Genomic DNA, 64,092 nt, shown 5'->3' with positions numbered 1-64,092 from the left:
ACAAATTTAACGTGTGTATATTTAACGATAATTAATAATATAGGGGTATTTTATGTATAATAAATATAAAACACCCCTTATTCAAAAAACACTGCTATGAATGAAATACCGAGTGATTAAGGCTGGGCCAAAATGCTGCATGAACTTGTTAACGTGTGTTTCTTGGGTCACGCGACATGGGTTCCGAAGTGAGTTAAAACCAAATTATGGTTCTAGCTGCGGTAAATCTGCCGAGCGCAGACCCAAAAAGCACAAACTGGTTTTTCAGCGAGTGCAAATATTAACATGAAACAATGTATTAGTGAGATGTAGGGCAGCCATGCTTGCCTTTCCCGTGCTGCCCGTGCCCCCCCCTCCCCCGAGGCTCGTAATAGAGGGAGATGGCGATCAGTGGACTCGTCCACAGTGGAAGACAATGGGACAGGGGGCACAGTGGAGGGAAATGACGCTCCCTTGTTGAAATAGCCCAAAGCATTGCACCTGACAGAGACCAATTAAAATCAGAGGATTCAATTTCTCAAAACAACAGGAAACTGAAGATAATATTTGTATCTAAATTTGAAGCAAATTCCCCCCCCCCCCCCCCCCCGACCCCATCCCCATTCATTTCCACCGTGTTTGTTATGGTGGTTCGGCTGTGCTGACGAGGTCGCCGCTCGCTGCCCCTTTCCTGGTAATACCAGCTAATCCTAAACACCGGGACACGGAGGGAGAGCGGCGAGGGACAGAGGTCGCCGGACAGAGAGGGGTGGGGATGGAGGGGCGACAGAGCAGGACAGGAGTGGATGGAGCCTCGGGAGGTGGACGGGGAGACAGGGAGAGGAGGCGGGACTGAAAAGACAGGAAGATGTATCGCAGCACGGCTTCCGAGCGCGAGCGGCCCACTCACTTAAACTGATTGAGATTTAATTAGCGCTGCTCTCCGCAATTACCGCATCGTTAAAGTAATTTGGCCCCTCGCTGCGACGCAGAGGTCCTCGCACCTCAGCAGCCTCGGAGGGAAAACAACACGTTCGGGAGGGAAAGGGAACGGGAAGGGGTCGGCGCCGGGCAGGAAGGATGGGCGAGGACGGATACACGGAGACACATCACAAGTGCGAAGGACACCGTGCCGCTGGACATGGGTTCCATCCCCACTCGGGCTGTGTGGAGTTTGCATGTTCTTCTCACGTTCGCGCATGGGTTCCCTTCCGTGGTTCAAAGACGTGTGTTCTGGGGGAACTGGTGCGTCTAAATTGAATGACTCTAGGGAGTTTACTGTAGTCTATCTGACACCGTAAGTCCTCTTAGGCAAAAGTGTGTGTTAAATACTAGAAGATGACCATTGGGGACAGCCGGTAGCGTAGTGGTTACAGCTACTACTTTGGATCCAAAGGTTGTAGGTTTGATCCCCATGTCAAGCTATAGTGTCCTTGAGCAAGGTACTTAGCCTAAACTGCTCTGGTAAAATTACCCATCTGTATAAATAGGTAAATAATTGTAACCTTGGCACTGTAAGCCAAATAAATAACTTTAAATGTATGTCACCTTGGAGAAAAGTGTGTAGGGAATGAATAGATGTAAATGAGAAGAAGGCAAACCCAAGGAGAGCAGAGCGAGGGACACGGGCCTCATGCGTCCTTCAGAAAAGTGAGGTAAAGGTGCGGTGTAAAGGTGGAACAACACATGGTACTGTCGAGCCGCGAAGCGCAGGCTCGTGTCTCGGAGCGGAACACGGGAGGCTTGCGCGTGTCGCCGCGGCCCAGCTCCCTGCAGGCTCCTCGCCCGCCGACATCCGTCGCCATGCGCCATTTCGCACCCTCTCCCGGGCTTTTCTCGCGCCGACGCGCCGGCCTCACGGAGCCCGTGGCGAGGTGCCTTGCGGCTGCCACGGAAACCAGAGCCCACCGGTGAACGCGAGGGCCTGCTGTCGGGCCCCTCTCCCTCCTCCACAATCCCTCGCCGGCTAAGATGTCGCTGACATTCCGGAAACGGGGCGACATCTTCGCTGTGGTGAGGATGCTCATTAATACTAATAAATAAATAAATAGCGTACCATTTCCCGCCTGCAGGCTTTCAAAAGGAGGAGCGTTGATAAACAAACAAACAACAAACACCAACATAAATAAATATATAAATGGGTGGATGCGCCGAGGAAAGGGGGGGGGGGGTTGGTGTGTTTATTTTTATTTTCCCCGTAATGTGGAACGCGGCTGCATAAATGAAGGCGAAAGCAGGCGAACGATTGCAGGGGAAAGATGGGTTCAATTTAACGCCGAGTGTGAAATCAAATTTAATATTTAATATTCACACCGCTCTGCGCCGAGCGCGTTATGTGTTTTTTTTTTTTCTTCTTTTTTTTTTAACCCGCACTAAAAATGATCAATTATACCATGAAAGCTATTATAACTTGAGCGGAGTCATGCAGCCGCTCCTATCAAGGAAAAAAGGCAGGGGGGTGGAAGCGGGGAATTAGGAGCACTTTCGCACACCTTTCTCTCTCTTTCTTTCTTTCTTTCTCTCTCACACACACACACACACACACACACGAACACTAACACGCCCCTCTTCCGTGTGTCTGCGGAGGTGCCTCTCCTCGCTGGGCAGCGCGCGGACCTTCCGGCCGCACCGCTTCCCGCCCAAAAGAGGAGCCGCGCGCGGATAATTAATGAGACATTTTCAGCGCCAAACAGTGACTAATTGTGCACGACAGATATTGTGGGGAATTAATAACATTCATCCAAGCGCTTGCCACGATCCCCTACCGGTTCAATTTGCCGGAAGATTAAAATAACTGCCAAGTTGACTAAATTAAAAGCGGGGGTACATGCGTTGCCGCATGTCGCGTGTGCGCGTGACGCCGCGCGTATTTTTGTACCGTTTAAGCGATGGGGGAGGGGGAACTATCTCCTAATTACAGACTGTGATCTGCATATCGTTTCCCTCAGATGAGCGCTCTATGACCGAGGGAAATTAGGCGAGATTACAGCGGCCTGACCAAGGTGCCCTACTGACGGTTGGGCGCAACGCCTCGAGCCACCTGTGGCATTTCGCGCGCCTCTCCCGTGCGTCGCGCCACCACGGGAAAGGAGGAGAGGCGACAGCAACGACACGTGCGGTGCAGAACTTCCTCCTGGGAGGGAAGCGGGGGCGGGCAGTTTGTGGCCGTACAGCGTAGGCCCCTCGTTTCGGTCTCAGCCCTGCGCCCGTTTTGCTTTCCTGGCCCCTTTTTTGGGTCACCTGTCCTCTTGAGACGTTCGCCACGTCCAGCCTCGTCTATGTCCGTACACACTGACATCCAGCAACATCCATGTCCATACATATACAGTATGCTGGCTACTGTGCCACCTTAACATTTACATTTATTTATTTAGCAGATGCTTTTGTCCAAAGCAGAGTACAATTTATGCATTATATTAAGAGAAGGAGACATAGCTGCAGACATTAAAGTCTCAAGCAAACCTAGTTCATTACCTACCACTTGCTGCACCGAGGTTCGTCGTTCGACTAGGTGCATAAAACACAGGATAGACAAATCCTGATACCCTCCCACCATTTTTTAAAAATATTATAAGATACACAAATAAGCAAGTACAATGCCAGAGTAGTGGCTGAATAAAGGTTCTATCTGGGGATGCTTATGGAGTTACGATGCGTGAACAGTTACACCGTAAATGAGCTGGAGATCTTGGGCGAAGTGGATCTGGAAAAGGTGGGTTTTCAGACCCTTCTTGAAAGTAGGCAGAGTTTCCGCAGTTCTCAGTGACAGGGGAAGGTCGTTCCACCACAACGAACCCAGAACCGAGAACCTCCGTGCTTTACCTTTCGTGCGCGGGACCACCAAGCGAGCAGAAGTAGACGAGCGAAGGGGTCTGGCTGGAGTGTAGCGGTTGATCAAGCCCTGCAAATAGCTGGGAGCAGTTCTAGTGATGCATTTGTACACAGTAACCAAGGTTTTGAATTTGATTCGGGCAGCTATAGGAAGCCAGTGGAGAGAAATGAGAAGAGGAGATACATGGGAACACTTTCGCAAACCAAACAACTCGTGCAGCAGCGGTTTGATGGCAGTAGCAGGAAGGCCACACAGGAGAGAGTTGCAGTAGTCCAGTCGGGAAGTCACTATGGCCTGGACAAGTAGTTGGGCAGAGTCCCTGTGAGGTAGGGAGGGATCTTATGAATATTATGCAGGATGTATCTGAAGGACCAGGTTGTGGCTTCGATGTGCTGAGAGAAAGACAGACTTGCGTCAGTCGTTACTCCCAGACTCTTAGCCAAGGAGGTAGGCAAGATGAGTGAGTTGTCCAGTTTGATTGATAGACTGTGACAGGAGGACGGGCCAGCTAGGAGGTAAAGAATCTCTGTTTTGAAGAGGTTGAGCTGGAGGTGGTGATCAGACATCCATGAAGAGATGTCCGACAGGCCAGCAATGCGTGCGGAGATGTCTGATGCACCAGGTGGAAAGGAGAGGAAGAGCTGGGTATCATCAGCATACCAGTGGTATTTGAATCCATGGGAGGCTATGACCGGACCGAGGGAGGAGGTGTTGATCGAGAAAAGAAGAGGACCCAATACCGAGCCCTGCAGAACACCGGTTGAGAGAGGCAGAGGAGAAGAACGTGAGCTGCGCCAGACCACTTGATATGATCTGTCAGATAAGTAGGACTCAAACCATCTTAGTTCCACACCTTTGATCCCAAGCTGGATCATATACATATACAGTATATGCACCTTGTTGCAGTAAACAAGTGTAGTTGCCATGGCTCCCAGTTTTCCTGTTGTGATCCCCATTTGACAGTGAGAAGGGGCTGGCTGATTTGGAGAGATGAAGACACCGACCAGATGCCCCAGTCGGAGTCTCTCCCTCACGTTTTCCCTTCATTTTGCCTTTTCCCTTGACCACAATCCGCTCCTGTGTTCTTCAAAGTAAAGGCTTCTTTTTGAGTTCAGCAGAACCCGGTCCAATCCTCATCCTGTCCACAGAAATAGGGAGATTCACCAAGCTGTTTCAGGACACTTGGAATTTTGGTTGTTGTTGTGCCTCCTGAGAACTGCTTGTAAAACTGACAATTAAAAAAAAGAAGAGAAAGATGTATGGACTATAAAATGGGAGTGTGTGTAAAACTGATCTCTGTTCCATGGTCGGGATCCAATTTCGTGCCTTTACTGTGTCTCACACACACACACAGGCTGAAGCCGCTTGTCCCGAGCAGGGTTGCAGCAAGCCGGAGCCTCACCCGGCAACACAGGGTGTAAGGCTGGAGGGGGAGGGGACACACCCAGGACGGGACGCCAGTCCACCACAAGGCAGCCCAAGCACGCCTCAAACCTCAGACCCGCCCAAACCCGCCGTGCCACCACCCCTCTCTACTGTGTCACACGGTGACATAAATATGATTCATTTATCGGACACCTTTCTCCAGTGCTTCTTAATAATACTGTAATTATAGAATTTTATAATGTACTCATACACAACAGGGTATTTTTACGAAATCAACACTGCGAGATGTTTGATCAAGGTCATCACAGCAGGAGCAGGGAGTCAAACCCGGGACCTTCCCGCTACATTCACCTGCTCTAACTACTGCAATTTTCGTCCACAGCCTTGGCCACAATGACACCTATGGTCACTCAGGCACTTGCGGGGCTGTGTGTGAGACAGCGTGAAGAACACACTCCCCGAAGTGTGTTACGCTGACCGGTGAAGTGTGAAGCCTGTAGAACGGGAAGGAGGTGTGTCTGCCTTCCCTGCTCCCGAGGTCACGAGCTCTCGCAGCGCGACGGTGCGGTAAAGGAAATCGGCCGCAACCTTTCCGAGGAGAAAAAAGTAGTAAACATGAATGGAATAAATTTGGATGGAAGGATGTATTGAGGTGGGAAAATAATTTTCGGTTTCATAAACAGTGCGCCCGTGTCTCATCTACAGTTATTCATTTATCAGCCACTTTTCTCCAACACGGCGTATGATGTTGAGCTGCTTAGGAGGAGTTACTCATTTATACAGCTGGGTAGGTTTTACTGGAGCAATTCAGGTTAATTACCTCATCTGAGAACCACACCACAGCAGGAGGTGGAATTTAAACTTAGCTCATCTGACTCTAAAGGCAGCAATTCTAACCACTACGCCACCTGCTGGCTTGTATGCTAGTCTTTTAAATTAAATTTATTTAGCTGGTGCTGGTTTCCAAAGCAACTCACACTGTTAGTTCCCCTACAATTATTCACCTATTTATACAGCTGGGCAATTTTACTGGAGCACTTCAAGGTAAGTACCTTACTCAAGGGTACTACGGCCAGAAGTGGGATTTAAACCTGTGATCTTGAGTCCAATGGTATCAGCGCTAACCACTATGCTACCAGCTACCTTCTGTGTTTTCTTCATGTGCTCATTAAAAGTGTGGAGTCATGAGTTAGGAGCAGATGCTCAGACAGTGACCCCCCCCAGGTCAGAGCAGTACGTCTCTGAGCAACCCCACCCCACCCCCTTGGTCCATCTCAGCTCCCCTTTCTACTGACATGTCAGATCGCACCCGTCAGGTACCATCCTACATTCCCTCCTCAGCTGTCATGGAGCCTGAGACGAGCATGGAGCTGACGGGCAGGGGGTGGAGGGGGCTGGTGGGTAGGCGTAGACGGGAACGGCGTGCGCTAATGCGTGTTGATCGTCGTCGAAAGCGCGGCCCGTCCGCACCTGGCTGACGCGGAGTGACGTCCCTCCCTCTCGGGGGCTTTGATCTCTCTGCGGAGGACTGGCAGTGATGGCTGACGAAGATGCTGAGAAAAGCTGCCGGAGGAGGGATAATTGTCTTGCTTCTTTTCTGCCTCGCGCCCTATCTCAGCCTGCTTTCCGCGAGTCGAGTGTGGACCGACTGCTTCGCAAACACTCGCTGGAAAAGCTTCTAAGTGAAAGTGAGGGACGCGCAGGTGAGCGGAACACACGATGCGGTTAAAGTCCACTCGACTTCCACCTGTGCTGGGACAGGTGTGACAATCCTTGCGTCTCATCATCGTCTCGCACCCACGGCGGGTGCCCCGGTGCTCCAGCTCAAGCTTCGTCCTTCACTTGTGTGTGGAGCACCTTCTTAAGAGAAGGTACGGCAGAGGAGATGTCGAACCTGCGGCACTCTGCTGCTGTACGCTCAAGAGTGGGACAGCTGGTAGAGTAGTGCTTAGAGCTTCTGCCTTCGGACCCAGAGGTCACAGGTTTAAATCCCACCTCTGGTTGCAGTACCCTTGAGCAAGGTACATACCCTAAATTACTCAGCTGTATAAAGGGGTAAATAATTATAACCTCAACACTAGAGGTCACTTTAGCAAAAAACATCAGGTAAGTGTGACTTTGAGACCGACCCCTGACTAAAAGACTCCCTTTCATATGCGTTTGTCAAATCGATCCTTTGATCGCTGTCAAATTACATCCTGTGACCAACAGAAGGAAGCAGTATTTTGTGTTAATTTCTCAGACCTGGTGGCCCAGATGCTTCAAGGTGCCCGAGCTGTGGGTTTGGGCACAGGTTCGAATCCAGCTAAGGGTGTGTGGAATTTGCCCAATTCTCCCAGTGCAAGGCATGCACGGAAGAACAGTAAACCACTTTTTTACCTTCCCATACCATGAAAACCGCATCGATAATGACCATGTGCCTGATTCGAGTTGATGGCACTTATCATGCCCTATTCAGATACATACAATCCTCAGAAAATAGGTTTAAGTGATTCTGTGAACTGATGTGAAATTACCCTGTTGGGTGAAGTTGCGTTCGGGGGGGGGTTGAACCATCATTGTTCCTCTTTGAGAAAAATAACTGCTTCCATGACAAAAAATATGTAACCTAAAACCAATTAATTTTATATATGATGATAAACCATCATAATTTATAATATCCATCCATCCATCCTTCCATCCATGCAGCCATCCATCCATGCATCCATCCGTCCATCCATCCATGCAGCCATCCATCCATGCATCCATCCGTCCATCCATCCATCCATCCCTCCATCCATCCATCCATCTATCCATGCATCCATCCTTCCATCCATCCATGCATCCATCCATGCATCCGTCCATCCATCCATCCATGCATCCGTCCATCCATCCATCCATCCAACCATCCATGCATCCATCCATCGATCCATCCTTCCATACATCCATGCATCCATCCATGCATCCGTCCATCCATCCATCCATGCATCCATCCATCGATCCATCCTTCCATCCATCCATGCATCCGTCCATCCATCCATCCATGCATCCGTCCATCCTTCCATCCATCCATGCATCCATCCATCCATCCGTCCATCCATCCATCCATGCATCCGTCCAACCATCCATGCATCCGTGCATCCATCCATCCATCCTTCCATCCATCCATGCATCCATCCATCCATCCATGCATCCATGCATCCATCCATCCTTCCATCCGTCTGTGCATCCGTCCATCCATCCATCCATCCATCCTTCCATCCATCCGTGCATCCATCCATCCATCCATGCATCCATGCATCCGTCCATCCATTCATCCATCCATCCTTCCATCCATCCATGCATCCGTGCATCCGTCCATCCATCCATCCATCCATCCATCCATCCATGCATCCGTCCAACCATCCATGCATCCATCCATCAATCCATCCTTCCATCCATCCATGCATCCATCCATCCATCCATCCATCCATCCTTCCATCCTTCCATCCATCGATCCATCCTTCCATCCATCCATGCATCCATCCGTCCATCCATCCATCCATCCATCCATCCATCCATGCATCCGTCCAACCATCCATGCATCCATCCATCAATCCATCCTTCCATCCATCCATCCATCCGTCCATCCATCCTTCCATCCATCAATCCATCCATCCATCCATCCATCCATCGATCCATCCTTCCATCCATCCATGCATCCATCCATCCTTCCATCCATCCATGCATCCATCCATCCATCCATCCTTCCATCCATCCATGCATCTGTGCATCCATCCATCCGTGCATCCGGCCAACCATCCATGCATCCGTCCAACCATCCATGCATCCGTCCATCCATCCTTCCATCCATCCATGCATCCGTCCAACCATCCATGCATCCATCCATCGATCCATGCATCCATCCGTCCATCCATCCTTCCATCCATCCATCCATGCATCCGTCCATCCATCCATCCATCCATCGATCCATCCTTCCATCCATCCATGCATCCATCCATCCATCCATGCATCCATCCGTCCATCCATCCATCCATCCATCCATCCATCCATGCATCCGTCCAACCATCCATGCATCCATCCATCAATCCATCCTTCTATCCATCCATCCATCCGTCCATCCATCCTTCCATCCTTCCATCCATCGATCCATCCATCCATCCATCCATCCATCCATCCTTCCATCCATCCATGCATCCGTCCAACCATCCATGCATCCATCCATCGATCCATGCATCCATCCGTCCATCCATCCTTCCATCCATCCATCCATGCATCCGTGCATCCATCCATCCATCCATCCATGCATCCGTGCATCCATCCATCCATCCATCCATCTATGCATCTGTCCAACTATCCATGCATCCATCCATCGATCCATCCTTCCATCCTTCCATCCATCCATCCATGCATCCGTGCATCCATCCATCCATGCATCCGTCCATCCATCCATGCATCCATCCATGCATCCATCCATCAATCCATCCATCACCACTTCTACTGAGATGGGTGCAGCAAAAAGGATTATTTTTAGCTGTTATTTAATGTTATATTTTCATCCATTCATTGTCAGTAATGTGAAGATCCACACTCTGAGCCAAATGATGAAAGGCCTCCATGTGCTATGCTTCCGGGACAGAGTTGAGATGAATTTATGATATACAGCTTGTCCTTGAGTCACAACATATGTGACTTACGAGAACCCAGACATACAACTTCCAAAATAGGAACATTTACCTTTTTTTAAAAAAAAAATAAAAAAATTGAGTCCTAACCTTCGGTTGCGACGCCTAATGAAGAACACAACAGAACCCAGTCGTAAGTGGAGGACCACCTGCAAACAGGTAAAGTTAAAAAGATCACTGCCCGTGTCTTTTACGCTGCACAGCACAAGGACACTACGCTATTATTTACAAATTATCTTCAGCTGATTGTGACATTAAGGATTTATTTACACTAGTGTAAGGGTCTTCGTGTCATTAAAGCTCTTTATATGGCTTCAATACGTCATTTATCAGGTGACATTTATAGAATATTTTTAAAAGTTAGCTAAGGACCAGCAGATAGGTACTAGTTAAAGCCCTGCATTGATGAGACCCATTTTAAGGTCCCACTCGTACTTACCTTGAATTACTCTAGTAAAATGGTCCCTGCTGTATAAATAGGTAAAACACTGTTAGTATCTTAACACTGAAAGTCCCGTTGTAGAGAAATGTCAGCTAAATAAATTCTTATTATTATTATTATAAATAATGTATGAATACACACACACACATTTTCTGAACCGCTTGTCCCATATATAATAATAAATGTATTATCAATAACAGTATTATTATTATTATTATTATAATACTGTATATAGTGCTCCAGCTGTGATGTAGATTTACCTTAATTGAGGTCTCAGATGGGCCGAGGAGGTTCCGGTGGCGCAGTAGGTTTGGCCGTGTCCTGCTCTCTTGTGGGTCTGGGGTTCGAGTCCTGCTTGGGGTGCCTTGTGGGGGACTGGTGTCCTGTCCAAGGTGTGTCTCCTCATTGCCCTGTGTTACAAGGTTAGGTGCTGGCTCTCTGCGACCCCCCCACTTGGGGCAAGCGGCTTCAGTCTGTCTGTCTGTCTGTGTGTGTGTGTATTTCCATAAGTAGCTCTTTCTCACAGCATAAAGGTCCAACTGCAGGTACCTCTTGCCATAGAGCAGGGGTTCATCTGCTGTCTAAACGTGACCATAAGGATCAGCTCCTCCAGTATGGCGCAAATACACCGCGTACCAATGTTTATTGTAAATACTGTTTATATGATATTTAATACTTATTTTTAATTTTTAACGGAGAACAACGACATCCAGCATTTCGCTGAGATCAAGGGGCTAAAAGCAGCTCTTTTACCATAAGCGGCCTGCCAAATACGGAACAACACGTCACTTGTCTCACGTGGACACACTGGAGTGTGCGACGCGCTGCAGCACTTCTGCTCTCCATTGTTTTGGCAATCGCTCCTCACTCGTTATGGCAATGGGGCTTATTTGAATTTGAAATTTGAGAGCAAACGGGGGGTAATTTCGCGCTGAGATGGGAGCCCTGGAACAGCACGCGAGCGGGAGGTGGTGGGTTCATACGTTTGGCTTGATGAATTAAAGAGACTGGATGGCTTCGCCTCGGTGCTGCTGCACCCCGGGGAAATATGCGCATATTAATTAAGGCAGGGAAATAATAAACAAGCGACTCTCAGGGAAGCGAAGGTACGCTTGATTTCTACTTACCTGTACCTGGGCACCGTTCGCAGAGCGAGCCGCTTATTCCTGCAGCTCCGGGGCTCCTCGCTTCCGCACGCTTGTCCGAGGGACACCGGTTCAGCGAGGGGGTCAGGAGGGGAAACGACCGTGTTACCGATAGTCGTCATAAATGGAGGGGCTCATCCTGCAGAGAGAGCAGAGGGCACATCATACCCGGAATATTTAAAATTATTTATCTAGCAGACACTTTTCTCCAAAGCGACTTCCAATGAACTCTATGTAGTGTTATCAACACACACACCTTAGTCACCGCGGTGACTTACACCGCTAGATACACTACTTACACTAGGTCACTCATCCATACATCGGTGGAAGACACACACACTCTCTCTGTCACTCACACACTATGGGGGAACCTGAACAGCATATCTTTGGACTGTGGGAGGAAACCAGAGCACCCAGAGGATAAACGCAAACTCCACGCAGACCGAGTGGGGATCGAACTCATTACTTCTCATACCACCCAAGTGCTGAGAGACAGCAGCGCTACTCACTGTGCCGCCCATTAATATAACAAATAATCTCTTTTTTACAATTTTTGAATGCATTGAAACACATTTGTAAAGGATCCATTTGCCACTGAGGAGAGGAAAAACAAAAGTGAATAAATTTTAAAATAAAAGTAAATAAGATTCGCTGTTTTGGAAAACGAATGACTATTACAGGACCACAAGAAACACTTTCTTGGCCTTCGCCGGGAACTGGGCCCACAGGCGTGTCCTTCATCCGCTCTCAAACGCAATTTGCCACGGTTCTCTTCGCATTCGCCGACTTCCGAGCGCCGAGTTGGGAGTTCTCGGAAACGCGCGGGAACGTTCCCCACCCAGCATCCGGCAAATTGCGTGACGCAGCTCTTCCGATGTACTTCTGAAACTTCATGACAACTTTTCTTTTAAACTGCGGCTGCGTTTATCGCTCGGGCCGCGATGCAATTAAATTGGAAAGTGGAGGAAAAATCACGTTTTTTGGCCGCGCAAGTCAGCGCGCTGAAATTACATTTGTGGTCTATTACCCAGAATTCCGTGCTCGCCGGACTGGAGGGAGGGAGAAAAGGAGGCGATGAGGAACAAGGGGACGGACTTGATGTCAACTTCTTTATCCCTTTCCCTCCCCCCGCCTGCCCGCCTTCGCCCATGATGTTGGGGCCCCGGCGAGACTCCCCGCAGGGAGGTCACATGACGCCCAAGCGCCCAATCACACGCGCCGTCCCACGGGTGCCGGCGCCGGCCAAATGACCGCGAGCGCGGAGAGAGCGGGAAGGACGCGCGGGGCCACGCGGAACTTTGGCAAAGCTGTCGAGCTTGGGGGTCTTTAATAAAAGCTCGATGTGCGGCGGTGGAGCTCTTTGTCGTCTCGAGCGCTTCCGTTTCGGAACACACCGTCAACCTGCCAGTGTCACATCCGTGAAATGGGTTTAATACATCTCTCCAAAACTGGAACGCGTCTCGGAGCGGAGCAGGCGCCGTGTTTTCGTAAACATGTCTGTTGTTGGCAGCACAGCAAAGGGACCCATCGGAGGCGTTTGGGGCTCTAGCGTTGGACTGCTGTGTCGCGGCGCCTCCCATTGGACCCCAGGGATCTCCTCATTAACCACCGCAGTCTCGGTAGTGCTGCCTGCTCTTCGCACTGGCTCGTCCGCTCCTCGTTGTCTCAGCATCACCGGCTGACACGGCATCACCGACTGATACATAACCGACTGATACAGCAATGCTGAATGACACATTACTGACTGATAAAGAATCACTGACTGATTCCTTACTGACTGATACATCGACTGATACAGCACAAGGACGGCTGATACAGCATCACTGACTGATGCAGCATCTCCAACTGATACAAAATTACTGACTAATTCAGCATCACCGACTGATGCAGAATCATTGACCGAAACAGCATCGCTTACTGATACAGCATCACTGACTGATTCATTACTGACTGATTTAGCATCACTGACTGATGCAGAATCATTGACTGAACCAGCATCACCAAGCATCACTGATTGAGACAACATTACTGACGGATTTAGCATCACTGACTGATGCAGAATCATTGACTGAACCAGCATCGCTGACTGCTTCAGCATCACTGACTTTACTTTCATTTGCCCAAATGTGTACCCTGTGATGTGGTACAGTCAGTAAGTTCCAAGACTGGCCACCATGTGGCACTGCAGAGCTCTGATTACCAAGGGCTTCCAAGGTAAGTTCCAAGTGAGAAGTCAGCGTCAATAATCGAGGCCAGATTGCACTGTTTGCTTCTCTTTCGTCCCCCTGTAAACATAGTAAAAGCCCTCATCGCACAGGCGCGGGCCATATGAGCCGCGGCCTTGGCCTGCCGCTTGGCTCTGCTTGGCTCCTCTGATTGCGTGCGTGCGTGCGTGCGCTTCATCTGAAGGAGCCGCTCCGTGCCGGGCTGACGCACCACAGCGGAGTGTCGACACCAGCAGACGTGACAAATCGCAAGTCTGACTGTGCACAAGGACGGCGCCTCGGCCTCCGTCTGCACGCGCTCCAGGCGCGCTCTGTGAGTCACCTGCCAGTGTGTGAGCGGGGCCTCGCTGCGTGTGTCAGTGTGTAGAAAACGTCAAATTTATAAAAAGAGAGGAGTTTGGGGGTAAACATTAAACATCATTCATTCATTGGCACTAACCGTCTGTCCCACTCAGGGTCGCAGTGGTGCGGTGCCTATCCCGGAAATACAGGGCGCGAGGCTGGGGGGGGTCGGTGCCCTGTGAAACGCTCAGTAGGTGGTGGAGTCCCATTTCAGAGCTGGAAAAAAAGCTGGAAATACTGAAAGACAAAAACGATAAGGGTTTGGATCCTTTCATTTTCTGTCCATTTCCCTCTTAAATCTACTGGTTCTCCCTGGAGACGTTTGGGCGAAAACGATACTGGAGCCTCACGGTACGACACCATTTTCAGGGACAAGCGAACTGCAGGCTTCAGAAACTTTGGCCTGTTTTAATAAACACTCCTCTTTGTACAGTGTTTTAACTGAAGAGTATTTCTGCTCTAGAAGTCGCTCTTCGCTCCTTCACTACGAATGACATCAGTGTGGAACGAGCGCCGCCCTGTGGCCACTTGTGGTACTGCTCCGCATTAACTTCTCACTACGGGCCACAATCAGTTTATTCTTCATTCACAAATACCTGAATCAGTCAGTACTGTGATCTGGTGCAAGGGCTGCATGAGTAAAAATCATAGTAAGCAACGTATTTCATTTTATAGATCTAAACTGATAAACTAGTATGTTATCGCATTTTATTTCGGTGCAGTGTGTGTCCAAATGTTTCCAACACTATTGCCTTGTGATTGAAATTTATACCTCTGAATGTAGGTGCAATGCATATTTATATTTTTACAAATGTCCTCGAAGGCCACATTACGTGAAAGAGCAGGCCGCACGACAGACGCCGCTGGTCTGCAGGATCACTTTCCAGAGGACGGGCCGTGTGTGAAAATTGAAAACGACAAATTTCCACGTGTATTTTTAATAGTTTGCTGCAAAAACAACAGCTTCAGTCAGTTTGACTGCATGTGTTTGAAATGGGGAAGCTGACAGCGTCATGGCTCGAGCTGTGGCATCTGAAGGTTGCAGGTTTGAGTCTCCTCCTGCTGCAGTTCCCTTAATCAAGAAACTTCTCCAGAAGTGATGCAGTGAAAATTACCCAGCAGTATAAATAGGAAAATAACTGTAGGGAGCTTAACATTTGTAAGATAAATGACAGTAAACAGGACTTGGGGAGTCATAAGGAAGGTGAGAAGACTAACTTCTGGGCTGTCCCACTGTCCCACGCTTTTTCCCATCATGTTTCCCGTCATTACAGTGAAGAATAACATGAACAATATGCCCCGCGATGGAATCTGGCTCAGCTGGGAGAAAATACCCAGAGTGCCTTGGATCTAGGGGGGGGCGCAGTGGCGCAGTGGGTTGGACTGGGTCCTGCTCTCCGGTGGGTCTGAGGTTCAAGTCCTGCTTGGGGTGCCTTGCGACGGACTGGCGTCCCGTCCCGTCCTGGGTGCGTCCCCTCCCCCTCCAGCCTCATGCCCTGTGTTGCTGGGTTAGGCTCCGGCTCCCCGCGACCCTGTATGAGACAAGCTGTTCGGAAAGTGTGTGTGCCTTGGATCTTTGTTACTCGGCCAATGAGAAGTATGATAGAAATTCTGAGTGACACGTGTTCACAGCGTTATTACGGGTGGCATGATGGCACAGCGAAGTAGTGCTACTGTCCCGCAGTGCCTGAGTGGTGTGAGAGGACGTGGGTTTGATCCCTGCTCGGTGTGTGTGGAGCTTGTATTTATCCTTGGGGTGCTCTGGTTTCCTCCCACACTCCAAAGACATGCTGTTGAGGTTCACCCATAGTGCGTGAGTGACAGAGAGAGAGTGTGTGTGTTCCACTGATGTATGGAGGAGTGACCCAGTGTAAATAGCGTATCTAGCAGTGTAAGTCACTGTGGTGAATAAGGTGTGTGGGCTGATAACACTACATAGAGCTCACTGGAAGTCACTTTGGAGAAAAGTGCCTGCAGGATGAATACACATGAATGTATTATGTGCAGTATTTCATCGGGCATTGGCTTCACAGCGTGAGGGTCAGAGGGAGGTGAAACATGCTGTTCGGAGCCCCTTTTTGTCTACAGACCCTCTCTTACACACAGCTGGAAAAAACTGCTGCGTGCAGCTGGATGAATGAGTTAATTTTATAATGAGGAGATGATGCAATAAGGAGGCAACCAACCCTGCAGGGAGACCACGAACGGTTGGCTAACAGTGAATGAGGACATTAGCGGCCACCGCGGCACAGCCGCTAGGGGGCGACGTCGCTTCGATCCGACGAGCGCACACGTGGTGCCGCGTGTAATACTGCGCTCGACCGCTAGGGGGAGACAGGGCGCCCCTTCGCAACACGCTCTCCTTCCCTTGTGTTGTTAACAATGTGGTTAAAAACAGATTAACACTTCTTTGACAAATACCTTAATCTCCTTATTAAAGCGGAGCTAAAACAGACCTCGCTTTATATGTATCCGAATAAATGGCTGGCTGCGCCCCAAAAACAAAGCCATGGAGTGTTCCTGGAAAGAACCAGTGTGAATATTATTAATGTCACTTACCTGATGGCTGCGAACTATTTGTTGAGCAATTATTAGCACAGCTGGGCCCTCTGACTGCAGCGGTGGAGGAGGAGGAGTGTGTTCTTTGGGGTACTGTTTTTTTTTTTTTCCTTTGTTTTTGTTTCTTTTCTCCAGGGCACCACAGCTGGGCCACGAGCTCGAATCAAAGTGACCAACTTTCTAAGGGGACAAAATACCATATAGATGTGTCCACATCAGTCCAGCACCTCTCGCTCCTGGGGGTTTGGGGTGGACACACACACACAGGCCATCACTACAGAGTGTAAAACTGGTGCTACTGAGCAGGTGAACAGACACACCACTGTGACCAGGACAGAAGGTGAGACCGTGTCCCACTGACTGCCGTACATTTACGTTTACTCATTAGCCCATTTCCCTACAATGATTTACCCAATTGGATCATTTTACTAAAGTAATTTAGGGTAAGTACCTTATTCAAGGGTACTACAGCTGGGGGGGGATTTGAACCTGCAACTTTCGGGTACAAAGGCAATAGCTCTAACCGCAACATTACCAGCTGTCCCCCATAAGCAACTAATGGAACTCCTTGTGTTAAACAGGTATCAGTGGTTGCTATGGAAACAACAATCATATTGCTCTGTTACTGTTATCACCTGTTCACCCATCCCAGCATCTCATAGAAAACCAGTTTAATGTCTTCTACCTATAAGGGGGTGTGGTGGCACAGTGGGTTGGACCGGGTCCTGCTCTCCGGTGGGTCTGAGGTCGAGTCCCGCTTGGGGTGCCTTGCGACGGACTGGCGTCCCGTCCTGGGTGTGTCCCCTCCCCCTCTGGCCTTACGCCCTGTGTTACCGGGTGGGCTCCGTGACCCCGTATGGGACAAGCGGTTCAGAAAATGTGTGTGTGTGTCTCCTACCTCAACTGGACACTCGCTCAGGTCTACTGCTAAACTTTGACACTGGAGACATTGGTCCCACCTCTTGTCTCAGACAGAACAACCTGCTAGAAGACAGTTAAGGTGTTGGGGGACCATCACAAACCACATTAGAGGTTGTCTTTGCAATTGCTGGTGGTAGAACTAGACCACAAGGTCAATTGTTGGTCATTTTCTCTGGCAAATAAAGATGTTGTCCAGTCATGCGGGGAAGGCGACTTCACTTCTAGGGTGTCTCACCTCTGGACACAGAGGCAGGTGTACCTTGGTCTTCACTCTGCATAGAACCTGGGACACGGCGATCAGCGGACTTGTTTTGGAGACGATGACCTTGTCTGTTCAGCAGAGGAACAAACCACTCCCCCGGCCACCAAGACTAGGCTGAACGCTCAGACTCCTGACATCAGTTCAAGGGCCAAATGTTGGCAGAGCACCTGTGGTCCAAAGTGTTCAAGCCATTGTAAGATTAGCTCTACTCTCACAAGGGTAATTCCATCACACACAGCACCTACATTGACATTACATTCATTTAGCTGATGCTTTTCTCCATAGAGACTGACAATTATTCACCCCATTTATCCATCCGTCCAAACCGCTCACCCCATATGGGGCATGGAGAACCGGAGCCTAACCCAGGACACAGGGCGCAAGGCCGGAGGGGGAGGGGGACACACCCAGGACGGGGACACACCCAGGACGGGACACCAGTCCATCACAAGGCACCCCAAGCAGGACTCAAACTACCGGGGGGCTTCGCTCAGTTTTCCCCCACACCGAAGCTCCAGCTTTAAGCAGAACTGAGCTGCGACAAACTCCACACATAAACCCAGCAGGTGTTCCCGCTGCAAACTACAAGAGTTTATTTTGGTGAAAGTCGGCGTTACAGTCGAAGAGCTGATGAGCACAACTGTCGATTGTCATGCTAGATGCGCTTCAAGCGAGAAGCTGCTCCAGGCGCTTGAACACATTTAATGTCTGAATGCGACAGGATCCAAGAGCGACTTCTTTAACTACTTAAAAGCCCTTCGTTATAAAGCGACACGTGTCCCTCTAACTCCACCCTATCAGCTGATTTAATGTTTATGCCCATGATCATGCTCAGATCAGCCCTTTACACAGCCACTCCTGCAATGTAACATAAATATATGTATCTCTTAAAAATACTAAGAAGGTGATTAGGAATCATCGATTTTCTGCTAAAGTTTTATGCAGCTACTTGAATGATGAACGTCGGTGAATATGGTGAAGGAAGCTAACTGTACTTAAGAATGACATCTGCAGCTATGTCTTTCTCCTAAGGTAATGCACACACTATTTTCTATGAGATGTATGTCATTTTGGAGAAAAGTGTCTGCTAAATGAATAAATATACATGTAAATGTTTTAAAATAGGTAGGGCCACAGTGATGCGCTTATTCTGGGAACGTGAGAGGACATAAGCTTACAGGGATCGTGTTCAGTCAACCACTTAAACTCTTGACACGATGAACACAGGTCCATCACTCTTACACGACAAAGAAACAACATTATTACAGTCTGCATTATCACGGTTATTTGGCAAAGTGAGACATTTTGGTCATCTGTACAGTGTGCTTGCAACTACAAAAATTTAACACCTGCATGATAATTTAGATGAATTCTGGAATGTCTGGATTTTGTACCTCTTCAGCAGTGCTACAGGATCATACCTTTGAAATGGTACAACATTTTGTTCTAGTTTTACGCAACGAGAATCCAGTCGCTATTTCTGTCTGTTTGCCTCTGTGCTGCCATCAGTTACCTTCTCTATATGCATATATACACATACAGTATTATATAAATACAAGACCCTAGTTATTGGCAACTCAGGAGGATGAATGTTCGGACAGCATTTCAAACACGACACCCATTTCCTCTCCCCTAAGCAAAACAAAAACAGACAGACAGCTTTGATGTTTTAAACATATTTTAATAAAGTAAGTTTTGCGTGCCCAAGCACTGAACGACAGTATAAAGTTGAGAAGAGATGAAATGCAATGGCAGCCCCCCATGGTGGTGGGAGGACTACACCAGAATGTCAAGTGAAGAATGTTAGTGTTCGCACTAAATGTCAAATGAACGGGGGAGCCTATTTCAAATCCAGCGCAGTAATGCATTCTGGGGAGGCAGAGCTGCTACATCACTTCCGTAGCGTCAGCATGACCCTCTGTTCCATCCAACCCCGTTCTTGTATTTAACTCCATCAAAACACACCACGTACGTGTAGCTACCGGCAGAGAGGCTACCACTACTAAGCAGAGTGGTTGGTAGTCAATGTATAATAAGCTGGTTTTTCATCCTGAGCAACAGGTTCTCAAACTTTTTTTAGTCCATGAAGGGCAGTTCACAGCCTGGCTGCAATTCGTTTGTAACTGATAATAGACGGCAGCCCCACAGATTAACATGCAGGAGGCACAGTAGGCTGTATGGGACACCAGTAAATGCCGGGACAGGTCATAGCCACCTCTGCCCTGCAGGATCCATACTGCCTCGAATCCAATGTAACGTGTGCCTTCAAGGAAGAGAAACCTGATACCACTGGCTTATAAAGGCAAAAGATATCAATTCCCTGCTACAGTGGATATCCACAGCTGGGACAATCCAAATAAATGGTAGATAAATTTATTTAATAAAAAAAAAAAAACCTGTAGAGACCTTTACACCGGAAGTTCCTACATCACAGGAGTGAAACCGCACAGCCACCACAGCACTCTGGCATTACCTTTTCTTGCAACGCTGGACCCTGAACACCCTGAATCAGTGCAGTTTCGCTCCTTTGCCCTGCCAGTCAGCAGAGACCTCAAAGGGGCCTGTTGTGTGTAGAGCCGAGGGGATTCCTGTCAAGGTCACCCTTATTGCTGTAATTTTCTTCTGCGAAATGTCCCGCGCTGTTGTTTCCCTCACTTCATTTAGCTTTAGCACCAGCAAACAGTGCCACGAGTACATTTCCAGAAGCCCCCCTAGTTAGGGAGACAGGACATTAGTGACCTGAAATGACACTGCAAAACACCATCTTGAGTGTTGTGGGAAGACAGAGCACCAGAACAGGCAATGAACTCCAGCAGCAGATTTCATTTCTCACTGCCCACACTTTTAAGCAAAACTTCCATGGCAGTAGCTAAGGGTGCCGGTGTCACATCTGGACATGAGGCAGACCCGTCACTTCCTGTTCGTGTGCATGTTTGAGGAGGAGCGAACTACTGGAGTCAGTGGGTTTAAGTGGTTTAAGAGAGGACATGAGAAATAAGTGTCGTTAGCTAAGCACCCTGCAGCAAAGGCCCCCACACCTGTCAAAGGATGCACCAAGACAGAGTACCAGTGCTACCTGACCAAGACTTTGGTTTTTTAAATTAAAAAATAAAAAAAAAAAAAGCATGTACCATCTCTGCATGGACACACTGCTAGTGTTTGAGATGATTTTTTTTTTTTTTTTTTTTTTTTTTTTAAATTTGTTAATGGTTTAAAATCCCCAAAGACTGCCACAGTTAGGAAGGGGAACTATCCAATGAAGCTAGAAAAATCAGCACTTCCTCCTGTGGGTGTAACCCAAAAACGGGTGTAACTCTTAATGGATGTGACCATGAGCTGCAAACAAGTGTGAAAACCATTCAGTGACGCACGCAGCATGAGAATAAAGCTCAGGTAAGAGTAGTGCAACCATCAGGGAGAGGGTGTTGGCTCAACACAACCTGGTAGGGCTGAACGTATGAAACTGAGCATGTCTCCCGGCTGGACCTCATTCTCCGCGAGGAAGAGTTCCTCCAAATGGAGCAACGTACGATGGACGGCAACCACCAGGAGAGCAGACTGTGCCGCTCAATGCATTGACGGCAAGGAAAATACATCCACGTGTTTCAATACATTCAACGCAATGTCTTAGACCCAGTGGCTGCTTATTGCATCAATGTGTTAGAAAATCTGAAGAATGGAAGAAAATAAGCTCTGCTGTACAGTACTGAGGTCTGAGGCAGTTTGAGACAGACCACTTTGTCTGTCTGGAGAATGAGCTTACAGCTGCAGAGAGCATGCACATTCAAACACACCCACATGGGCAAACCTGCATGCACATAGTATACAGAAAATATATTAACATCATTTAAATTAGAAAACTATACAAGGGTATCCGTGTAGTAAAATACTCCTTAGAAAGAGGGGGAAATTGTTCTCTTGTTTACTATTGCTTTAGACCTCCAAATCCCACACCCTAACCTAACTTTCTCATTAAAATAGCTCTTTTTTTTCTACTAAAAACATTCCCAGGGATTGGCTGGGACCCCAGGCACCAAAATCTGACTTTATACAATAAGGGGGGGAAAAAAAAAAAATATACATGGAAAGATGCTCTCCAATCTATGGATGATGCTCTAAACTGCTACATTTTCCAACTTCTCCTACCAGTCAGAGTTTAGAAGACAGAAGGGAGTGGTTAACCAGCTACCCACAAGCCCTTTGGCTCCATTCTACCTACTCCCAGCCAACAGTCCAGCTGTCTGGCCCTGTAAAAAGTCCCTGTACTTCAGAGGACCACACAGTAAAGTTCATCCCTTCCCAACATGACTCTGCTGTTCATGCCACACTTGTTTCAGGCTACCGATGCAAATGGGAAATGACACAGTTTCACCCTATGTTAGCCCTTCTACTACAGAGAAATGTATGGCAGTTTAACACTCTGCATTATTAGCTTAGTTGGAAAAGAGCACTAAACCAGTTGAGAGGACCCTATCTAGCTTAAAAAAAAATGGAATTCGGTTGCTGTGGGTCTGACTTATGCCGAAAAAGCCACGCGCTTTAGGATATAGGTACTGTCTTGCACACCCACAGCAGCAACTCAGCAGACCTCACACAGAGAGGTACAGTCCCACAAAGTAATTTGTCCTCTTGTCCTGCTAAAGAGAGTTATGTTAATGGAAAAAAATAATAATAAAAGTAAAAGCATGAGCTTCACAGTGTAAGCTGCCACGAGGCCCTAAGTTCAGTCGATGGGGCCCTGGAAGATGAGCTTGGCGCAGCCCTGCGTGACACTGAGTGGAGCTGCGCAGAAAGGGCAGGCGGCATGGAAGGCGTGCGTGCCGTGTGGCAGTGGGATCTCAGACCAGTATTTGGCCGACTTCTCGGAACACACATGTCCGCAGGGCACAAAGGCGTGTGTGGGAGCACCGGCATCCACGTAGAAAGCAGGCTCGCAGCCCAGCCAGAGCGGCACGTAGGGTCCGACAGCACGGCACATAGGGCACTCGCGCTGCGTGTTGGATTCCCGCTCTGAGCGGTGGCCCCAGTCGTGGTAGCCGTGGACATGGCCGCAAGCCAGGTACACCCAGGGCTGTTTGTCCTCCAGTGTGGCCAGGGCACGACTACGCTGCATGCTGGGGAAGGCCAGAGTGTTGAGGCCTACAGGGCACTGCGGCCGAGCCGCATTGATCTCCTGCCGCAGTGCCTCCAGGTGCTTCTGTGTGGGCGCATGGAAGAGGCCGTCCGCTGTGCGCCACAGCAGCGTGGCACCACACAGGTCCACCAGGGAGCCGTCCTGCAGCACGTTACTCTCACTCTCCACCTGTTGGGGCAGCACAGAGAACAGGTAAGTTTACAGGAACAGGAGCACACATGCTGGTATGAACAGGTACAAAGTTGTCACTCCATTCCTCTGCAGACACAGCTGACAGTTCCCAGAGGCCCCAGCCCAACATCCCACGTCCAGGTCAATCATTAACAGTATGAATGCTGTAATCCATGGGCTACGCAAAGCACACGAAAGAACCACTGCATAATCAAATATTTAAACATCATTTCACAGATCTATAGGCTTTGTGTGCTGAGGGCGGTCAGGCTTCATTATTGGTTTCAACATGTGGACATTGTCCACGAAAGTCACAGCATGCTTTCAGCACCAGCTCCTGCCTGTCCGTCATTGACGGCAACAGGCCGACCACCCTGAGCGGTAACTAGTGGGTCAGTTTGCCCCTCAAGGAACTACGGGCCACTGTAATTGGCTGTGGCTTGCGAGCGAACATTGTCAGCACTCACCAGCTTGCCGCGGGTTTGTGCAGAGCGAGTCTCCCTGAGGGTGTAGACATCCCCACAGACGGAGATTTCCCGCCACACACCAGGTCGCGACTCCTCTGTGAAGCCGCCACGAGGATGCATCACCAGCACACCATTGGTGGTCAGCCCATCCATGTGGCCATCTGGGTTCTTCCACTTAGCTGCTTTTTCCTTAAAGAGGGAAAGAGGCAGGAGTTACACAGGACTTATAAGTGACCCCACTATAGTAATGAACACAACCTGAAAGTCACCGTTTCAATTCACTTCATCTGCCTTGAGAAAAAATACCTGAATTACTCCAGTAAAACAGTGCATTTTTGAATATCTAATGCACCAGGCTAAACTATAACCTAACAAAATTCTCAACATATCAAGACTAAAACTGTTACAAGCAGAGCAACAAAATAAACATTCAGTTGTCTACTTTACAGCTGTACTACTCACTGTTTATCTACTCAAAACCCCACCCTGTAGATCCGTGCCATACTAACCCCAAGGAAAATGTTCTTGGAGGAGTCAAAGCCAGCTGCAAAGATCCTGGCAGTGAAGGGGGGGTTACGCTCGCAGACTATGCGGCAGGCGAAGCGCGAGATGGTGCTCTGGGTGATGGGAGTCTCTTCTCCACCCTGACACCCAGATACTGTGTCCGTCACAACAAAGTCGATGGGGCTCTCTGTCGAACGGCCAATCTGAAAGAGGCCCACAATGTTCATCTCACTTTATATCTCCTTCCATATCTAAATCAGCTCGCTAACCTCCTGCTTCTCAGATGCCTCAGTAGACAGTTGTTAATGCTGTACACATGCATCAACATTATAAAAGAGCTGCATGCAGACTTAGTTTGGAACATTTGACAAACCTACCACACTTTTGGGAGTGAGAAACACTTCCATTATTATTGTGTTTTCTTTTTTTTTTTTTTTTTTTACCTGGAACATGTCTGTGTCTTTGTCATGGCAGTATTCAACAACCACAGTTTGGTTCCGGGAGAGCGTGTAGGAGATGCTGTGCTGCCCCCTGCAGTTCACCGCCTGAAACACATGATGCCATGACAACACAGGGACAACAAAGGCAAGCAGTGTTTAACTGCTTCAGTTGCATAAGCTGTTTTACAATGCAAGAATTTCTTCAATAAACTCGCCTACATTCCAAAGTCCATCAGGTGATTATTTAATACAGGACAAAATCAACAAATAACGCATTCAAGAGTTATGACTAAGGAAAACGATTATGACACTCATTTACTGCCTCGGATCATCTGGGTCACAAATTGGTCAAGAGGCTTGATGAGAATTAAATTCTTGTGATACTTATCGGCAGCAAGGCTAAGCAACAAAGGAACCTTTGTGTGGACAAAGGACAGAACCCAGCCATCATGGGAAAGAAGAGTGACCATGTTACACTTAACACCATGTTCCTTCTGCTTCTTCTCCACCTGCACTTTTCTCAGGATGTGTCTGTCCACAGGGGCAGTGACAATCTGTATAAAGGCAGCTCCTTCCACCAAGAGCCATGCCGCTCTGTCACACACACATACACACAGCAGAGCGCCTGGTACAGCAGAGAAGAAAGTGGGTCACATTTGTGAGACTGTGCAGCTGGCGTGGAAACCAAACATAAGCGCACAGCAAAAGAATAAGAGAGGAAGCTGTGTCAGCAGACACATTTAGATAACCAAAACACCGATCCTTTGGAACAGCCATGTTACACACACACACACACACACACACACACACACACACACACACACACACACACACACACACACACACACACAAAGGACTGTCTTAACTTTCTTCTCCAGAGCTAAATCTGCAGGGTGGAGGACATATCAAAATGGCTGCTTTGAGCAGGGACACATGGAGGTATGCGCAGTGGGCATTCATTTTTAAGGCTACATCAAACAGCTGCTTTCGGACCTCACGTGCCCACATCGACGGCGCTTCCCTGTGCCAAAGCCAATGGAAACAATCCACAGGACCACATTAACCTGACAAGATGGGAATCGGGGTATTCTCTATACGTCTTCATTAGTCCTATTGTGTATGGTTCGCTTTTGCCAAGTAATTCATCTACAGTGATTCTAAGACCCTGTGTCAGCAAGTCTGTACTTCATGCCACTGCTTGAAAGATCAGCCAAAGACCCAAGGCAGTAACCATACCCGCCACTTTCCATAAGTGTACACCTGACCGTAGCAACAGAAAGATAGCGACCCATTCTACCGCACCATTCGGACAGGCGACACTGTATGGTTCAGCCTGAGAGTGCCATCAGTACAGACAGAACTGTATGGCAGAAGATGCAGCTGGAGTTCGATCAAGAAAGCAAAATGAAGAGGGCTCTCGAAAGTCAGACATGGCTAAAAACAATGGGCAGGCCAACATAGCTTCAGGTACCCTAAAGCAGGGAAACCTGTATTCTATCCAGAAAACAGCACAACTTGGGCCCAGGAGAGACTGTCCTAATCAGGAGACAATCCTTTAACCCTTCCTGGGTTGCTTGCCTGGGCACATGGAACAGAAATTCATCACACTGTGGAGCTGGGATGGGGGTCCCCTTAGTTAAGGAAAGATACTGGAATGGAACATGTGTCCTCCTGAGTGGGCGCAAGGAAGAGATTAGAAAACATGGGAGAGAATTAGAGAGATTCCCTGGCAGCCAAGACAAGATTGCAGAGGCTCCTCGTGAATACGGCTCTGCTTCCACCAGAGCACAAACAAGTACACAAGCACAGCTGGGTAGGCGGGGAGGGGCAACAGGGGTATGCATGTGTAGGGGAACAAGGACAGCCAAACTGCTGCTTTTTAAAGAGCCTTCAGCATCAAATCCTAGCTGCTTTACTAGTCTACTAGTTGGCTGATCTCTCTCACCTGCGCATCTTCCTGTAGAGACAAACCTGCAAACTGACTGACATCCTATCCAGTCGGAAAAAGACCACAGTATATAGCCTGATTCCAGCTGCATGAGGAGGAGGTGGTCCAGAGGTGGGTGTAGAGGTATGGTGCAGATCCCAGATAAAATGAAAGCAGGCTCCCAAAGAAAAGCTATTTTTAGCCTCTACCACAGAGCTGTGGTGAAGAGTACAAGCCAACAGAAACAATGGCTCCCATTTCCCAAAAATCCTTGGACCAAAATACCCTTACACATGTTCTGCAGCATAAGAAAAAACAAGCCAGTGAAGGATTGAAACGGCCTCCTTTCACATGAATGTCTGTAAACGTTGATCACCGCAGAAATGGTGTTCTTTTAAGAGCAGTTTGCATCTGGCTTCCATTAAGAGCACAGTGCAGTGTCTGGTCTTCCTTCTGCTTCATGTTCTCCTTCCTCTCAACTCACGCTGTAACAGCATGAATCATGCACGTGCCTTCCTGTATGTAGGTCAAAGTTGGGGGGCTAAATCTCCAGACTGGATTGGTTGAAAATGAACCCATGCTTAACAGTTCACGATGTCGGGTACAATAGGACAACTCACTTCCCCAATCTGCTTTAATCGAAATATAGTCCTCCAATCCTGAAATAAGAATCAGCACGACCAGAAGTTGGCATCCCCAACAACAGGAGCGTGAAAGCCCTTATAGTCTGCACCAGACCAGTTTCTCCAAATGACATAAACCAGCTGCTGGGAACTTTCTGGTCCAGTCCCCTTCAGAACTAATTTTGCCTGACAGACCTGACGCAACCCACCTACATCAACTCCCCCTCCAGGAGGTACCCAGTTCCAAAAACTGCCTAGCAACACAGTACTCTCCCACCAATCAGAGAAAGAAGGGTCACAACCTTGACAGTAAAGGGGGGTAGAGTAACTGAGTCTGTGTGTATTGGGGGTGGAACAGTTAAGAGAACACAGCTGGATTTGAATTCTCTAACAAGACTGTCCAATCATAGTAGAAAGGGGGAGAATGTACAGAATGCTTGTTCACAGGAAGGGCGGCGGGGAGAGAGGGAGATCAAAGGATATAGAGCTCGGGCACAGAGTCAGTCATTTTTGCCTCTGGGTCTCTGACGCTGCCTCATTTCAACAATACGACACAACTGAAGGATAGCGCATGACTCACTGACGCTCCAGTTTAGAGTGGGGAACAAGCGTCACCGGCTTTGAAATAAAAACCTCTTTCAGGCTCTGTGAAATGGGAAGGGAATGTGCTTATGGGGTCTGATCCACGGAGAAGGAAATCTTTAGTGTCTTTAGAGTCTGTCATTGGTCACAGGAGCTCTTCACACTTTGGCTATTGCAAACCCACACGACAGGTGGGGGGGAGGGGGGGTGACACCAATACAGCCTGCACAGAGCAGCTGCCAATGAGTATATGCATTTTTTTGTGGGGAGGAGTCTCTTCCCATAATCCAGCTGTGCACTCAAGAAGAGTTCAAGGAAGACATTAGAACAAGGCAGCTGTACACAACACAGATGTCAACACAATTTGGTGTTTGAAAAGAAAGAAGAGGCATGTACTGGGGTGGTTTCATAGAAAGCACGTTCCCTTCTTTACTGCCATCGAGGGGCTCACAGAGGACTAACAAAGCAAATGCCCTACGAGTTGCAAGGCAGGAAGGCAGCACCAGAAGGGGGGTCAGTTTCACTGGAAAGCCATCACTCAGTTCCTGATAATGATCTTGTGAAAACAGGTTGCTCTTTGCAGGAACCTACAAACACTTCAAAATACGAGACCTTGCCATCAGCTAGACACAACCCTCAACGTGCGGCCAGGAGCTGCTGTATCACAACAGGGATTACAAGGAGTAGTACACTGTGTCAAGGTATGAGTCTGCACATACACACAAGAGTACTGTGAAACGTGTGCGTCTATGAAATGTCAGCATGAATAACTTCTTGCTTGTTTGCAATACTGCTAAGCTACCAAATTCAAAACTCCGGAGTACAGACATCTTGTCCTTGGCTGCTTTTGCTCCTGTAAAGCAAAACACTGTGAAACAAGTTAAGAGGACTGGTTAATCCCAAATGCATTTGTATTTCCATTTCCAGATCCCAAATGTAACATGTGGCGCAACAAGAGGCAGACATTATTAAAGGCTCCCTGTAGGCCACCAGTTCCCCAAGATGTACAGCCTCGAGGACTAGCCACAGAGTATGGTGCTCACCTTGCTCGCCTGCGGAGAGTTCAGGATGTGCACAGTGCTGGGTTTGACACCGTTGGCTTTGGCTCTGCGGTATAACGCAAACCTGCTTTTCCTGCGGCCCCGGTCTCCGTTGGGCAGGGAGCCATTGTATCTGTCAAAGGTGGGAAAAGAGGGAAAGAGACAAGTTAATCACATCTTCACCACTTGCAGCACCTTTTCAGCTGTAGAGGAAACAAAAAAACTGGTTTTGCATTTAAAGCACGAGGGCATTGGTGTTATAGGGGAATTTCAGGACAGGTAAAGGGAAAGGCAGCTTCTCAGTAGGGGGGATGGGGACAGGGACAAAATCCCAGGAGCACTATTCATTTTATGGGCACCATGTGCATCCAATCTGTGGAGCTCCACAACTCTGCTGTGGTAGAGGGTATGGTCAAAGGTGATATCCCACTGAGCCCATGATGGAAAGCTGATGAAAGTAACCTGTATTTATGGGATGGATAGAATGCTTCATTCTGCAGGCTTATGGTTTGTCAGGAAACCAACCCTATGGTGAAAACTTGAGCCAGAGCTTAACTTGGTCCAGCTCAGGGGCTGCAATCTCCAACTGTCACACAGGCATGCACCCTAGCCATATCACAAACATGTGACACACCCACCACAAAGTGTGAGTGACAGACTACTGAGAGAGGTGTTTGCAACAGACCAGAGAGTAAGCAGCAGACTGAGTCACCTTACACAATGAAGGGTGGCCCATGCTTGGGCTCTGCCCAAACTGTTAGCGTTACACTGGAACAAGGCTGTTTCCCGCTACACCCAGGCAAGGAAAAGAGATGGGGTGCTCCACTACACTTCATTCCTCAAGCATTTCTGAAATTAAACACAGCTGAACTTTCACTGTAAACAAATGTTTTTGGTACATCTAGCAGAGGTGTGACAGCATTCCCAAGCAATAGTGTCTCTGAATCCAAAAGAACATACTTTGCATTTCTTGGAACTGCAGTTGATGAGAAACAGATTCAGCCTGTTAAGAAAGCTATAAACGGACTTCAGGATCATTTAAAATATTTTATTTTCAATTTTAGTTTTTCCTTTACCAGTATTGTTAATTCAGCAGCTGTGAAATATCTTAGTAAAAATGTCAGCTGAAGTTTGACAGGCTTCGCTATGCATTTGTGGAAAAAACCCACACTGTAATTTAGCTACAGAATTGGGTTCAATTTTATGGCATCACAAAAACTAACCCAGACTGAAGACAAAAAACATCTACAAACACACGGGATACTTACTACACATATTCCTCATAAAAAATAAATACAGTGCACCCTCATAATTTTGGATCCCACAGTTTCAAAAAAAGTGGGTGATTCAGATGAGTCCAAAGATGCATTTCTCATTTTACCAAAAAAGGGAAATAACTTTTGATGTAGAAGAAATGTTTTGAAAATATCTTTAGCAATAGGAACAATGTTGTTAGAGAATACAGAAAAACAATATTACAGTGCCTCAAGTGTGCACTCAATGCAACATTTCTAACTTCACCTCTGCTAAGTATTTCAGATAGCAAGATGTGACTAAGGAGCCTTATAAACCCATGGATTTTTGTATAATCCACTTTTTGAATTATTTTACTCAAAGTACCAAAATCCATTTAAAAAAAAAAAATTTTTTTTTTTTTTTTTAGCTCATTAGTAATGCTTATGCAGACCAAAGATGAATTAGTGAGCCAAGCAAACCTGAGTAACACACCATTTGTCAAACAAAGTGGTTCATGCACGTGTTATGAACAACACTCTTACTATATTTAAGCACTTCATCTTTCACACTCATTAATCTTGATTAGCAATTAACACAGACATGTCGCAGTTATTCAAAGCCTATAAGACACTTCAAACTATCATTTTTGTATTACAGCAGTTGGTCAACAACTGTTGAAACCTACTGAAATCATATGTTTGCGCAGTGGTTTAAAACCTTTATACAGAGGGTCCCCACTGTACATTGATTTGCGACCATGTTTCATTACACTTTTACCCTGCAGAAACCACTAGGCCTACTGAGGGATGAATTAACGCAATCAAAATTTGAACACGCCTTTATATGTTTGAATTTGCAATTCACAATATAATAATAAAAGGTAACTGAAGAACACGTAGCACAAGTATGTACCATTTATAGTACAGTACTTTGTTTTTTCTCCAGCAACGAGATGTTTGCTGTTCCTTCCTGTTACAGCATTCAATTCATTGTGGTACCATAATGTACACACAGCCTCCAAGTAAAAATAAATTCTTTAAAATACCTTGGCATTTCTAAACTACTACCCTCCAAGTATGTGGTATTTTGTTATGAATATTTAGAGGTTTTGAGTACCAAAAGCAATAGTTAAATTTAGTGACAAGCAGTCCACATTAACAATGTCTGCCAAAAATAGCATGTACTTCTCAAAACGGTGACTTTATATCACATATTTGCTCATTTGCAGTCAAAGCTTTCCAAATGTCAAAACGAAGAGGAGGAGAAAAGAAGAAGAAGAAAAAAAAAAAAAAAAAAACTTCATCAATGTTTATGAGCAACACTGATTTGAAACTGATTACACACTGATTCACCTTGTGCTTCCTGCCCCTCTGTACCTTAATTATGTGGACTGCTATAAATAAAGCTGATGAATGGGGCAGGGATGTGGTCTGTTTGTTCACAACAATATCAACTTCTGATGTCATGTGGTCAAAACTACAGGTACTATAGGTGTGATTCTGTTACATTCCACATCCTGTTAGGTCTATAAAAAGTTGGTAGGGAGATAACTGCTACCCTAGTGCAACCAGCCAAAGAAAATGTATGTACACCAGCTGCCCTGTACAGCTCCATGTTGCACTCTTAGCGCCCACAAAAAAAAAAAAAAAAAAAAAAAAATGCTGTTATTGCCCAAAAAGTGTCAAGCCTCTAGGCATCTCCTGTTAATTTTTTTTTTTTTTTAAAACAGGGGGTGAGAGGTTGATAAGTTAGTGAGCTCTGATACTGTAACCCTAGATTCTCACATTATCATTTCTACTGCCAGATACAGTACTGAACCATTCAAGAACAACAAACTCTTGCAGATTTCATTCTCCTTCACCTCACCAAAATCCTCATTACTGCCATGCCAATGGCTCAGCAACACCCCAGTCCAAGTACCCCCCTGCCCATCCTCCAGCAGGGCCACCTGTCACCCCCCCAGCTAGCAGGCCGGGAACACATGGTCACAGTGGGAGCTGTGTTTCTACAGACGTGGGGCTACGGCTGCTGCAGAGACAAGACCCTCTGGCAGTACAGTCCACAAGAGCCTGGAAGCTACAGACAAAAGAGACATCCAAAGCATGAGCCTCTGGAGTTTCTAACAAAGGTTACCCCCCATAAATTGATTACTGGCCAGTGAGAGAGCACAGCCAACCATCTAGCTCAGAGACCTCAACTATACCACAGTTAGCGTCCAAATCAAAGCCCACCAAATGACTTTCGGCTCACTGAAGCCCTCGACAGCAGCTGTTAACTAACGCCGAATTGTAGAGCATGGATAATTTGGACATTGATCAGATCCAGGTCAGAGTGTTCACAGTGACTTTAAAAATTTAAATGAAGCGGGGGAGCAGGAAGTCTGCACATTCAGGAACAGTCTCTTCCTCTGCAGAAGGACATCCGCCTGATTGCTTCTCTAGATAATTAGTAATCCCTTTCGCTTTTGACCTCGGTTTGGTGGAGAGCAGATTTAGCTCCTGATACGTAGATGGGGATTAGTGGCTCTATCCGTTGCCCTGGGCTCAGGTCTCTGAGGCGTGCAGCAGTCCTTTCTCCTACCAACTGTAGAGAAAGTTAATCCGGTGGGGAAAAAACTAACAAAGATTAACTAAAACAATGGCTGGGTGCAAAGAATAAAATTTCCTCAAACCCAACCCATCCCAAGTCTTTGTCAGAAATTCAGAATGGCACTCACTTGGTAGAAGGGAACATCACGTTTCCAGCATTACCATACAAAAACCCCTGAGGAAAACAGGCAATCACTAGGCATATGAAGGACCTTTGACATGTTCCTGGCATCGATCAAGTTAAAGGGAAAAAATTTGCCTGACCTTCTGAAAACAGAGTGCTATTGGATAAATACCACAGACAAATTGAGATATTAAAAAAAAAAGCATGTCTTCATTTACATCAATTGTGTGAATCATTATTATATAGCATTGCCTGTTACTAAGCAATATAAATCTGACAATTTTTTTCCAGCCAGTGAGTACCGTAAGCATGCCGTTAACTCCAGTTCTATTGTATGGAAAGCAGCTCCAAGCTATCAGCAATTTTTGTTTTCTGGGTCTTTCCGCTGCTCATGGTCACCACGCAACATCCTGAAACTCTCAGCAAGCTTGGCTTTTATTAGCAGCACACAAGGAATGTTATGCAACGTGGGCTTTCGTCACAGTCAAACATATGAGTAAGCACAGCCCCTCTGTGACAACCCTACCCCCCTGCTCAACATACACACACAAACCTGTAATCCATGATGTAGCAACATCCCAGAGCTGTAGTATTATCCCTCAGTTATGCAACACAAAGTTTAACATAAATTATTAACTTCAAGATGACGAAGCACACATTTCTCGACTAGATCTTTACCCAGAAGAGCCCTGTATGTTGCACTGCGAACGGGTCCTCACACTAGCACCCCCACTACAAAGGCTAGCAAACTCATTCAGGGAGGTTAAAGTAGGCCAGCCTTTGAATGTGGAGAGCATCTGAGACTGGTCTCAGATACCCAAGCTAACCCCATTCAGCAGGGTGGCGAGCTATGTGACAGCTAGGCATTGAAAGTGCCACCACCGGGGCCACCAAGGACCTCACCTTATGAGCAGACAGCCCTGCGCTGACCGACAAGCTCATTCCCATCCATGTATTCCTAAAATTTCTCTTTCAGGATTTCAGGGATTCTCTACGACATTGGCTAGCATATACCAAAGATGACATTTTTAATCTTTGATAGGAAGTAAGGCAGTGATCTTTCTTTGAAAAGGATCCCTTGACAGTCAAACACTGAAATTAACTAACCACATCAAGCAACTTGAAATTCAATTAACATCTTTGGCAAACTTATTCTCACCCTTAGTATAGCTACTAATATTCCATGTCTGAATCAGGGAAAAATTTAACACTATATAGTGTAATGCAAAACAGTATAAGCATTAACAAGTGTGACATCAGGTAGATCCTTGGCAATCTTAATCATGTGCTGACAAAGCAGTAACACCAGGATAACGGGGTTTATCAGATTAAGTAGCTTTTAATTCAGATTTAGGGACAGTTATACAGACAAGAAAGTTTAAAGGTCCTAAAGAGAAACCTGATAGGTACCACTGAAGACATAGGAAAAAAAAAAAAAAATGTATTAAGTAACAGTAGTGAAAAAAGGCATCAGTTACAAGGAGCATGCAATCCACGATTGCTAGTATTTTCAGGAGATTTTTAGCTCTATTACACATTTGACATTTTTCACCATCAAGCCAGAAGTAAATCAGTTGAAAGCAGACTGGGGGAGCACAGAAAGGAAAACACAAATAGGGAGGAGGGTTCCACATTAAAGGGTCATGAAATCACAGAGCTTTAAAATCCAGTGACTTTCCTGGACTGTTTATCACAAAAAGGGCTCCATTCCATCTGCACTAAACCAGTAAAGGGAATTCTACTTCCACAGCTCAAAGGGTACTAGTTAGTACCTCCAATACCACTCACAGATCTACTGCCTCTGTGCATCCCTATGTAATTTGTCTCGTGGAGTTCCCTTTCGCAGTTTTAGTGACGGACGGCAGCCAGGCCGAAGGCGGCGCGTGGTCTAGGGGCCCAATGTTCCAACCATACTAAGTCACCGCCAGGGATGCGCACCCTCCCATCACTCAGTCCCTCTCACACAGGGAGCCTGTTCATTGGGCAGCAGAATCAGTAGGTTCTGTCCCACAGACACAATAGATAGAGATCCGGGCACGATGGGGTTCCTGTGCACTGATCAATACCGCCTTTCATTTCCTCTGTCCCCCTTCCCTAGCTCACTTGCCCGCTTCTGCCTGCCAGCACTGAAGCCCTGGGAAGAGGTACTGCCGGAAAGTGTCACTGAAGGTCCCAAATTCCTCCATCCAGCAAAGAAGAGGGTGACTGAAGGCTTCAGATCACTATTCCTGTGACCAACAAACTGGGTTGCATGGACATGGGCTCATGACCATGTTTTGGCTTATTGTGCCATCTGCCACTCAAATCCAGAGCGCTGCAACTGCATTTTAAAACAGCAATTACACTGAGGTGGGGAAGAAAAGTCTAACAAATCGATTACGTGTAAGGAAGATTTAAAATCTACTGCAGCCCTCATCAAATTGTCACTGTTCAGCAACATTGCCACAGCAGCAATCGAGTTTACTCGAGCTCTGTCTGCAACACTGAAAATGAACACAACCTTTTGGACAAAGCTCTTTTTCAAGCATCGTGTGGTAGATATGTTCTTACATGTGATGAAGAGAAGAAACAAGCAGCAGCAATCTGAATGATTCAGAAGACACCTGGCACCAAATGCTTTTAACTACCGTGGTGCACATGGACCTCAAAGAATTGGATGCTCCCAAAAGGGGGGGGGGGGGACTTCTGCATTATTTCAAATTATCATCAAAATTTAAAAGGTACCTGTATAAAACTACAAGAGCTGCATCATATACTTTCAGAAATGTCTGCAGGTGCATTGAAGTTGACGGGCAAGCGAGTCAGGAATCCCTTCCTATAGGGAAAGCAAACCTTGTCAAAGAAGAGCTGGTGTTCATTTTTTACAGAGTCATGTGCGTGGTGTTTATTTTAAGCAACAGATAACGTCATGATGGGTGGCACATGGCACATTTGAAGCATCTCGTGCAGCAAAACCTGAGGATAGGAACCAACACACACAGGCATGTGCAGCATAGACAGGAGGTGAAAAATCTTCAGAAAACATTCACACTTTTCACTCTTTCCATACAACATGTCTACTAAGCATCAGAATATTACTGTACCTCACCCCTCTGGCATCAGGTGTGAGGGTTTCCTGTGTGGATACAGTCTTCAGCAACACAACATTTTTACTGCAGTTTGGCACAGTAAATCTTGCCAAAAAAAAAAAAATCAAAACTTAGCACAGTTCAGCGAATCTGTGCGAACAAAGTGTCAAAGAGGGACAGGCGAGGAGCACTAAACACTCTGCAGCGCCAGATCTCCAAATTACACGGCTGAATCCGAGCAGACACACACACTGCCGATGGCCCAACAGCTGTGCGCGACGCCGCTGGGACCAGCAGGTTGTCGGGAGCGCGCTCGGAACGGCCAGTTCTGTTCAGTTGGAGCCTGAGGGGCATCTAGCGCTCCAGCTGCGGGTGTGTGTGGAGACTTAGGAACAGTCTGCAGAAGACACAGACAGAAGGTCCGGGTTTGGTCCAGGTGGAAACCCTGGATGATGAGCGCATGGACACACACGCGATCCAGCTGCTACATTCCACCCCTCCCCCCGCTACTTCCCAAAGTACCACAACATCCCGTACAGCGGAACACACGCAGAAAACGGATCGCGCCACCCCTTCTCAACACTAAAGCTTCAAGGCTTCGGGCGGAACACAGGCTCGCGGCGAACGCACGCGCGGGCGACCAACCGTCGTCAGTCTCTCTCCATGAACTTTTTTTTTTTCCCCCTCCTCTCCACCGTAACTTAACTTCGCTGAACCAGTAACTAAGACTAAACACCCAGAAACGGTCCGCGCTGACGCCCGAAATTTATTCTCCCAGTCGGAGTCGAAAGAGTGGAAGGAGAATGTGTGAGGAGGAGAGTGTTCACACAGACAGAATCACACTGTCTCGCCTCAAGTTTGTTCCCGATCGCTGGCCGCGCTCTGCTGGCTCTCCGGCCGCCCCGCCGCGAACTCACTCACCCCAGCACCACCAGCTCCCCGTACTTGACCGGCTCTTTACTGGGGGAACTCTGCTCCTCTTGGCTTGGAGAGAACATGGGGCTTCGCTCGACTACGCAGCTCAGGCTGAGGGGCAAAAATACAGCCACAGTGGAGCCTTCAAAGCGGGCTGCTTAGTTCCATGCCAGCCCCGTGGCGGCGCTGCGCTGTCTCCGACCCGTCAACGTCACACCTCCGTTCCGCGGTACAACTCGGCGTTTCCGTACAAGTTACAGTGACCGTCGTCACCCTGGTCCGTTTCTATGTCCTCCAGTTGGCGGTTCAATCCGCTCTGAAGCGGATACAAAAACAGCCTCGAGCTGGGGGGTGGGGGTGGACCGTACCATTCCCATAGCACCGCGTGTGTGGGGGGGGGGTGACGCAGAAACACAACTCCCAACAGCACTCTCCCACTACATATCTTTCTTAAATATGAGTTTTGTCGATGCGAAAACTTCTGACAACTACAGCTTGTATTATCTACCCTTTGTAAGCACACCGTAGTCGAGTTTTAATTTTAAGCGATGAAAAGCTGCGTCCCCTATTTTCTGGTGGACATGGTCCTGTACCGAAGTGAGGCGGTGCTTTTTGTTATGTAAACAGAGAGTAATACTGGGGGACTCTTAAAGGGGCCGTCCTTCGTCCTTCGAGTCAGATGAGTCACTGGAAGTCCCTCCATTTCAAAAGAGAGGGAATTCATACGTGAGATATATGTTAAGGAGCTGAAAACTACGTGCCCTAGATAAACACACACACACACACATATATATATCATCATGTGTGTGTGTGAGTGTGTATACCCAGGCTATACAGTTCTGGGCACTGGCGGGAGAATGCCTGCCCACCTAAGGAAGGATAGCTGAAACACATGTATGAAAAAGAAAAGTATATATGTTATGTGTGTGTGTAAACCGGTTAATTTTCACTGTACGTATTCTTCGTTTGGACAGAAACCGGAGAAAGGGGGGCTGGTACACAATACCAGTTCACCCTGTAGCCTGCAACTCATACACTCATTGACAGCGTGAAGTCCCATAAATTATTTCCGTTGTAGTATCTCAACACAGCCTGGTTATTTAAATCATAAACTTGGACGTATTTTTGGATGCTTAAAATACAAACTCTAGTTTGACCCCAGAGGACGTTTCAAGTCTATGAAGACACTCGCCCATCAGATTCGCTTTCACGTTCGGTATTTGGCATCTGCAGCTCTCCCAGCATCTATCTGTGATGAGTTGGGGTCATCAGTGTTTTCGGGGCTCCAAAATAGTCATTTCTAGAAGGAGAGCCTGTGTCGCACCCGCTTCCTCACCCCACAGCAATCTATTCGCATTCCACACACTGCCTTTTAACCCCTGACCTGAACCAGTGCTTTATTAACGCACATTTATTTTAATATTTACACTTACCTTCCCTGGGACGATGATGGACGATGAAATTAACAAGTTTACCTAGTTAACCTGCCTGTCAACAAAGCGCACAAATGTCCCGGAGCTAAGAAAAAAACCGGTCGCTAAAGCTGACTGAATTCACCTTGTGTCCTTGCGCCATTGTTGGGCACTTCCCAGAATAACTGCAAACAGATAAAAGTGTTGAAGATACATTTTTTTCTTTAATTTCACATGATATCTGCAGTACAACAACCATGCCAGAGTTTGCATAAGCTGGAAAAAGTGTCAAACTAAATCAGTAATGGCTTAATAGTGGATACTTGAATGCAAATTAATTGTTTTAAATTATTCTCTACTCAGGAGGTCATCTGCAGGGTACTGTCTGGGACTGGAACCAACAAAGTTTCAGAATCGAGTGTGGTTCTGTGAGCACTGTGCTCTCTGCTGCCTTCGATTCCTCTGGAAGAGGACAATTATAGTCTGTCAGCAGCTGCCTAAACAGCATCCTGGGAGATTAGTGTAGACACCATTTGTTGATGTCACAGAGCGGGAGGTGGGCACCCCCTTTCAGGAGGTAAGAGCTTAGTATAGAGGGTGTCTGATTTACATTTATTTATTTAGCAGATGCTTTTTTCCAAAGAGACTTCCAATGAACTCTGTGTAGTGTTACCAGCCCACACACCTTATTCACCACGGTGACCTACACTGCTAGATACACTACTTGCGATGGGTCACTCATCCATACATCAGTGGAACACACACACTCTCTCACCGTCACTTACACAGTATGGGGGAACCTGAACAGCATGTCTTTGGAATGTGGGAGGAAACCCACACAGACACAGGGAGAACATGCAAACTCCACACAGACTGAGCAGGGATCAAATCCATGTCCTCTCGCACCATCGAGGTGCTGTGAGACAGCAGCACTACTCGCTGTGCCACCCCAAAGATTTGGGAACTAGCTCTCTGGTTGACTGACTAGAAGAACCAAGATCCTAAGCACCTTCCCATTTCCAAACCCATGCTTTTGGGCATTGTTTTTGACCAGGGACTGCTGAGCCACACACACACACACACACACACACACACACACACAAAAGTCAGTGTGAAAGCAGAAGGACACTTGCAGGACAGCCATCGTCCCCATAGGTGCACAGCCCTTCTCCTAACAGCGCCCACAGCTATAAACAGTCAGTCTCACTTTTCCTTCAGCTCTGCATAATGACTCTTGTCCGTTTGTTTGAATACTAACCCCAGCATCCACTCTGCCACCTTGAATACAGCATAATTTAATTGGTGTCCTTCATCAACATGACAAGCAGTGCTGCTCTTCACATGACTACTGAACCCTTTACACACACACACACACTGAAACCACTTGTCCCAAGTGAGGTCAGGGCAAACCAGAGCCTAACCCAGCAACACAGGGTGCAAGGCTGGAGGGGGAGGGGACACACCCACAACGGGACACCAGTCCATCACAAGGCACCCCAAGCAGGACTCGAACCCCAGACCCAGCAGAGTGCAGGACCCAGCCAAACCCGCTGCGCCACCGCACCCCTCATCGGAACCCTAAACGCAATTAAATATTTTTGTATTTTAATGTTGTCTGCAGGTCTACACGAGAAATTTCCTCTCTATTCCTCTACGGATAACTGAAGTGTTTATATTTCTCCCGCTTGAAAAACTGACATTTGGTTTGCATGGTGATGCCAATCAGTTCTGGAATATTTGGGCACCCTTCTGGAAGTTATTAGAAAGGGCCACGTGATCATACCTGGGATGAATAACCTTTTGACCCTCATCTGTCGCTCTTTGTATGTGGACAATTCAGCTTTTTCTCTGTGTACTGGCTCTACCTCTATGTTACTGTGACCCTGTGCTGTTCATAGAGTCAAAAAATGCTATAATGCACACAATACACAAAAGATTTCTCCTATTTTGCATTTGGATCACATCCCAAGGAGACAGACTTGGTTTTCTTTAAAAGCAGTCATTATTTTCAATAAAAAAATAATACTACTACTAATAACTATTATTATTTTACATTTATTCATTAAACTGACACTTTTCTGGAAAGCAACTTACAGTGTTACGCTACTTACAGTATTTACCCATTTATACAGCTGGGTAATTTTACTTGAGCATTTTTAGGGTACGTTTACATTTAGTCATTTAGCTGATGCTTCTCTCCAAAGCAACTTACGATATTAAACTACTTACACTTATTTATACAGCAGGGTAAGGGGTGTGGTGGCACAGCAGGTTTGGCTGCTGCCTGTTCTCTGACAGGTCTGGGGTTCGAGTCCTGTTTGAGGTGTCTTGTGACGGGGTGGTGCCCTGTCCTGGGTTTGTCCCCTTGTACCCAGTATTTCTGGCTCACTGTGACCCTGCTGAGAACAAACAACTTCAGACTCTGTGTGTGTGTGTATACGTACAGCTGGGTAATTGTACTGGAGCAATTTAGGGTGAGTACCTTGCTCTAGGGTACAACAGTTGGATGAGGGATTCTAACCTGCAACCTTTGGGTCCAGCAGCAGCTCTAACCATTATGCTACATGCTGGCCCGATTATTATTATTGTTATACCAACTAATGTCTACAACTGCTTGTCCTGAGTGGGGTCGTGGCGAGCCGGAGCCTAACCCGGCAGCACAGGGCGCAAGGCTGAAGGGGGAGGGACGCACCCTGAAACGAGGCACCAGTCCATCGCAAGGCACCCCAAGCAAGGCCTCTCATTGTGTTTATTTTTATTATTATTATTCATTAATTCACACACTCACTCTTGCTATGCTTTGCCATACAGTGCAAGGCTACAGATGGTACCAACTGGATGAGGAGCACGTGTCAGGATTTAGACTTCCCTTGATCTCTCATCGTTGTTGTCGTTTAACCAGTGGTTTTTTTTCAATGAAATGTACAGTTGACCCATTTATACTGCTCGATGTTTTCTTCTTGGGGTGTGACAAGTTAGGAATTTCTGGCAGCAGTACGATAGCAGGATCGTCCCTGGGACTTGTACCTCTAGTCTTTAGATTTCGGTTCCCTCAGGCTCCATTGTCCACGATACCTTTCACTAGAGTGCGAAGGGCTTTCTGGGGGTGTGAACCACGTGTTTCCTTTACACGCTGCAGGAGACCCCGTGCAGCTAGAGTTCGCCGAAAGCTCAACACTTTTGACTCTCCTCCCTGTGTTGGGACTAAGGAGGGTTTGGGAGAGCGCGGCCCGTGCTTCGCGAATCGAAAAGGTTCGAAACGTCAAAAAGTTAAACAGCAGCACGGCACGGAGAACGATCCTGCACGTCTTTCTTGAGATGAACGAAATGCTATGATGCAAGTGTTTGTAACGTGTGATCTCTCCAATATAAACGTTGGTAAACAATGCAGGCTTTTCTTTCACAACCGCATCGCTCTTGGACTCGCTCTCTGGCACACAGCGGCTCTGTCTCAGTCAGCCTTTGGGATATTGACTGACGCAGACTGCTGTGAAAACTCTTCTACGGAGCTGGCGCTTGTGCAGAAGGGGACGAGTAGACCCTCTACACTGTAGACGCACAAAATCCAGCAGAACCATCATGTTTGGACAGCTCATTCGGCGAGACTTAGACGTGCCCCAAGGGGTTCGACCACTGGGGCTGCTTTCCTAACCGGCCCTTTACCGTACAGAAAGGATGCAATGCTGCCGAGAACCTACAATTTGTGGAAACCGGATGGGACCCACAGCAGGGTTAGTTTGGGTCCGTGCGCAGCTTCAGAAGTTCTTCCGATCGTTCACCAAAAAGCAGAAGAAAACCCCTTTGTCCTCACGATTACGGATGAAGCTGTTATACGTGGTAAAGTTACAGGTAGCAGGGATCGACAGCTCAGTTCTGTTCTCGACCCATTCGTGAGCGTTCCTGGCCCTTTTATGCAAATTATCAGAGCCCCACCCTCCCCATCACCCCGCCCCTTCCTGGCTTTGCCCAAATGGGAGGAGCCAGGCCTCTTCTGTCAACCCTCTTTCTTTCTCTTCAACTAGCTGACACAGGGAAAGCCTGTTGAAAAGACTCCACTTCCTGCCCCCCCAACCCCTCTCCCCGTGGCAAAAGGGATCAGAGATCAAAGACGCTTGTGCTCACACTGTCCCGATTGAGAGCAGGTGCAGGGGCGTGATGTGCTGGGGTCTGGGCCTGGGCTCGCTCCAGTGTTTGGTGTCTGCGGGCGCGGTTCCACTCCCTCTTCCTTCTCCTCTAGAAAGCACACTGGGGGAGCGGGGCAGGGGGTGCGGCTACGACAGCCCCCCCACCCTGTGTTCTCAGGCCCAGACCTCCCACACAGTGGAAAGCCCAGCACCGGCAGCGAGTGGGCCTCAAACTAGCGTCCCTCTGGAGCACACCGAGCACGTGCACCCTGAAGTCTGAGGGTACGAATGTGGTGGGCAGAGAGCTTGTCACGTTTGAGCCGCTTATTAATCCTGACGAATAGAGACGTTCGGAACATGCAAACGAACATAGGGTGCCGTGCAACTCGCGATGGGTGCAGAGAAGAGCATCGATTAAGGTGTTTCCCAGGCCAGTAGGCAGCTTTGCGGTTAAGGGCGCAGCTGGGAAGGTAGTTAGAAGGCGGCTGGTTTAGGTCACACTGCTAAATTCTTGAACAAGCTGTTTATTCTGACTAGCAGTAATATGTGTGATTGGGAAAAATGTAAATCACTTTGAATATATTATCAAGGTGGCACAGCGGTGCAGCAGGTCGTGCTGGTGTCTCACAGGACCCGTGCTGTGTGACCGAATGTAGGTTCGATCCCTGCTTGGTCTACGTGGAGTTCGTATGTTCCTGTGGGTTTCCACCTAGCGCGTGTGTGTTACACTGCTCTGCTGTTGCGGAAAGCTCTGAAAAGTTAACGTGGGGAAAAACCCTGATTAGCATCTCAAAAATATTTCTATTTAAGAGTTTTCACACACACAGTCTGAAGCTGCTTGTCTTGAGTGGGATTACAGCGAGCCGGAGCCTAACCGAGCAACACAGGACGTAGGGCTGGAGGGGAAGGGGACACACCCAGGACGGGACGCCAGTCCATCACAAGGCACCCCAAGCGGGACTCGAACCCCAGACCCACCAGAGAGCAGGTCTCAGCCAAACCCGCTGCGCCACCGCACCGCCCCGAAGAGTTCCCCTCCTGTATAATTCGTCGTGCACCTATCTTTGTGGGCAGCGGTGCCAAGACCCACCTCGGTTCGACTCCCTTTCTAGCCCTAAATTGCTCCTTTACGTATCTTCCAGTTCTAATATTGTTTTCTCTTTTGTTTTAAATCTGAATCGATCATGAGCCATAACTACGAGGTGGATGTGGGCCTCTCTGGATACACTGTATATATCTATCCTCTTCGGGGGGACTTCGAAGCACTTATTTTACTATAGCGGCCACAAGAGCCCTTGCTGTTCTCCGAAGTGTACAGATGAGCGAATCACTGCAGGCAGTTTACCGTAGTGTACGAGTCAATACGAGTCAATAAACCCTGTAAGTGGCTTAAGAGCAAGGTGTGCTAAATGGATAAACGTATCAAAACCACGTAATAGCCTGTCCCAATGTGAGTAACAGCTTTTAGGAATCTCCACGAAGCAGGGTAACCCTAAAAGGTAGGAGGTTCAAGTCCCAGGAGGGGAAACTCAGTTGTATCTTTGAGAAGGGACTGGCGACCGCCCTCATTTACGTTTGTTTAGCTCACACTTTTCTCCGAGGTGACTAATAGCGTTGAGAGACCTACAATTATTACCCATTTATACGGCTGGGTAATTTTACTAGAGTAATTTAGGGAAAGTACCTTGCTCAAAGGTACTACAGGTGGAGGTGGGTTTGAAACCTGCGACCTGTTGGGTCAAAGGCAGCACATCTAACGCCAATGCTACCACCTGTTCCTTCCATGAGGAGGGCAGGAGAAGTGGCTTCATGTACCGCAGGTCCGGTTGGTTGGTTCGAGGCTTCGGGCCATCGTCCACACCGCAGCCTTTGACTGGTGCGCTGAGCGATACACACATCTCATCACCGTTCGCTGTAGCTGAGCGGGGACACGCGTGGGGTGGTGTGCGCTATAGTACACATGCATCCATTTGTATCAGCGAACAAAGGTTTTTTGTCACCACCAGAAGGTTGGCGCGTCGTGTGCTCGCTTGTTTTTTGTGTCACGTTACAAAGGAGTGTGTGTGTGTATGTCTCCGCTGACCCATCCATTCACATTGTATCAGCGAGACAAGGGCCCATTGACATAGGAGCTGAAAAAATTACTGTGTCTGAGTGTGTGGCCCTGGGTGCGGCGCCTGAAAAAAAACACACACACACACACGTACAGAACCACTGGATCATGTGCAGAGGGGTGGGGTGAGGTTGGGCGATCCCTGCACCACCTTTATTATAGTCCTCACTCCTCAATTGCTATGTTAGAGAAGGTCCAAAACTCCAATTTGGTTTCAACAGAGCTGTCCTTACTGCCCCCTCCTTCCCTTCTCTCTCTCTCTGTTTTTTTTTTTTTTTTTTTTTTTTATATATATATATATATATATATATACACACACACACACACACACACACACACACACACACACACACACACACACACACACAATCCAAAATTCTCCTCCAGTTCCCTAATTGCAGGAAGTTGTGATGCAGCACTTGCCAGCCCTAGGATGGACGCCCTGTTGAATTTCCGCCCCGGTCGAGAAACAGTTTACATGCTGCCGCGCTCCACGGTGAACAGTTCATTTCTAACCACAACGCTTATGACATCACATTTTATATGGCCATAGCAGGGACCGCTGCTAGCATGGTGGTTAGAGCTACTGCCTTCAGACCCAAAGGTTGCAGGTTTGATTCCTCCACTTGACAAGAACCATTGACCAAGTTACTTATCTTAAAGTGCTCTAGTGAAAATTACCCAGCTGTATAAATAGGTAAACAATTGTAAATCACCTTGGAGATGAGCATCAGCTGAATAAATGTAATGGTCAGTCATTTGTACTCTATCGATTCAGTGTAGGTACCTCTGTCAAGGGTCCTGGAGCAGGATGTGGGATTTGAACCTGGGTCCTAGGGACAAGGACTAAACACAGCTGGACTTGCCCAGGATGCCAAAGACCCGAAATCCTCCTTGCAGCCTAAGACGGCGAGTAAGGAGTCAGAGTCCCGGCTTGTTTGAACCGAGGCACTCGTTGCAGCGGGCCAGCGCTCCCGCGTCCAACTCGACTGCAAATCTGGGCCCGAGGGTGAAACAGCTGAGGAAAGAACATTCGGCTGGGGGATCAAGTTACTAACGCTGTACGGGAAGGGGTTATTGTGAGCTCCTGCGTTCAGACGGATCCCGTGGAAAAGCTCACCGAGCGTCTTGGTACAAGCAGGAGGTGGGATTTAAACTCAGGTGTGGAATGGTCCTCCGATTGACCTGCAGGGCGACGGTCAGCAGGGCTAGACCGTCACGCGGCCCCCTATAAATGTCAGTGCCAAAACTAACACCCCTTCCAGAGTAAATGTCCACTCCTACAAAACCATCAATACTCCTCCCTCCTTCTCAGGTACTCAAATAATAACCACTTACATTTATTCTAATGCGCATTAATCAACATCTCTGAGGGTTGAAGACAATGAACCGGGAGGGGAGCGAGGTACGGCAGGTTTGTTCTTCTGGTGGGGCTGGTTCTGGTATCATAGCCGCAGGGTGGCAGAGTCTGGCCAACGGTCAACTGACTGCAGCATGACGGCCTGCAGAATGCATGGAATTTGCTGAGCCGGTGCTGGGAGAGAGTGTATCTGCTGACCAGAGCGCCTGTGCTCGCGTGCCCTGCTGCTGCCCCTTGTTTCTGAACTCCGGCGGCGCTGGGGGGAGAAAGTCATCTCCTACAGGAAACGGCGGTGGGGAGTGGAATACGGTAGTGGCATCAACAGGGCGTTTACAGCAGACAGCGCTGGACTGCACTGCACTTCTGCCACTGATGTCTGATGGGCGGCCAGCTGTGGAAAAAGTGAAGGTGCAGCATCTCACTCCAGCTCAGTGGAGAAACTTCAAGGCCAAAGCAAAAATCACACTCCTACAGTATTTGGGGGAACAACCCTGAATGTTCTGGTAACAACAGTGATCCCCCTCCCCCTCCTCCAGCTGCCAGAAGATTGACGGCCCATCGCTCCCACAGAGGAACCCCTACCTGGCTCTCGCACGTTATACTCCCTTGAGGGCCATTCCTCTCGCTTCTAGACATCTCAGCTCTCATTTGAGGGCGTTTCTCACAGACACATGTTCCCGGTCACGTCTGGTAACACAGAACATCATGGACACGTACCAGCGTCAACCCTTAAGTGACTTATCACACTTCTCCCACCACTAAAAGGAAGGGAAACATAACCACGCGTTCCTTTTGGACAACATCCTTATCATTCTTCGTGGCATCGCAGCAACACCACCAGTGCTGGACTTCCTTCGATCGCCGATACACGAGACCAACATCCTCCAGGCGTCGTCCTGCTGGACTAATGCATGCGTAGGCATTCCTCCCTGTATGCGCCCGGCAACCCGAGTATCGAAGCACAAGTATTGAATTAAATTGCTGAGGTGGCAGGGAAACGCAGATGAACCGGAGTTACGAACACGTGCCATTCCTCTTCAGAGGTAGCTTACCATTGTGAGTCTCATTGCTTCAATTACCTTTTTTCAATCAATTCATTCAACCCGCTGTATATCACCATTTCCCATAAGAGAGACACCCCTTTCCGACCAAGTGGCACCAGTTAGGATCCGAGGTCTCAACAGCGTGAATAACGAACGCAAGCCACTAGCTGCCAGCAGACGTATCCACTCGGTCTGTCAGCGTAGCGCATCTCCACCCACACTTAGGGAGAAGGTGACATTAAGATGGCGCCCTGAAAATAGGCCCTCATTAACTATAAAAACCCTGCCTGCGCACTTTGCTATAAATACCATCGTTGCCGTGCTGGGGCAGTCAAGAGCCTGCGCCGAAGAGCTCAGAGGATGAGCGAGGTGGAAACCTTGCGCAGCAATGGAGCGCTTCGTAGTCATGAGTCAATTCCTGTTTCTCTTAGTTCGGAGAGCCGCTGCTGGTCCCACCCTGTAGATCCCAGGATAAGACTGTCTGAAGAAACCCTTGAGAACGCAAGAGGACGGGCAAGTGAGCAAGGCAGCAGTTCGGCAAGGAGAAGCCGGAAAGACTCCGAGGCCTCTCTGCACCTTTCAAACGCATTTTTTTCATTCGCGTCCCTCAAAAAATATGCAGCAGGCATCACAAGGAAAAACAGGGTTCCCACACTATGCCTGGGAGAAGTTTCCCATGAATTCCCCACTGATGCCTCAGGATTCCCATCATGCCGCGCTGTCTGCTCGTCTCCGCTCCATTTCACGCTTGTCCGTTCAGCTCTGAGGCTGCAGGTGCTAAGTGTCTGGCTGACGTGGAGGGCTTGCTTTCCAGGATGAGCTGGGCTCCAGCGATACCAGGGAGGAGGGAGCGTTATACACCGGCGCCCTCCTGTGGCGACAAAGTCGAGCACCAACGAGCCTCTGTCCTTCCTCAGTCATCATACGTGCAGTCGGACTAACAAACATGACGGGAGAAATAGCAGAACGCATCACAGTCACATAAAAGAACACACCGTATATTTATCAAGCATCCCTTTTAATCTTATATAACCATTACGTTTTACAAAAAAAGGTTCTTAATGAAATTAGCAACAAAGGCAGGGTTGACTAAAGAGGAGTGACTAAAGGCCTTTTCTGGGTAGTAAGGTAGGATTAAAAACAGCTACTGTGAGAGTCTGGATTGCGCCTCCAACTGTAGGCCATAGCCACCCCTCCATGTTGCAGTTCCATTTAGACCAGGCCCACGTCTCCATGGCAACCGCCACAGAAAACCAAACCAACCCAACCCCCCCCCTTCCTCCCCAAGAATAAAACCGAAAGATTTAGCACACGTGTCAGGTGTTTCAGGGTGTTTGCCTTTTAGGTCCAGAGATGAGGACGCAAGATGTAGTGTAGATCAGCAGGTCCTTTATGTAATTAAATCAAGAAAAAATTTCCTTTTACCTTGAGAGAAAATAAAGGAAATAGCAAAAAGACTAAACCCATAAATACCCTTTTAAAGACTTGAGCCTTGTTTTTCTCCCACCTTGTCAAAAGCCCCTAAGAAACAACAGAATTAAAACTGAAAAGAAGAAGTTGGACATCAACAGGGCACTGAATGATGCAGTTTTCTGGTCGCATCTTGTCACTCTCGGCGTGTTGCATCGGGAATGTGGCTGGCTTCTGAAGAGCGCGTTACTGTTTGGAGTGTGTTCAATGAGCCGGGGCAACTGTCCCCCGTCCCGCCCGGCAGCATTCGAGAGAAGGTGGCCAGCGGGTGCGGTGGGTACATCGGGACAAGCAAACGGGAGCGAGACGATCGGTTCAGTGTTTCTGACTAGACTGGAACAGGACGCAACGGGGGACACGTGGGAAGTACCGCAGTAAGGCTAAGGGCAGGGTGGCAGGTCTTCCCAGTGTCCTCTATACGTCTGCTGTGTACTTGTCCCCATCCTGAAACAAAGAGGAGAGATGACCCGCTTCAGATGTGTTTTTCTGTTTCCGGACACTTGACAGCATCTGCGTTTCACAGCAGCTGAAACAAAACCTCGGGTTAAACGTGTAGCTTCTTTTCGATCACTGCCGCCTGTACAAAGTCCTGGCAAATAAGAGTAAGGACGCAGTTGTATACAATGCACGAGCCTAGACAACGTGCGCACATGCGGTTGGCTCATACGTGCATGGGGGTCGAGCGGGGAAGCCCTGCACTCTGCTGCTCACTTACAGCCTCTCTTCCCTTAGTGAGCTGCCTGTTCACAGCCTGAAGGAGCTGCTGCAGCTCTCTCACAGTCTCATCCAGTCCTGCTGTCGTCTTCTCCCTTCTGTCCATCTCCTCCTGAGGGACATAGCATGCACTCAGATGCGGGGCCCAGGAGGATGGCCAAAGCCGCACTCGCACTACAAGCATGAAAAGACACCCCTAATACGAAAGTGTTGCTGACGATGGGGAGCCTTCATTTTTAAGTGACCCGGCAGCTTTGCAGAGAGGGGCTTAAGGTCATGGCTGGAGTGAGTAGTCTTACATACGACGTCTGACTGGAAAACACGGCAAATGTATCTTAAAATGGAATACAAATTAGACATTCAAAATAGTACCGTTGGCTGGCCACGCACTTATTCCAGCAGTACTGCCATTTTCAGAAGCAGCGCAGTAAATGATGCGCCACTTTGACGTGCAGGATCCACCGTAGCCGCTTGGATCTCCGGAACCGACTCCAATCTAAACGGGTTCCTTTCATCATTATTTAAATTTTGGGGTATGTTGGGCAAGGGCCAGAAATCAGCGCGAGCCACATCAGGCAAGCATGGTGGGCGCAGGCATCCAGTAATGTTTTTATCAGCCAAAAACTGTCCATAACAAGAGATGAACGAGGAAAAGGCTGCAGAAGCGGACACATGGATTCGTTTTGTGATCGCGACAAACGTGCAAAACACGCAAAAACCTCGATCGCGACTAACCCAGCGAATGGATCTAGTTTCAACTTGTCAGGGTGCTTTAAACGGGGGAAATCGCTCAATGTGTGCCTGCTGGATTCGTCCTTCATACGCTGCGCTACACGTGCTGTGTGTGGTAACTCGTACGTTCGCAGTCCAACACACACACGCCAACACTTACCCTCTGTGTTGCAATGGTGCTGTTCTCGATCAGGTCAGCTTGCCCCACCTCCTTCAGGATCTCTGCCTGAATGAGATCGAGCGACTGCTGAGCCTGAGAGAGAAGGGGACATTCATCATGGAGGAATTAGCCCCACACCACATGTTTCAAGGAGAGGGCGCCAAGAGTGCACTGCCTTACCTTATAGAGATCTCCGGCCACCTTCTGTCGCTCCTTCTCCTCGGTCTCCAGCTTAAACAGAGTCTCTGTCAACTGGCTCTTGAGCTGGAAGGCAAGAGCCAAAGCCTTCAGGACCTAGAGCCTCTCATACAGCTTAAGTGCTGCCGACGCTTCAGTCGCGAGCTCATCAGCCATTACCATCTGTACCGATCGCACACCATCTCAAAAGGATCATCGCTGCCTTGTCCGTTTATTTTTCTTTTATTGGTGTTAAATACTTAACCGGTGTGAGAGATGCATGTATCCCATTAATATCAGCATCTAAAGCCAATGAGCAATGTCACATACATGCAACTCTGCCGACAGCTGAAAAAAGCAAAAGCCATTTCATAAAAAATATACTGACAGAGTTTTAAAAACACACAAACTCAGACAACATCCACAAGACAAACTTAAGTGAGAAAGAGCTGAACGCAAAGGCCTTAGAGTGAATGTTCTTAGGGTTGTGAAGCACATGGAACCGTGTGTGCAACTGCATACGAAGCGCAGAAGCGTTGTCATGCAAACAGCAGCCAGCCAGGGTGACACCACGACGTGTTTGTTTCTCCCTACAGCAAGTTAGTAGCCGTGAGGGCACGTCAAGGTGCTTGAAAGGGAAGGTGAAAATTAGTGGATTTCCGCACCCGTGTCAGGAGACGAGGGGACTCCACCATCCATAACCTCTTATCGAAACACTCCTTGAGTGAATGCGTGACAGAAACGCTCCCTTTACAAAATGAGAGCTCAGCTGTTGGCTTTGTTGCTTTTCTGTGGAGGTGTGAGCCACTCTGAGGTTATGGACGAGGAGAACCAATAAAGAAGACCTCGGCAGTCTCTCTGCAAGGAGGAGTCAGCAGGGCTTACCAAAGTCAGCTCCTCATTCTGTCTGATTGCTTCAGTATATGAGCCATCAAGTTTGCTCTGCAATTCAGTCAACAGATCTTTGAGCTGAAATGAAGTTTGAAACCGTTTTAGGCGGGCGCACCGGCTGGGAGAAACAAAGCTGTATAGGAGGAGTAAGCCGCAGCGAGAGGAGGAGAGCACCTGGCCAACCACCCAGTGTCCTGCAAACAGGAGGCCCTCAACGGCACCTGTCCGCTTGCAACGCTGCCTAACAGGATTACAGGCGAGTTGAGAGAATTTGGGCCTTTCTGGGTGTCGGTAGAAGGCTGGGAGTCGAGCCAGTGACTTTGAGCGGTGAGGCAAAGTGTGTGTTTGATGCTGAAATGCCCCTACACACTTTGAAGTCTCCGGGAAAGCCAGAACTTCCGGTGGAAAAGTAAACAATAGTCATGTAAACAAAATAAACTGGCTGTAAGTGCTGTATGTTGAGCGTAATGCATCGTGGATATTGTCAATGTGCCTGTCCTCATTCCAAAAACTGCACCAGCTAGGATGGAAAAAAATTGCAATCCCTAAAGATGTCTGTCATGAAAAAAGAAAAATGTCCTTGTATGGGAGCTAAAAAAAAAATCTCCTGGTAAGGAGGTACACATAGACGTACACACAAGGCCAAAACACACGTCACACTTTTGCCCACAGGGAATGTTGTTACCAGCGATCACGTTTACACTGCACGTGTAAGTGTGTACATCAGTGTCACATTATGAAAAGCCTGCACTCACCTCCCTGACCTCCGTCACATAGGTGGCGCTCTCACGCTCAGCCCGCTCCAGTTCCGATTCCAGGTGCTGCTTGTCATGCCTTAGCTGTAATGTGAATCAAAAAGCAGAGGACTGACAAAACTGACTCTGAAGAAGAGGTGCAGACTGTAGAACCTCGGATGTGTTACAAACGCAGGACGCGGAGGCAGGGCGACTCACGTTCTCCAGGTCTCCAACCTCCGAGTTGAGCCTATCCACCTCACTCTCCAGCGTCACCACTTTCAGATTCATCTGGATCGAAAAAGTACCCACAGGATGACCTGTTACCAAGTTGTCATATTACTATAAGAAGTTTAAATGTGGATCTATGGCACCCAAGGATCTGTTCTCTGAAAATTCTCCAACTTAATGAAGACCAGCTGCTGGAAGTGAATGGAAGGCAGCCGGTCTGAAGACAGACGGACATTCTAGAGGGCTAATAGAGAACTAAAAGCTCCTTGACTTGGTGCTCTATGTTCACCTTGTTTTTTTTTTTTTTGTTTATCATTGCATTTTGGGCAAGCTTGAATTCTACTTCCAAGTGGGTACGGCTCCATTATGTTTGCTTTCTAGTCCTCACCCATGCATCCACCTCTGTCTCGTAACTGGCCACAGTATGTTTGGTCTCACCTCATTCAGTTCGCCCTGTGACACCTCCAATCTAACCCTCCAGCGAGACTCTTCTTGCTCCACACTGTTCTGGAGCCGCTGCAGGATGCCTTCCTACGAAGAGAAGGGCAGAATGTCACTAAGCACCCGGAACTGTCCTTTGGGGCACCCCAACAACCGCACACACAGGGCTGCATGCCTCACCGTCTCTGCCAACACTTTTTTGTAAGTCTCGCAGTCCTTCTGTAGCACCTTCTGGGCCTCCTCTGATTCCTTCAGCTTCTCTTCCAACATCTACAAAGGGAGGGGGGAAACCTCACATGCACTGCAGAAAAAAAAACTGGATCACAAGCTAAAGCTAAAAACCTTTCAATGATTTTAAAAATGTTGAAATTAGATAACACCGCACTGCGGCCAGGAGAAAGACTTGCACACGTAAATACAAAAAATTTGACCTACTCAGTTCACAACTCGCATGAAAACAAACTATGAAAACACACCGCGACACGTCAACAGTTGCGGCACCACTCAACGTCATCACTGTCCACATCAACAAAGGCTTTTACACTTTAACCAGGAATCACTCCCAGCTTGCTTATGTAAGTATCTGAACCCATTTCTGCAGTCTAACTTCTAAAGCGGAAGCACAGCCCATGGCTTTTTTTTCACCCCATCTGCGACATAATTAACACGGAAATGGAAAATTGTATTTTTGACAGCAAAGAGACTAAATTATAAAGACTGCATATTTCTTCTGCTGTATACTGAGGATTTAGCATTTTAAACGTTCAATTAAGAACATGGGTTCTTAAATAGCACTGGGGGAAAAAAAAAAGTGCAGCATGATTGGAGAAGCTTAGCATCCACGGGAATAGCGTATGGAAAGGAGGATGTCAGTCATAGTCACCTTGGTGTCTCCTGACTCAATAGCTGGAACTGGCTCTACCAAAAGACTTGCTTGGCTGCGGTTTCAAATCTCTGCAGCCACTCTTGGTGGTTCTGTGGCGGTAGGGGGGGGAAGAGAGACGCAATGGAAATGAGCGTTACACAGATCTGAGGCTCCCGTGCGATAAGACACCGGGAGATGGAAGCATTTTCACGTGACTGTCAGATTCAGGCACACACAGCCGATGCAAATGGGCTCCATGACTGAGCGATGTTCTGCTTTGATGTGTTCATGCTTTAAGAGGATCTCCTGGGCACATTTGACTCTGATGCGTTCAGTCTCTATGCATTTCACGCATTTGTGCCTCCAACCACAATAACATTGGCTCCCTCTGCTGTGTCAGCCTGGAATGGAGCTCTGTGTGTGTGTTGTGTGTGTGTGTGTGTGTGTGTGTGTGTGTGTGTGCGCGCACACGTGAGAGTTAGAGAGAGAGAACATTCGATTATGCATCCGATTGCCTCTTCCTGAGTTTCTACTGGCACTGGACTGTTCCAATGTAAAAGACCATAGTAAGACTGCACACCTGACTGGATGGCAGAGGCACACTGGGGAGCAGTCTGTGCAGGACCTCTCGACACGACGCCTCCGCCGCTTCCACGGCTTTCTGACTCTCCTGCAAGAGACAAAACAGGTTTGAGAGCCCTCTTCCCTTACAGGCCCTCACAGCCTGCAGGAGGAGCTGTCAAGGCTTTCTTTACATTTACTTCCTATATCAAAGAGGCATGCGCGCACACACACACACACACACACACACACACTTAACTTTCCTCTCACTCCTGGTACAACACGCATCGCTACTCAACGGTGTCAAATGTACCGCAATGCCTTCCTCTACCAACCCGGACAGCTTACAGATGCCAGCTGCACTGATGAGTGACCTCGTACCAGTGAGTGAATTACGGTAACCAACTGGAAATACATCCAAGCAGAAATAATTCACTTCCCACTGCAGAAGGCTCAGTGACCCACAGCACTATCCACTGCGGGCGTCCTGCAAGGACCGATCCAAACGTCACGCTGCCACACACGCTCGAATCACTGCAGACAACAGAAGCAGCACTTGGCTGAGGAGACTTGCTGCCAATACATCAATACATCTCAACTTCAAGCAGCACATAATTTCCACCATCTCACTCAAAGAACTTATCTTTTAAAAAAAAAAAAAAAATCAGTGCATTGCAGCAATGGCCTGACTATTCAATAAATACAAGAGAAATATTTCTTCATGTGAGAGTGGTTTCTGAACTCAGTCTCCTGCAATGCCATTACTGTATTCTTAACAATATACTGCTCAATAGAAGAAACCCACAAAGTCTGAACGGGGGGGGGGGATAAATAAATCAAATGGGGAGAAAAACAGTGAAGGTGAAAAGGACCAAGCAGAAAACCACCTTTTGCAAAAACTGTCTAGCCGTACAAAAAAACGGCAGGACAAAAAAGTTTGGTCATAATATGCAGAATTATTCTGCAACCAATTGGTAAAACGAAATTCAGCTTGTAATTGTGCTATTTTGTGGTGTGGTGGTATAGTCACGCAGTTTATGGTGTTTAGCTCCAGTCTATTTTCCAATCAGTAGGAAAAGGCAGAAAAAGGTTTGAAGCCCAAAACGGACGAGGGGAAAGTGCCACGATGTGCGCCATTCCATCGGCTCCCGACAACTACGTCGGAGGCTTTTAGGAAAAAAAAAGGAAGAAGCTGCAACATGAGGATGAGAAGAGCCAGCGCACCTCCGTGGGCTGAAAGAGGACTAGCGCAATCGTCATGTGCGTTCAAGAAGTTCTGCGACTGAAAACCGAGTTCCTTTTCCTCCTTTTCCAAAGCATCACAGTCAGGGACTTCAAAGCAGAAGGATAAAAGGCGAGTTATTAATACGACCGCACTTTTTTTTTTTTTTCCCCTTACTTTTAGTTTTTCCACCTGCTTTCCTGGGCCTCTGGATCCTCCTCGCATAGCTCAAAACGGCCCAGAACCCAAGGAATTAAGCGTGCGCTATTAAACACGGTATCACGCACATCGCAAACACCTGGGTGGTTGTGCTTGTTCGTACAGACCCGGGTAACGCGCCAAAGTCTGGGTGCTCTACACGAAGTGCCAGACACAGGGCTCATTCGGCCACCGGTTCCTCCCACTTTTGGGTCGAGGCTAAATTCTTGAGCGGGGGGGGGGGGAGCCAAGCGGAACACAAGCTACTTATAAACGATCCTCTTGGGTTAGCGCCACGATTCGTTTCAGGTAACGCCAACGCTCTGGAAGACGTTCGCGCGAAAACAGACGAGTCAGTACAGCATTAGAACCTCGGGCAGTCAAAGCAGGGGCGTTGCTGCAAATGCCACAGATCGCTTCCCCAAAGCCTCTCTGACATGGGTGTGTCTGATCTGCCACATTCTGTGAAAAGGATATGACCTTTACAAGAGAGCGGCAACAAAGGGGCAGGACACGCCGCTCTTTATAATCTCAGCAACGGTCACGAGGGATGACGGGTAAACATCAAGTTGAGGAGTGTGACGCCGAACGCCTTCGCTAATGGAGTGATTATACCCTCGAGAGCAACTGCACACGTACGCTAGTCTTGAGTGTGATACGGGCCGCGGTAAGGAGCAGTAAGACCGACTGCTGCCTTGGCAAAGTCCATCACGTCCTCTGGGGTTTAGATGGCGGGAACACGAACATGAACACCACACACACCAACACACCACACCCATCTTAAGCAGAAGAGCAGAAAACCCTAGGGCGTAGTGTCATTTCCATAACAACAAAACCGTCACCATTCGGACTGAGTACAGATGCTGCAGGGAAAGGGGAAAAAAAAAAAAAAAAAAGTTTCTCAAACTTCAATTCTTGATTAATTTGTTTAGAAAATTTCTGATTACAGGAAATCTGATGAAGGCAGAAAAGTTAAAAAAAAATCAAAAATAATTAATTTGCAGTTAATCAATGCATCCGTGCGTGTACAAAAACGAGGATGCTGATCGCTGAATGAGATGGATGCGTGAGGGCGGCATGCTGGTGTTAGGGCGAAGGTGAAGGCTGTGTCAGGGATGGTATCAGGAGTATTTAGACAACAGCACTGGTCTAATAGAACTCATTCTCAATCTACTCTGTAGCTGCATACTCATTTCAGAGACTAGCATCTATACTTGAACGCTTTAGACTCATTTTGGTACAGAAACCGGGGGAGGGTTTGTTTTTCAACAGCTGAACACATTTATATTTATTCACTTAGCAGACGCTTTTCTCATAGAAACGGCATTGTATGAGTTGCATTCTTTGACAGCGGTACGTTCCCCCAGCTGTGCATGCAAGAGAGAAACTGCCGGAAAACGGGGCACGCGCCGCGCCCTTAAACAGGCTTTGCAGCAAAGTGTTAGCTGATGAGGGTCCACGGTGGTTTGAACACCACGACTAAGGCATGTGCAGTAAACAAAGCTGACATGCAGATGGGAAATGAGTATGCAGCACGGGGCTACATCTCCGTTTCATCACGGCCACTGCCCTCTGGATGCGTCAGATTTCATTCTAGCGTATAGCAGACTGGAGGTGGAGTTCGAACCTGGGCAGTCTTGCTGAGTTTCCCCTGAAGCATCGACTCAGTTGCTGACAGAGCATCCATTGCGCTCCAGTTTTTCTCCCGGAGCTCCTGGTCGGTTTCAGAGAAATACCATTTTCAGTTCAGCTGTGAGTTGTCGCCATGGGCCAACCATCACCACAACGGTCATTCTAGCGTACACGCACGCACGCACGCACGCACACACACACACAAATTACACTGCATACATAAGACAGACTATGCAGTATTTAAAAACAAGGTTCTTATCCAGCTGGCTGTAGATGACTCCAAGGCAACCATTTAAATAGAAATAAAACCAAAGTTCAATCTTCTGCCTGTGAATTTCTATATGCATCTATACTGAACATTGTTTTTAAAAGCTGCATACTTACAAATATTCCCTTTTCCCCTTTCTTAACATAAGATGGTTGTAGGAGCCGCGGAGCAGAGACATTATCATTTACGTCACTGTAACGCTGCTGTAGACCATATGTTTATGACCACTTGCTATGATACATATGTAGGTGTGCGTGCGCAGACACACACACACAGTCTAGGAAGACCACCTATCCCGCAGACTCACGTAATCCCAAACTGCTCTTAAGGTGCAAGTTTCACACCCATTCCTTGCAGTGAGATGTACAAGCAGGAAAGAACAGGGAAAAAAAAAAAAACGCATGCAACAACACAAGATCACAATTGCTTTTACACACTAAGAAATGCCTAGTTCTTATTTCTCACAATCAGTCTGCAGGCAGAAAACTAATTTCCAGCACCACAGCTTAGTCAGTGCAACTTGGCCAAACTAAGTAGTTTTAGCATCAGACACAACCTCCAAGCTCAGTTCTGCACAAGGCTGGAGACCCTAACCGTATGTGTGTCTGCAGACACATACACTCTAGCACGCTCCAAGTACAGTGACACTACGGAAGCTTAAAAAATTTATTAAATAAATAAATAAAAGAAGGGGCCTGGGGGTCTGATCACGTTAGTACGAGTTGAGGGGAAGACGAAATTCCGTGCAGTTACTCGTTACTGAAGTTACAGAGTTCTAGTAAAGCCTGCTGAACAGGTATTAGTAATGTTCCTAACAGTCTCGGTCTCGAAAGCGTTTGCGAGGAGGAGTAACGACAGGTAGCGATGTGAAGGGGCTGTATGGTGATGGGTTAGGCCCCGGGGGTAGCGCCAGGGGCCGGCAGTCGCAGCAGCAACGTGGGACACCTACGTTGTTCTTCCTCCGCTGCAGCTCCAGGGAGGCCCTCAGCTCCTCCAGCTCTGTCTGCAGGTGTGAGAGCTGAGCCTCCTTCTCCAGCAGCCTGCGGGACAAGAACAGCGGGAACACATGAGCGCCTGCCAGGCCGCGGCGGTCCTCCAGCAGCACATCGGCAAACACCGGGAAGGAGGGCGCTGGTACCCACCCTGACAGAAGTTCTTGGCTTGGCCCCTCTGCTTGCACCTGCTGAGGAAGCAGACAAATTACTTATGAGCTTAATACATGGTTTTACCCTAAGTGATGTCCACAGTGTGAAGACGCAACAGAAGGGCAACTCCTCAACTTCATCTGGCACCCCCACCATGGCAAGTTCATGTCCCAAATTCCATCTTACCCAAATACCTTATGTAAGTCGATGCACATGACTGGACTGAATAGGGATCAGTACTGGAACGGCCAAACAGTTCAGTGCATCACTATATATATTTAATGTAAATAAAAAATTGAGGACAAAAGGCAAAGTGGCAGCATCGGGGTGCAGCCAGCACCTAGGCTGTTTAAATTCAGCTCAGTCTGTGTGGAGTTCGAACGTTCTCCCTATACCCGCGTGGGTTTCTTCTGGGTGCACTGGTTTCCTCCCACAGTTTAAAGACATGCAGTTTAGGTCAACTGTCCACTAAGTTGCCTGTAGCGTGACAATGAGGTAGTGAGTGTGCGTGCGTGTGGCTGCAATCCAATGAACTGGCTTCATGTCCAGGGTGTACCCCCAGCCTTGTCACGAGTGATTCCGGGATAGGCTCTGGACCTCCGTGACCCTGACTAGAGAACAAGCAGTTGGCAAAGGTGACCGAGTCAGTGAAAAAACTGGTCAAGTGGAACATAAAGCGAATGTAGCGAATGACGTGTTTGCCCATCAAAATGAAAACCAAATTTAAAATATAATCACAACATAAAAACCTAAAACATTTCATGCATAACAAGATTACCCTCATGTCAAAATTATACAGATACAGCTTAACATCACATGACCGCCCCCATTAGGCCTGTCCTGTTTGCGTGCGACACACCAGCTGCTCTGCTAAAGGTGGGCGTGCTGCACAGACGGGGTTCTCAAGCAAACAGCTGAATGCGAAGAAAAGCGCCAAGGTACCTGCTGCTCCGCCAGCTGGATCCTCAAGACTGAGCTCTCCTCCTGCAGTGTCTGCCCAAACAAAGAAACAAATGGCGGGAGGGTCAAAGGTGGCTCCGTTCCCCCCTCAAGCGCTCAACCTGCCGTAGCTGCCACCTCTCACCTGGATGTGCTGTTCCTTCTCTGCAGTGTCCCACGTGGCCTCCCGCAGAGCCTTGCGCAGAGTCTGCACCTCCTCGTCTTTGGCAGCCAGCCTGGAGGGCAAAGGCAGGGGGCCTTACAGTTGGGATCACTTTGAGAAACCAGTCAACTGATCATGCAGATCATCCCCCAGGACACTGTAGAGCTGTGCCATCTCTGCTGTGTTTGGGTTGCGACAGTGCACAGGACTACCAGCCAGACGCATACACACATGCTGGATGCATACCCACTACAGTACAGCTTAGCAAACAGCCAGGGGAGTGTTGGATCACCCTGTAAAGAGGTGCCCGCTCCTCCCCCCGACACAAATTACATCACCAGTGTCTTGCGGAGCAGCACACGGCGCAGCAGGTAGCGCTGGTGCCACATGGCTCCTGGGTTGCGCATTTAAACATGGGTTCAATTCATTTAGATGTTCATTAGATCCCACAGTTTACAAATAAACGTTTCAGGTGGATTGGCGACTTGAAATTGCCTGCTCTGTATGTGTGATAGAGTAAGAGAGAGAAAACACACTGGTGTAGAAACAGGCAAATGACTATAGGTACTACAGTACAGTGTATCTACGACTGAGTTGGCGAAATACTAGTACGTAATCACTGAATGTCACTTCGGAGAAAAAGAATGTGCTAAATGAATAAAGTGTAACAGGGTTAAGTGTAATGCAAATAAATGTATCTGATGGCCATCAGGCCTCAGTCCTTCCCATCACCTACAATGCCTGAGCACTGATTGGTTACTCACAGGGAGCGGAGCTCCTGAAGCTGGGTGCGAGACGCAGCGGTCTCCTCGTTCTCCCGCTGTCTTGCACGCTCCACCTCTGCCCTCAGGTCATCCACCTGCTTCTCCAGCTCCTACAGGAATGGACAGACACCGCAGATGAGATCTGACACAACAGCTGCAAACTAGAGCGCAAAGCCTTCGCTGCGTAGCTGCGGCAGCGCTGCACCGTAATAAATGGCAGGACCCCACAACGTAGGGTCAGCGTGATAAACGGAGCTCTGGAAGGTGAACAGGGACATGGTGAGAGATGTTTTATGAAGGCAAAAAAAACATAACTGCTCCAGGGAGTCCTCGCCATGTATTAAAAACCTCGCTGTGGTAACAAGAGCAGGTCCACTGCAACAGACTAGAGAGGGAAACTCAGAGAGAAAACCAAACAAACTTCTCAAGACTGCTCAAGAAAAATAAGAACACATGAACACACTTCTTGTAATTTGAACTTTCCCAAAGACATCTACATTTACTCCTTTATTTGACACTTTTCTCCAAAGTGACTCATAATGGTAGGTTAGTTACCCATGTATACAGCTGGGTATGTTTACTGGAGCAATTCAGAGCAAGTACTCTGCTCAAGAGTATGGCAACAGGAGGTCGGATTTGAACCGCGACCTTCGGATCCAGTGGATACCTTTAAATCTGATTTACAACCGATGTTTTCGCAGATGAGAACATTGAGGCGATTTCAACCCTTTCTGGTCAGCATCCCTGGTGCTGAGCATCATGGGAACGGACACCACATTAGTTCAGACATTCCCTGTGTTGCCATTGCTGTTCAACTAATCTGAACCGTTCACTAGTCTAATCACATTGTTCACTCACTTTGATTTAAATGTAAATTTATGACAAACAGGAATACCCTTATACTGGAAAGGTTCGTCTAATATTTTGTCCTTTCTCTTCACCATAGACACTACATACAGAGAAATACACATACACACACGGACAGCACTATTTTATTACAGTATTTTTAGTTTATTTAGAATTTTTAATGACATTATTTCTGTGTCACCACAGAATAAATATCGTATTTGGGTTTCTGGCTGATTTTTAGGTGCATGTGGGTCCTACATGGGACAAGGTAACATTTACCCACAACGAAGTAATGGTTATTTTGTCATTTCCGCTAACACATTAACAGAGATCCAATGGATTTTCAGGAACGCATTAGGCTCGTAAAGCACGGACTGCTCGAGGAGAGTAGCGACGCAAAGCTTGGGGAAACACGAAAAGTTTGCACAGATTCAGTCTGAGCTGCGGGGCGTGTGCTGCTCGTCAGGTGCTACAGGCTAATCTCCGAAATCTGCCGTTGAAGACTGGGTGGGACGCGGCCAAGCAGCGCGAGTGCGGGACAACGAGTGCTCGCACACGTAAAAGAAAAGCAAGACGAACCTTAAGAGCTTTCTCCTTGCTCAACACCTTGTCCATCTCTGCCTGCAGCTTCTCTTGCACCATTCTCATGCTCTCGTCTTTCTCTTGGACCCTACAGAAAGCAAGGCAGACAACATATCGGTGATTGACAGAGTATTGCACACAATCGCTTGCATGTCTAAGCAGCACACACACGGGGGGGGGGGGGAATTCAGTGAGAACCACACAGTTGTGATGAGCTATTATTAAGCTTTAGAACTTCCAGTTTACTTCTGAAATGGATGCTGTTCTCAGTCAGTCTGTTCTATATAATATGTAAAGGTATGAGCTGCTAAGTCTAACTGGACTCAAGGCGACCAGCTGCGTGGTTTTCAGTACCAATGCGTTTTTCACGTGCCTTTCGATTGTGAGCATGAGAACACGCAAATCCACACCCCGAACTGGATTTGAATCCATGCCCCAATGCGCACATCAGGCACCGTGAAAGCACCTGCACTGCGTACTTGCGCCCTTAAAGTTTACACTCCTTTACCACGAAAATCATAGAAGCAGCCGCCATGGGTTGAACTTGACTCGATGGCACTGAGCACCTTCCCAGTTTTTTTTAAAAAAAAAATTTGAAAAGCTCAGATTGATGACACTAATCAGCAAGTTTCTGGTGGAATTCATTCAACTTCCTATACCAGTCAAAAGCATCACGAGTAGGTAAAGGTTTGCTGCAACCAGCACATCCAACATGACGTGAAAAAAAACATCAGAACACACTGAAAACCACTGTTAGCACATTTCTAATGACAACTAAAGATCGCTAAAATGACCAATGGACTTTTAAGGGCACTAAGAGCAGTGGGACACCATGGGAAGGGGGGGGTTGAGAAGGACCCATTTCCGTTCACAAAGCTTAACGAGAGGTCACGGAACGACTGAAAGCACGCGGAAAGGAGGAGTACGCTAGCACCTTACAAAGCTCGCTAAGGGGCATGAGTCAAATCACTACGCTATACGACGAGGGTTTGTGCGCAGACCGAGCGTGCGAGCTACCGACCGACAATAGGGCTGGAGAGCCTACAAGAAGCATAGCATCAGCAGACACACAGTAATTACCATAGTGAAGCCATTGGGTCTGTGTCACACTCAGAGTCCCCTCCTGAACTGCCCACTTCCTTAAACGCAGAGGGCTGCCTCTCCCCTGTCCTCAACTTGTACAATAAGTCCAGGTCATCGTCGTCTGTTGACGGATAGGAGTCCTTGCAAGGCTCACTTTCACCCTGGCTCGAGTCCTCTGCTACACGGAGGCCATCAAGAGAGGCGGCCCGCCTGAGGCCCCTGGTGCGATGCCACGCAGACGTTAGCTTCCGGCTACGCTACAAAGGTCAGAGCAATGCTGAACGTGATGCTATGAAGAGACTAAACCGGACTGCTGCCGCCTACTGCGTAACACGTGCTGGTACTTACACTCTCTGCAGCTCCTCCAGCACAGACTCTGACGGCATCTGGGAAACGTAAACAAAACAGGAGCAAGACGTGATGGTGAGAAGATGGCCAGGTGAAGCACGCTATGTTGAAACGCTACAAAAATCATGGGGTCCACTGGCAGGAAGGTAAAGAGCGGATGAGGTACCCGCTGCGACTGCTGCAGCTGCAGAGCCTCCATCCCCCTCTTCAAAGCCTCGTTTTTCTCTCGCAGCGTCTGTTGAGAAAAACAAAAAGCCATCCATCTGTATGACACAAGAATGAACCGGCACGCCGCGAAGGCCACCACGAGGAAACCGTGGATCCGCTGGGAACCAACCAGCCAAGACGACACCACACCTCGCTCACCTTCAGATCCTCCTCCTTATTGGCTACCTCGATGAGACCTGCCTCCAGCAGCTTCTCTACCGTCTTAATTCTCGTCCTTCTCGAGGGCACTGTGGCAGAACACACACACACACACACGAGATTCCAAGTCACCAGAAAGCACACCAGCACCACAACTGGTGCCACGGCACAAGGAGAGGCGCATGGATGTCTAGGAAGCTGAGATGGAAACAAGCTAGAACCAGAAGGGACATCACTCCAAATGAACTGATTCTGGTGCCTGGTGACGCAGTCGCCTCTATTGTCCAAAGATCTACTGAGCGTGAGCAACCACAACAGGCAGGGCCCACGGTGCGTGCGTGCATGCATGGAGCACCTGATACACACCTTTTCTGTAACTGGTCCAGCACCAGCTGCGAGGAGGCCTGCAAAGGACAGCAGCCATGTGGACAGGGGAAAAGGACACAGATGAGTCACAGCGACTCGTGGTTTGCGGCGCAGCGAAAACGGCACAGGTGACGTGAGTGTCGAGCCCTGACCTGCTCCGCCATCTGAGCCTGTGCCTTTTGGAGCTCTGCCTTCAGCATCATGTTCTCAGTGTGCAAGGCCTGCAAGGGGGGGTGGGGGGGATGGAGCCAGTTAGCAAGCAAGGCCAGTATAGTAAAAACACACACACACACACACACACACACACACTTCACTATTCACTTTATACAAGCTAGCACTGCACAAAAAGATATTACTTCACATGCTTCAAAATAGAGAAACGAAAGTGCAGACTCAACACAGTCACCGCCATCCGGAACGACTGACATTTAAACTAATTGACACGAGACCCGCCCTTCCTTCCACGTTTACATGCACGTTAGGCGTAGGCCCTCCACGGAACAGACGCGGACATATGAGCAGTGAGAACATGCCCCTTAGAGAACTCACATAGCGCCCCCATT

The 64,092-nt window shown here is 48.0% G+C and overlaps 4 protein-coding genes across 4 annotated transcripts in view; all 4 read right to left on the bottom strand.

The window, feature by feature from the left end:
- Nucleotides 1–20,862: 20,862 nt before the first annotated feature.
- peli2 (pellino E3 ubiquitin protein ligase family member 2) lies at nucleotides 20,863–36,684 on the bottom strand. The gene is made up of 6 exons (XM_029258489.1): nucleotides 36,583–36,684; nucleotides 28,649–28,778; nucleotides 24,477–24,578; nucleotides 24,039–24,236; nucleotides 23,530–23,718; nucleotides 20,863–23,059 (listed from the first exon to the last, which is right to left on the bottom strand). Exons 1-6 carry the CDS (start codon nucleotides 36,657–36,659, stop codon nucleotides 22,481–22,483), a joined length of 1,275 nt encoding a protein of 424 aa, XP_029114322.1. The 5' UTR covers nucleotides 36,660–36,684; the 3' UTR covers nucleotides 20,863–22,480.
- An 11,740-nt stretch (nucleotides 36,685–48,424) lies between these two features.
- LOC114912320 (kinectin-like) lies at nucleotides 48,425–52,466 on the bottom strand. The gene is made up of 9 exons (XM_029258614.1): nucleotides 52,359–52,466; nucleotides 52,176–52,268; nucleotides 51,726–51,797; nucleotides 51,528–51,611; nucleotides 50,767–50,850; nucleotides 49,885–49,968; nucleotides 49,705–49,797; nucleotides 48,814–48,924; nucleotides 48,425–48,542 (listed from the first exon to the last, which is right to left on the bottom strand). The coding sequence occupies exons 1-9, from the start codon at nucleotides 52,446–52,448 to the stop codon at nucleotides 48,513–48,515; spliced, it is 741 nt and encodes a 246-aa protein (XP_029114447.1). The 5' UTR covers nucleotides 52,449–52,466; the 3' UTR covers nucleotides 48,425–48,512.
- A 630-nt stretch (nucleotides 52,467–53,096) lies between these two features.
- Nucleotides 53,097–63,226, bottom strand: LOC114912319 (kinectin-like). Its single transcript, XM_029258613.1, has 13 exons — nucleotides 63,164–63,226; nucleotides 62,964–63,032; nucleotides 62,798–62,835; nucleotides 62,447–62,668; nucleotides 61,364–61,454; nucleotides 59,936–60,045; nucleotides 59,154–59,244; nucleotides 59,012–59,062; nucleotides 58,067–58,107; nucleotides 57,874–57,964; nucleotides 56,652–56,738; nucleotides 53,624–53,713; nucleotides 53,097–53,153 (listed from the first exon to the last, which is right to left on the bottom strand). The coding sequence occupies exons 2-13, from the start codon at nucleotides 62,994–62,996 to the stop codon at nucleotides 53,097–53,099; spliced, it is 1,002 nt and encodes a 333-aa protein (XP_029114446.1). The 5' UTR covers nucleotides 62,997–63,032; nucleotides 63,164–63,226.
- Nucleotide 63,227: 1 nt separating this feature from the next.
- The window catches only part of LOC114912318 (kinectin-like), a 2,351-nt gene continuing 1,486 nt past the window's right edge, over nucleotides 63,228–64,092 (bottom strand). Inside the window, exons 6-8 of the mRNA XM_029258612.1 lie at nucleotides 63,682–63,750; nucleotides 63,530–63,567; nucleotides 63,228–63,252 (exon numbers count right to left, since the gene is read on the bottom strand). Of these exons, the coding sequence (XP_029114445.1) occupies nucleotides 63,228–63,252; nucleotides 63,530–63,567; nucleotides 63,682–63,750 (132 nt within the window). The remainder of the gene's footprint in view (nucleotides 63,253–63,529; nucleotides 63,568–63,681; nucleotides 63,751–64,092) is intronic.

This window comes from Scleropages formosus, chromosome 15 (genome assembly GCF_900964775.1).
Source record: "Scleropages formosus chromosome 15, fSclFor1.1, whole genome shotgun sequence".
NCBI lineage: Eukaryota > Metazoa > Chordata > Actinopteri > Osteoglossiformes > Osteoglossidae > Scleropages > Scleropages formosus.
The sequence above is the reverse complement of the archived record's forward strand: the minus strand, read 5'-3'. Positions and strand labels throughout refer to the sequence as shown.

Bases quoted from the DNA above. Each gene is read 5' to 3' on its own strand.
- peli2 (XM_029258489.1), bottom strand. From the start codon at position 36,659: ATGTTCTCTCCAAGCCAAGAGGAGCAGAGTTCCCCCAGTAAAGAGCCG. The intron at 24,579-28,648 runs GTGAGCACCATA...CATGTGTTTCAG, and splicing joins ACTCTCCGCAGGCGAGCAAG to GCGGTGAACTGCAGGGGGCA. The intron at 23,719-24,038 runs GTTAGTATGGCA...TCCCTCTTTAAG, and splicing joins CCAAGAACATTTTCCTTGGG to GAAAAAGCAGCTAAGTGGAA.
- LOC114912320 (XM_029258614.1), bottom strand. From the start codon at position 52,448: ATGTTGGAAGAGAAGCTGAAGGAATCAGAGGAGGCCCAGAAGGTGCTA. The intron at 51,798-52,175 runs GTGAGACCAAAC...TTTTCGATCCAG, and splicing joins CACAGGGCGAACTGAATGAG to ATGAATCTGAAAGTGGTGAC. The intron at 48,543-48,813 runs GTAAGTGAGCAG...TCTTTGTTTCAG, and splicing joins TCACTAAGGGAAGAGAGGCT to GATGGGGACAAGTACACAGC.
- LOC114912319 (XM_029258613.1), bottom strand. From the start codon at position 62,996: ATGGAGGCTCTGCAGCTGCAGCAGTCGCAGCGG. The intron at 61,455-62,446 runs GTAATTACTGTG...TGCTTTCTGTAG, and splicing joins GACCCAATGGCTTCACTATG to GGTCCAAGAGAAAGACGAGA. The intron at 58,108-59,011 runs GTACCTTGGCGC...CTGCTTCCTCAG, and splicing joins TCCAGCTGGCGGAGCAGCAG to CAGGTGCAAGCAGAGGGGCC.